Source organism: Mercurialis annua, linkage group LG3 (assembly GCF_937616625.2).
Source record: "Mercurialis annua linkage group LG3, ddMerAnnu1.2, whole genome shotgun sequence".
NCBI classification, from domain to species: domain Eukaryota; kingdom Viridiplantae; phylum Streptophyta; class Magnoliopsida; order Malpighiales; family Euphorbiaceae; genus Mercurialis; species Mercurialis annua.
Window position 1 is genome coordinate 14,773,318 of NC_065572.1, and position 72,089 is coordinate 14,845,406.

At 35.3% G+C, this 72,089-nt stretch overlaps 3 protein-coding genes across 4 annotated transcripts; all 3 read right to left on the reverse strand.

Moving 5' to 3' along the window:
* Window positions 1-11,979: 11,979 nt before the first annotated feature.
* LOC126674134 (LOB domain-containing protein 25) lies at window positions 11,980-13,809 on the reverse strand. Of its 2 annotated transcripts, none has more exons than XM_050368522.2 (2): window positions 13,576-13,809; window positions 11,980-12,865 (listed from the first exon to the last, which is right to left on the reverse strand). In XM_050368522.2, the coding sequence occupies exon 2, from the start codon at window positions 12,852-12,854 to the stop codon at window positions 12,321-12,323; it is 534 nt and encodes a 177-aa protein (XP_050224479.1). In that variant the 5' UTR covers window positions 12,855-12,865; window positions 13,576-13,809; the 3' UTR covers window positions 11,980-12,320. The 2 variants fall into 2 exon arrangements, with proteins under 2 accessions (XP_050224479.1, XP_050224478.1); XM_050368521.2 differs by having other exon boundaries at window positions 11,981-12,865; window positions 13,571-13,664.
* A 4,296-nt stretch (window positions 13,810-18,105) lies between these two features.
* LOC126672342 (uncharacterized mitochondrial protein AtMg00310-like) lies at window positions 18,106-18,842 on the reverse strand. The gene is made up of 2 exons (XM_050366288.1): window positions 18,794-18,842; window positions 18,106-18,503 (listed from the first exon to the last, which is right to left on the reverse strand). The coding sequence occupies exons 1-2, from the start codon at window positions 18,840-18,842 to the stop codon at window positions 18,106-18,108; spliced, it is 447 nt and encodes a 148-aa protein (XP_050222245.1).
* Window positions 18,843-64,142: 45,300 nt separating this feature from the next.
* LOC126672343 (uncharacterized) lies at window positions 64,143-64,752 on the reverse strand. The gene is made up of 2 exons (XM_050366290.1): window positions 64,690-64,752; window positions 64,143-64,592 (listed from the first exon to the last, which is right to left on the reverse strand). The coding sequence occupies exons 1-2, from the start codon at window positions 64,750-64,752 to the stop codon at window positions 64,143-64,145; spliced, it is 513 nt and encodes a 170-aa protein (XP_050222247.1).
* Window positions 64,753-72,089: the final 7,337 nt, after the last annotated feature.

A 72,089-nucleotide genomic window follows, 5' to 3' on the forward strand; every position in this document is an offset into this window, starting at 1 on the left:
GGAGTCGGCTAGGGTTTGTTGTAAAAGAAAGGAATAAAATAGGGTTTGAAACATGTTATATAGCAAGAAACTAGGGCTATATCAAAGTCTCAAACGAGACTCAACCATTTTTTTGGTTGAACCACAAGCCCAAATTGACCTAGAAGAATATGAGTCCGTAAATCACTCAAGTCATGATTGGAAACTCATTGGAATATGTCGAAAGAATAATGGGAAATTACATGATGGCGGCGAGACTCATACAAGGAAGAGACTTTGTCTTGTTAAGAAAGAGGATTTGGAAGAGATTTCTTCAAACGATTATTCGGAGGGCGCTCCGAGGTTAGTTGATTGCCGAAAGGCAGGAAACTCCGAGCCTTTTAAACCCAATTTTTTTGGGGGAGTGCATAAAAAATATATCTATCCCCGAGGATATTAACTGGTTTAACAAATAGCATGGGGAAGACTTGTCAACCTAGCTTGCCTTTATGGCTTTGGGGTATTTTTTATTTCCAACTTTGTTTTTTTCCTTTTGTATTCTTTTCTTTTCTTATTTCCTTTTTTACTTTGGCAGACTATTCAGGCGATTCTCTTTTGAATGACCGGCGTTAGTTTCCTGAGGATGAAGTCCAAAGGCTTGGTGCTTTGGTTGCCGATTCTGAGGCAGAAATGACGAAGTTGAAGGGGTTGCTTAAGGAGCATGATTTGGTCCTTTTGGATTTGAAAGCTTTAAATGCTATTAGTGATCGCCAAGTGGCGCATTTTGAGCAAATGGCGACCAAACAGACTCAGGAGATTGAAGCTCTTATTTCCACTAATGTCCATGTTGTCGAGGAGAGGAAAACGCTGAGGTCTGAAGTAGAGAAATTCCATATTTTTCTTCTTGACACGAAGTCATTCTTTTCGGCTATTATGAGCGAGTATCGGTTAGCTCTTGAGAATCGGATGTGGGAGCAGAATCCTAACATTGATCTTTCTGGAGTTAGTAGCTTGGATGCTAAGGATAGTGCTAAGGCAGTAATAGAGAAGATGGCCGAGGAGAAAGCGGACTTGGCAAAATCTGCGTTGTATTTTTTTTTCTTTTGGGCGGAATGCCTCGTGTACTTTCTCAATTATGTATGTTTTTTATTTAATGAAAATTTGTTTTCTTCACGGCATTTTGTAACTTGTTTCATTCTTTGTGGGTGATCTTCCTTTTATTTTATCCTGAAGAGTTATTCTAAACTCTTTTGCGTTTTGTCTTTTATTTATTTTGGAAGAGTTAATCTAAATTCTTTTTTGGGCGTCACGCCTTTAATTTACTTTGAAAGAGCTAATCTAAACTTTTTTTGGGCGTTTCGCCTTTGAAGAGTTAATCTAAACTCTTTTTGGGCGTTTCGCCTTTTGTTTATTTTGGAAGAGTTAATCGAAACACTTTTTTGGGCGTTTTGGGTTTTATTCATTTTTTAAGAGAGTTAATTTAAACTTTTATTGGGTGTTTCGCCCTTTATCTATTTTGGAAGAGTTAATCTAAACTGTTTTTGGGGCGTTTCGCCTTTTGTTTGTTTGTGGAATTTAGTACCCTTGTTTATTCGATGCAAGGCTTTGCGGGAATAAAAATATTTTATTAATGTAATAAACTGACATACAAAAATAAAGAAAATTATAACTTTCATCGAACATGCCCTAAGTTCCTACTAGCGATTTATATTAGCTTATTCCTCTTTCATTCTTCCTTTTCGTTTTTCTTCGGCTCTTGTAGGTCCAATATAGATTTGTCATAACACTTCTTGGTGATCTTCTGATCTCCCCATATAATTACAGCTCCTTTTTCGGTTGGTACTTTCATTGCAAGTGCCTTAATGCTGGTGACCGCCGTAGAGTCATGGAGGAAAGGTCTTCCTAGAATGGCATTACAAGTTAGATCCATGTCTATTATGTTAAAAAGAGACATGATATTTTTGTTGAATCCTTTTTCTAGCCTAATGATGTATACTAATGTATACCAAATTTACTAAACAAGGTACATGCTAGAAGACAGACTGAGCAATATAATATTCTGATCAAAATGAATGTCTTAAAGATTGAATGAAGAAAATCTCAAACGTAGATAGTTGTAGATAACATCCTCAAGTTTATGCACCAATAAACATAACTTATTTGGAGTTGCATAACTCAAAATATCAATCTCAAACCAAGGCTGTAATTCATAACAATTTTACGTCCATTTTCTTGTCAAATTGAAGCCTGTAACTCCTATCAATTCAAGACACATCGAAGCTAAATTATGTATGTCAAAATAGGTCAAACATGACCAAGGCAGCCCTGCCTTGACCTTGGCATGTCGGCCCTTTCCTTGTCTTGTCGTGCCAAGGCTCCTCACGTCGTGACACGGGCCGTCGCGTCGCGAGGGCAAATCTCGTGTTGCGCGTTAGGCTCGATGTGCAAGCAAGGGCAGCAGCCCTAATGGCTGCAAATAGCCATTAAACTTCAATTCTGACATGCTTTTCACAATTACAAACATACTCAACATCACCACAACACTCATAAACATCAAGAACGTATGAAAACGCTTAAAACAAATGAATTACACAAAACCGATACAATTTCACCGAACCCCAATCGAAACAGCCCATAACCTTAAAACCCTAATCCAAAACAGCAATCTTACCATGATTTGAAGGGCTTAGTTGATAGAGAATCTAACTTCAGAAATATTGGTGCAAGAATCGTCCAATTCGACACTGAACCAAAAAACCGCGATCGATCGAACGAAATCGTTATGAATGAAGAAGAAGAACGAATTTCTTCTCTGAGACTTTTCTTTTTTTATTTTTGCTAATGAATTCAAACCCTTATAAATGAAGTTACTTATGTAAATTGGTTGATTAAATTACCATTTTGGTTCTTTGTTTAAAACCATTAACCTTTTAATTCCTTTTAATTTTTGTCTTCATTATAATGGTTACAAATATAACTAATTCCCTCACTTAAACCCACTAACTTATCTTTCCTTGTCCATTTTATTTTTACTATCAATATGTAACTTAATTAATGATCACTTTAATCCTCTACTTCTTTTACTTTTGCTCTTTTCCTTTTTAACTTTTGTTACATCCAATTTAATCATTTTAACTCCGATATTTACGTATTGATTATAACCAAATATGACTGCATAATATATTATTTCTCACCGATAATCTTTTATCTATTACAATATTAATTATTCATAATAATTAATAATGCGGGATTTTAAACTTCACTTTATACTTTACCCTAATAACGTTTCTTAGTCCTCATTTCACTTCTTTTATTGACTGCTAATATCCAAATTTCTTTATTAGAATTTCAAAACCGACCTACTCGGGTCTCATTTCATTTAATTACTCTTATAATCGTATATCCCTATCGCTCCGGTTGTTCAAAACGAGACACGTTGCCTACTTTAGCAACGTCAAACTTACGGGGTATTACAATCACAACCCATTATACATATGGTTTCACTCATTGAAAATTCTAAATCATGCATTTCTACGCAACAAAAGTGTAAAATGAACCAAATCAAAAGGGATGAGAAACGTTACATAAGAATGATATATAAACTGATATTAGGTCAATAAAGACTAAGGAACAAGGTCTGGACATAAACTATCGAAAGCCACCAAAACTCCATTGATAAACGTGAACATAGAAATCATGTAGATCTTGCAAGTAAGATGTAAAATCACCTTCAAAATGAAATCAATTGCACTCGGACTTGTTAGAATGAAGGAATAATGTATTTTCTGTGTTTGGTCTACTTTGGGGTTTGGGGTCGAAATGGAGGCTAGGGTTACAAGTTAGGGTGTCTATTTATAGACTCCTGCGGACTTTACATGGGCTTTGATTAAAGTCCAACGGTTTAATAGCTATTTTTAGAGTTAGAAGCCTACAAACAACGAACCAACCGACATAATTTTAGTTAATCCCTCAGGAACAATATATCCAAAGAGGGGCCTAATTCGACATTGCAATTTGGAGATATCAATGTTTTACTAAAACAATGCAGTTTTGGAAAACATGTGAATACAGCTTCACAAATTACCCGGAAACGAATCAAATCAACATCGAAAACCCACACGACACATGTGACACATAAAAGATACAATTTAAGACTCAATGAAGGTGTCACAATGTTAAAACAACCTGAACAAATCTGGAACCAAGTCAAAAACATAAAGGAAAAAATACAGGGAGTTACAACCCAGTAGATCAAAAAGGCATTTCCTAGCCTAGCTAGGCGACGACTCCATTTGATTCAAAAACCTTTCCAGATCCGGAGTCAGCCATAAGTCTGGGCAAGCGGCCCCCGAATCCTGCTCCCCCACACCACGGTTTTATAATTAGTTTTAGGATATTATTCTATGTTGTAATAGGACAGGCCCAATGAATTTTTAGCTCACAACCATATTTTGTAATCTACCATGCCAACCGGGCCTTGAAGCCCAACCCGCTAGAAACCAGAATATTTCAAAAGCAATTACGGGTTCATTTGAACTTGGAAATGTGGACCCACGTCGACGAGACAAAGAACTTTAGTGTTCTGACTGATTCTAGATTTTGATCACACAACCAGACAACAGACAAGTGCCAAATACTCTGGTTCTACAAGCTTAAAAAGTGTTTATAACCTTGTATGATATTGAATTATCCTTGTATATGTTTGCATTGTTCAAACGCTTTATAAAGCATGTCAAGATCTAAATATTAATAGGCTAATAAACTTAATCACATTAACTTAGCATTAAGTCCAGCAAGTCCAGCAAATCACCTATAAATAATAAAACTGCCATGAAAATATAAATAGTAGTTGTGTAGACATTCAAGATGACTTAAATAAAATCAATCTCATTTACACATTCGGCTTTATGCATGCAAAATGATTAAAGACCCACCTATGTTTGTTACATGATAGAAACCACAAGGATTAGATGCTTGTTTAGGAGTACATGCCATATGTCTCCCATGTCGGTCTTAGATCGAGTCATATGCAAGTGTCACATGCTTTATCTCTTTCAGACTTGTTTATATTTTTAGCACATTATCCTATGGACTACATGTATGATTAATATGAGATAACCGGATAAATCATGTAAATAAGATGCAATCGATAAGTCAAGTACAAGATTTTTGGTAGTGTCTTTCGAACCCGTTCTTTTGGTCTGATGTAAGGTGGTCTTACCCATAAGCGTTAGAGATCTACTCAGTCTGTATAAAAGGCATTTCCTAGCTTAGTTAGGCGGCGACTCTCCTTTTCAAAACCTTCCAAATCTGCAATCAACCATAAGTTTAGGCGAGCGGCCTCTGAACCCTGCTCCACTCACAAGTACTTTTGATGGTCTGAATCAGTTCCTATACACATAAGTATCACATACTATGCATATGTTTCAATTTGAATTCATTAAAATGCATACTTTGTTTTTTTCTTGTATTCTTGATAAGTATTTTTAAAATCACTTCTAGATCCATTTTAGGGTCTTTTAATCATTTTAATATGTAATGTCAATTATTTATTAGCCTAGAGGATTAATTATGTGTTTTGTTTGGTGTTTTGCATGATTTTGGGATTGAAAAATCGTATTTCAAAATAGAAGCAACGAGTTTGTGGCGCCGCTAAATCTCCTTGAGGGCGCCAACTCTAGTTGGCCCTGTTGCCAAGCCAAGTCAGCTCTTCCCCTCCAACGAGCAACCTACCTTACATGTACATCTGGTTTAGCTTTATGTAATTAATTGAAATAAAATTAACTTTTTTATTATGAGTTAAAAATATCTAAGGTTGGATATTTGTTTAAGATTATATGTTTCATGTTTACCATGTCAGTTCAAATAGAGTCGTATGCCAGTTTATAGTGTATTATATGTTTGTACTATTTCATGTACTTTATTTTCGGTCATTTTATTTTCAATTATTTACTTTTCAATTGTTGTATTGTGATGAAATGTTGTTGCTTATACACTTTGAACGTATCTACTTATAGTATAACCAGTATATCAATGAATTTAATGAATTATTACAAATACAAGAGTTAATAAACTACTCTAAATATAAGAGTTAATTGTGTACACGAATCCAATCTTTTGAACTGATGCACAACATCATCATATGCATCCATGAGTGAATTGAGACATTTAGCTGGCAGCGATAACATTTCTAGCCTTTTTAGATGGTGACTCTATTTCCAATCTAAGTAGCAGGTTGCAATAAGTCAGCCATAAGTCATAACGAACTTCACATTCCAGGGCCTCCCGATTTCAATCATTAATATAAGAATTTTATGTAATGTAGTTCAAATATTTAAATATTATATATTTAAATTTATCGTATTTCTTGTTGGGATATAATATATTTCATTGTTACATATTTTTTAATAAAACAATTAAATATATTTTGGATTAAATTGAATATGTAAAAGTTAGCAATACAAGTAGTATTTAAAAAATAAAAGAATAATTAACCAAAAATATTTCAATTTTTTTTGTTGCCAGAGATATTATTTTATATCACCTGGAGATTACCTGCAGAAAAATTGTTATTTAATTTTAAATATAAATTTAAAAAAAATCATCAAATTATAAATTTATTTCAAAAAGAATACAAAATTAAAAAAAATTATTTCAAAAGAGGTACTTACTTTTGATGTGCCATTTGATGTTGAATATATCACTAAATTAGTATTATTTTTGGGCAAGTGACCATCCTGTGCAACAAAATGATAACTTCGGTTAAAAAAGAAAGAAAGAAACTTTAGTACTCATTTTACAATTAAATGAAAATTTTTGAACCTTCAAAATTAATACCCATCTAAGGACCATTAAATTCTATCTATAAGTACTTATCTCCTTAATGATTCAATGTGGGATTATCACCAATAGTGCATTCATCTAAAGATTGAGTAAAATAAACTCAAATCATTTTGAAATTCTCGAAATTATTAAGCTATTGGTTCTCTAATTTTTGTAGCTTACTGTGAAATAGTATTATTATATAGTACGCTTATCACATATGAAAATTAGTTTGAACAAAGGATAAAAAACCTCCTCAACTTGGCACGAAGTATCAAACATGTCTAAGGTGGTGATACCGGATCAAAAAGTCCACACCTATGGCAAACCAAGTCAAATACACCCCTCACACACTCTTGCCCACTCTCACACCGAATGTGAAATACACTTTCTTGATAAAAAAGTCCAAAATAATTCTTATGATATTTTAAATTTTTCAAATTAATACCTAAATTTGAAAAAATATATTAATTAAAACAATACTTTTTCTTAATTAATAAAATAATTTTTTAAAAAAAAATCAGAGGACGAGCTGCTCCTCCTCATCGTGAAGAACAGACATGTTGTTCTTCAAGAAGGTGAAGAGCAGATCTATTCTTCACCGTCGTGAAGAACAGATCTAGTATGTTCTTCACGACAGTGTAGAACAGACCATCTGTTCTTCACCGTCGTGAAGAACAAATTCAGTCTGTTCTTCACGACGGTGAAGAACAAACATGTTCTTCACCTTCGTGAAGAACATACACGGTCTGTTCTTCACCTTGTGTAGAACGGATCCGGTCGGTTCTTCACCTTCTGGCCGGAAAGGAGCTGGTCCTCCTCTGGCTAGGAGGAGCAGCTTTTGAAATTAAAATAAAAAAAAATATTTTTGGCGGTTTCCGGTGGGATACGGCGTTTTTTGGTGTGTTCGCGGCGGAAAGTGGTCGGAATAAAGTGTTTTCTGATGAATGAAGGAGTTATTTGATTCGGTTTTGGTATAGTCCAGGGAGGTGGTTTCTCCACTCTCTTTGGAGTTTTTTGCTCCATTTCGCAATTATTTGACTTTTTGACCCATTTTCACGACCTTAGACATATTTGATACTTCGTGCCAAGTTCGGGGGGTTTTTTTTATCCTTTGTTCTTTTCGATCACATCAAATATCAATTACTCATATCAATACAAAGAAATTTCAAGAAAATTAATTTTATTTTTATTTTCCCAGATGTTCATGTTTTTTGAGAAAATTATTTTGAGACCTTACACATATATTATAATTAACACTTTTGTTTTTTCACTTTAAAAATCACATGGTATAGTCCTTTATTTTTATTTTCATATACTCTCTTTGTTTTTCATGTTAGTCAACTGACACCAAAATAAATGAAAGGGCTGAACATTTTACGGAAACAAAAATGAAAAACTATATCGTTTGATTTTCAAAACAGGAGGGGCGAAAGTGTGAATTGTTCCACACTTGGTGGGCCTCTGATTAATTTACTTTTAGTAGTGTAAATTATTTTAAAAACCCCTACATATGTCCTAATTTTTCAATTAAATTCTTTAACTCAGTTGATTAATATCAAAAAAACATGTATAGATTAAATTGTTGACGAAAATAAAAATAAAAAGCTACATTATTTAATTTTCAAATAAAAAGACGAAAATGTGAATTATGATATATATGGAGAACATAAAATTAATTTGCTCTTATTTTTTTATCATGGTAAGGAAAATATAATTGTCGTAATATAAATTTTGAAACTCTAGAAAATATGAGAAATTTAAATGTGCAGTAAGAAATAGAAACCTGTCATCAAAACTATACACAACTCTGACTAAATATGCTACGACTATAAGGCTATAAAGACAATAAGAATGATACAAAAAGGATCAATATTTCTTTGACAACTTTGGCAGAACATTATAATGTGATCCTGAATAAGCACAGGGGTACCTACAGAGTTTGTGTGAATCTCAGTGAGAGTGCGAGGTGGAAATTAATAAGGGAAATGGGTCGAAATAAATGATATACATATATAAATATAAATATAAATATATATTTATATATCAATGATATATGGCGTCAAATATTCACGAACATACATAAAAATATGTAATGAATAATTATTGTGTACATTAAATTTTTTAAATAATATCATTAGTATATAAGATTAATGATATTTATTTTTTCCATATCTTTTTTTATTATTATTTTATCAATATTACAATAAATTTATACATATTATTTTGTTATGAAAAAATGATGGCCAAACATTCAAAAAATATCAAACCTTTATGATTTTTGCCGATTATGACTAAATCTTTTAAAATTTGTAAATATAATCCGTTTTGACAACTTATGTTTTTTTATACCCAAATTCGAATCAAACCGATTTTCTTACCAACATGACAATCATGTATATAAAATTTAATCACAATAAAAATATCAAATATTTGTGTGTTGTTTCATATAAAAGGTTTAATCACAATAAAAAAAACGATTCAAAAATGGCTATAAAAGGAACATAATTTGTCAAAACGGGTTATATTTGTAAATTTTAAAAGGTTCGGTCATAACTGACAAAAATCGCAAAAGTTTTTCTATTTTTTGAGGATTTGACCAAAAATAATTATATACATTCATAGATATGATCAAATTCATAGAAATATTTTTAAAAAGTAATTTTAACAGTTTAATTCTATTAATTTTACAAAAGTTAATGTTATAAAAATTCACCAACTTTACATGTTTCTCATTTTAATCACGTAGTTTAAATTTTCTAATTTTCATGCACTAACTACCCCTTTTTCTCAAATTCATGCACGGTGCTGAGTTGTCACGGCTCCATTGGTGTAATTCGCTGAGGTGGAGGTCATTTTACACTAATGAATGAGTGCCACCTCAGCACCGTGCATGAATTTAAGAAAAAGTGGTAGTTCGTACATGAAAATGAGAAAATTTAAACTACGTGATTAAAATGAGAAAACGTGTAAAGTTGGTGATTTTTTTTACATTAACTCATTTTACAAATTCTGATAATTATATCGGAAAAATAGAAGACGGAAACTGAAAAATCCAACTAAGATCCTCATGCAATTTTTGCTTCTGTGGGTATATGAATTCTTCGCATGGCAAACAATCCTCCTAGTTCCTACAACACTAGGCTTCTGTACATTTTACTGTTTATCAAAAATGGCACTGTTTAATTTCTAAATTGAAAGATAGAGTTGATATCTTTGACTTAATTAAGCATTTTACTTCAAAGCAGAATTTTCAACATAATACTAGCTCTGAACATATTATTGATTAACCATTGAGCTTTAGTTCAAATGGTATAAGCGCTAGCCAGCAAACTGTTAGGTCGTAGGTTCGATTTCTCTCACAAGCGCTCCCCCTTCCCGATTATTAAAAAAAACATATATTAATTAGAAAACAACTTTTAATTTGAACATGTTAGGTTGTTAATTTTGCCATTTCGCCAACTGTTTTTGTTTTCTACAAGGTACTTGAAGTGTTCTGAATGTTAAAATGAAGCCACCAAAATAGTAATTTCTTTTGCTTTTTATTATGTGTTTAATTTATTTTGTACATTAACTTTTATTAATATAACATAATACCTTTGACATTAAAATTTTGGCCGTTTTATAAAATATTTCTATCTTTGCCTCTGTCTAGATGGATTCCAATTATGAATTAGCTCTAATCTCAATTTTTCAAGTGGTTGTATATATGAGTAAGGTTTCAATTCACGATCCCACTTAGATAACAAGAGCTTTTTATCAATTTACATACAGCTTGAGAATGAATGGTGATGTTGTTGTATAGCTCTTTTTTTTTTATCGCAATGGATGTTTATAATATTCTAAAAATAAAGAGAAAAAGATTTAATTTTCAACACTTCCTGTGGATTTCCATTAAAAACACAACAAATTAAGATAGTATAAATTAAGTTCATGCATCCAGAAATTAAAGATATCCACAATTATATATGCAAATGATTGCATATGTTTCTATATGATTGTTGTAAGCAGACGGCGGTATTGAAATTAAATTTAATTCATAAATTCAACTAGTAGTTATAAATTAAAATATAAATAAACTACACATGGATATGTATAAGGTTGGTAGTGCTAAAAGTGTGTACACGAAATTGTTTATAAAGATTATGCATAGAATAAATAATGTTAATATTCGGTGGGTCTTCCCTAAATTCTAAATATAAATATTAAAATTAAAAATTATTGATACATTATATCTTCATCAAGAAATAGGAGCTTCTTCTTAGTTTATCAATCTCAATGTTGCACATCTATCAACCTTCATAATTGGAATATAATTAAGAAACAATTACCTGTTCATGCCAAATTTAGAGGTCAAATTATATACATTATCATTCCTTGGCTTAAGGACTACTGGAATTGGAAAATTTTTACTATATGTAATAGAACATATGTATGTGCATATAAGCATATCCAACCAAATGATCAATCATATTTTATTATTAAATATTCTAACACTCTAAATTTTTTATCGGTTTCATTATAAAAAATACTTTATTTGGTAACAATAACTTTCCAGGTGATTTTCTTTTTTATTGCTAAAAAATATATTTTACAGCAATAATTCTGAAAACTACTGTCATTAGTTAGTTATAAGCAATATTTTATTGCCAATTACTTAAGATAACATTTTTTTTGAGAATCAAGAATGCATTTTATTAAAATAATCTTTTATTAGTAACAACATGCTATAATTTTTGTTGTTGTTATATGTTAATAGTAATAATTTTGATATTTTTAGCTGTAAAAATATTTACTGTTAATTCTAAGATTTCTTGTAGTGTTTGTTATACGACATGTACATATCCGTTGAACGATTATTGACTAGCTACTCTTAATTTCAGGGTTAGTATTATCATGAACCAAAGTAATTAACCCTAAAGTTGAGGTATAAAAGTTTTGGAGTTTCAACTACACACTCTCAAGTAAATGATATATATAGAAAGGTCAAAGAATTTTTACAGGATTATTACATATATATGTCAGTGAACCATTTAATAAATTCCTTCTACAAAACATTAACAGTCTAATATATTTCACAGATAACAAAAACCCTAATTGGGTTTCCTCTTTTTCATATGTACTAAATATTCATAACACTCCAATATTATTTCCACATACAAATAAATAAATTTTACAAAGGGATATATCACCAAATTACAACAAAGTTAACTTAATCCCAAAACAAATCATAAATTGTAACGTTTTTTACAATAAATTTTAAATCTTAGCAATATCAAATATAAATTATCATTTTCTGCAGTTCGAAGCACCAACTGATTTGTAATAGAATATATTAAAATAGACACTAGAATATATATTGTTCTGGCGTCCAGCTCAATATATTTTTATCAAAACAACGTTTGGTGTTCCGAATTGCAGAAAATAAACAATTCGTTTTTGACATTACTAAAATTTAAAGTTTATGTTGTAATAACAAAATACGCTAAAATTCATGATTTGATTTACGTTTAAGCCGAATTAATTGAAACCCTAGGTAGCTAAATGCTACCATGACCTCCTCCTCTTCTTTGAGTGTCACCATAGGAATCATTACTCCAAGGAGAAGGATAATAAATAGCAGAATTTTGATCATAATTAGAAAGCACTCCTGAACCATGACCAATTCTTCTACCAAATTGAGAAGATGATGGTGGTGGTGGAGGCATTTGATGATGATTATTACTAGAAGCAAACCTTATCAAATCAGCATTGGTAGCATCTAATTCCTTTTGGAGTCTAATAACTTGTCTTTGAAGCACAGAAATGGCACCAACACACCCATAAACAGGATCTTTCATTCTTGCCTCAGCCTCATAGGCCAGAGAATTTACTGCATCTTCTCTTTGATGAGGAAGCACTTCATTCAGCAACTTACTCACATTACTTGCCCCAAATATTTTATGAACATTTGCAAATTTTTGAGGCTCTTCTGGTGGGAAATATGGTGCAAATATGCAATCTGGTAGGCATTTTCTCCTCAAGAATTTGCAGGCAGCACATGGTGAATTTGAATAGCTAGAACATGAAGCCATCTTCTTACTCCCTATAATTATGTTATACTCAAATTCATTAATCAAATCACCAGAAATAAATGATATAAGCGCTAGGCAGCAAACTGATAGGTCGTGGGTTCAATTTCTTCCACAAACACTCCCCCTCCCCGATTATCAAAAAACAAATCACCAGAAACAAATTTATTATTTAAGAGTATGATCATTTAGTTTTATTCATAAAAAAAATGATCATTTAGTTTTCTTTTTCACATACATATATAGATGTTCTGAAACATGAAATTTTTTATTTGACTATCAATTTTGTTTTATGAAGGCGCACACCTTCTTTCCAATTATCTTTTTTTTTTTCAAACTTGCTCTACTTTTTTGTCTGCAAAGCATTTTTATGTTTTTCATGAATGAGATAACTCATAAACTACATATTTATTGTTTTCTACACATTTTATAGTCAAAAACAAACATTAAAACGTAGAACAGTTGTTTAAAACAAAAAAAAACAATAGTATATAAACAGTAGAATATAAGTGTCAATTTAGACAGTATCTTGTTGTGGATTCTTTAGAATATATTTGGTCAAATAATTCTGCTATGTGTCTCTCTCTTTTTCACTCATCCTGCTCTCTGTCATTTGGATCTAAGAAAACCAAAATCTTAAAACTGTAATTGCAAGAATAGAAACTGATCAAATCCATATAAGATCATAATAGTATATATAGGGTTTATCCTGTACTTACCTTACCTATGACTAGGTTTTGATGGTGATGATTCAGGAGATATGCTACATATATGTATGCATAGGATCTTGGGAGATGTAAATATATAGTTTGATTGGCCCAAGAAAGAAAAGAGTAGAGATATATGAGAGATGGGGAATAAAACTGGTGAGTATGAGATGTGAGAGTTGAGTAAGAGGAAACCCTAGTTATAGGGCAGACATAGAAAAGGGAAAAACAGTGACAAAAGGTGAGGAGGGGAGGGGCAAAGAGCATTTAGTGAAGAGGGATATGAAAAGCTAAAGACAAGTGTAATAAATGGGGCAACTAGCTACCAAAATTCATCACTGTCACACTGCTCCTCTTTACAATAATATCAAATACTGTTCATTTACTTCAACTATTTATTCCAAATTAACTACTTCTCCTACTTTACAATCAAACTTTTCTTTCTTCCTAATTAGACGTGTGCAAAAATCGAATTGCACCGTAAAATTTGAATCAAAATTGTAAATTTGGTTCGGTTATTTGGTTAATATATATGGTTTTATTCGGTTTGTATTTGTATAAAATTTGGTTTTTGATTTTCAATTCGGGTTGAGCATTTTAAAAACTAACAAAACTGAAAAACCGAATAAAAATGTTAGAAAATTAACTTGAAAAAAAAACAAACATAATCTATTTATATATATTTTTAACTCTTTATTCCTTAATATACCTAACAAATAAGATCATAATTTTATATCTATACTATATAAAAGAGCACGGGGTGGAAGGATGTGCACATGTTCTTTTTATTTTAAAAAATTTAATTAATATTAGAAAACTAATACTAACTAAATTTATTTGCAATACTTGTTAAGATAATTTTTTAGAGTAGTAACTAAAATAGACTACTTCAAATATTTAGTAATTGTTATTTTAACTATTATTTAACCATCTAAAATAATAATTAAAATAAACCACTTCTAATAAATTACTAATTTAATTATTATTTAATATTTTTTAAAAATATTTCTATAAATAGGATAAATAATTCCTAATTAATGACTATTTAAATAAGTATTTGATATTTTATATTTAAATACCATTCATAATTATAAAAGTATTTAAACTACTTCTAATAAATTACTAATTTAATTATTATTTCATATTTTTTATTTAAATTTAAGTACAATTTCGAAAATTATTTAATATTTTATACTTAAATATAATTTATAATTATAGAACTTATTATTAATAACATATAACTATTCCAATCGAGCTTGACTGCACGAGCTCTACTCGAGAAAGATTAAAGTTCCACGAGCTTTTACTTCAAATTTATGGCTAAGTCTTAGGGTGTGCGAACGCACACCCCCATCAAAGGGCAGTGTGCGAACGCACACTGTGTAGGAAATTTAGCTATCTCCACCAAATTTGAGGGCACTTCTGGATTGTCATCAAAATTCGACCTATAGTCATTAGCTGCGCGGAGAGATGTATAAATCTCATTTTTAACATCGAAATAAGAATTCGCTTAATTTGTAGTCAACCTAAACATTAGATTTAGCTTAGTTTTGAGTATTATTCATCGTTTTACTATTATTTTTTAGATTATCCAGAGAGATTATATTAGAAATCGAGCGACAAAAATACGATGATTTTCGAAAGATCATTGATTATTGTAATCTTTATAACTATGAATTTTTTATTCTTGATTGTTGAGTTTTTTTGATGAACATGAGTAGGTAAACCTCTTTTCGGGGATTATTGACTTGATTTATGTCTATTTAGTCGAATTGGATTTATGGATATTGGCTTAATTGCGTATTGTTGATTTTTCTTAATGTTTGAATTTATTTGGCTAATTTATTCATTGCCTTGTGTTTTGATTTTGACTCGAGAGAGTTAAATTGAAACAGACCAATATAATCAAGGTCAAATGATAAAAAAGGCCAAATCTTTCGTGAATGTTCCACAAAAATTCAAACTTTTCAATTTTATCCAATTTGTTCTGAAACGCATGATTTCGTTTCAACTTTGTCCGAATACACAATTTTACTAACATGACGCCTATGTGGCGTTGATGTGGCATGCCACACATCAACGCCACATAAGAAAAATTGGGTAGTTGGATAAAATTGAAACGAAATGAGGAGAGTAGGCAATTTACCGACAAGTTAAATCAAATAAAGGTTGAAGCCCGAGGATAAAATCCATCGACATGAGGAAAGTAGGCAATTCACCCCACAAAATAAGTACGAAGCAAGACACGATCCCAAAGACGATGAACGAAAATATACACTACTCAAGACAAGCAGGGCAAACGTCCTAATGTGAATAAAGGAGAACATACGGAACATAAAATGGAAATTGAAGCTAAGGAACGAGGTACGAAATACCAAAAGATTTTGCAAATTTCATGATAAGCATTGACACGACACTGACAAATGCCGAGATCTCAAAATGAAGATCGAAAGAATGATTGAAGAAGGAAACCTCAAGAAGTTCGTCTCCAAAAAGAGTGGAAGGAGCGATCAACGAGAGAAAAGAAACAAATATGAAAAACCAAAGGAGAAGAAATATGAAGAGAGGCCGACGAAGATCATGGGAACAATTCACATGATCAATGGAGGAGGCCTAAACATATCCAACATTAGGATGAAACAGAGAATTGACAATGCCTCTAATTATCTTTTATATCGAAGATTATGAGCATGTCAAAGCGCCCTATAATGATGCCAGTGGTAACTAGAATAATCGGGAAATTGGAACATGGAGCCAAACTTCATCGAGTCTCGATTCCTCTATAAGGACTCGGTAGCCCGCCCATCAACCCCCTAGAGTAGTCACCTTAGCGGTCATTGCAGGCCTAGAAAAAGTAATCAACAAAAAATAAACACGCTATTTAACATTGTGGACATGGATAAAATATGCAATGCGATTCTAGGAAGGTTGTTCCTCCTTGACTCGACGGCCGTAACTAGCATAAGAGCGCTTGACATGAAGATACCGATTGAGAAAACAGTCATGACGATAAGAAGAGATCAAAAAATTGCTAAAAAGATCTATGTCAAATCAATAGTGGACCTTCAAGACCTAAAGAAGACAGTTGATAAAGAGGAAGAATGAAGTGGAATCAGAAAATAACACATCACTAGTAGGGACTCAAGACCTATCCGATGAATGTTAAATTTTTCTTTATTTTTATCAAAGTAGTTTCTAAGAAAATTTTCCATCAATACAAAACTTTCCTAGCAAATATCGCTATGAATAAAAAAGGGCATGAAATCCTAAAGAAGAAAAGGGTCCAATACCCCACAAAAATAAAAAAAAGGGCTCAAAGCTCAACAAAAAATAAAGAAAGAGCTATTAGGGTTTAGATTAACCCTAAAAGTTTCTCAAATCAAAAATCTGAATTTAGATTGATTAAAAAACTTAAAATTCAGATTAGCCTTAAAGTAAAATTAAAAGAGTTTAGATTAACTCTTCTTTTATCACAAAAGGAATTCTATTAAAGCAAGTCTAAAGAAAGTAAATTGGTAAGGAATTCAGGACAATTATAATACCATCCCCGATGAATTGACATAGAATGAGCTGATTGCGCAATAATATGCGCTGCCTGGTTCGCAGATCTCCTAGTAAAAACAAAATATAAATTATTAAACTCCTTCGCTAAATATAAACAGTCCAAAATCAATCCATCTTCTTTGTCTTTGCTCGAAGTTCTAAGCTTAGTAATAACATCCAAGAAATCCGACTCAAGAATGACATTCGAAGTGCCTTTGAACTAACTTAGAGCTTCGCGGATGACTATAATCTATGCACTACGCGGAGAAACCGAACCTGGAAGATTGGCAGCCCTTGTTTGAACAAATTTCCCCTCCGAATCACGAATGATACAAGACACCTCAACGCTACTACCATCCCAAAAAACTGCAGCATCCATATTAATCTTTAAAAAAAACAACAAGAACCTTCCAACTCACCAAACCTTCATCTCTTCCAATAAGCAAATCTGGATCAGAAGCTTTGCTCCAAGTACATATTTGATGACCTTCAGAGTTCACAACCTCCTTAATCAAGCTACTTTGGTGTTACCAAATCACTTACGGTTGTACCACAGATTCAAGAAAATCCACGCTACTAATCCACAATCCTCCACGTTCATTTGATTCAACCTGTCGTTACACCAATCCTACATGCTTTCTGGAGACCCATGCAACATGTCTAGTCCTGCTAATCTCCAACATCTCATCGCAAAATTGCAATACTGAAACAAGTGAACCGCCATTGCTTTTGCGCAGTTACAGACTTGTCAAATAGGGTAGATGAATACACGTTTACTAGCTAGCACATTAATGGCAGGAAGGTTTCCGGAACAAGCTCTCCACAATAGATTTATTACTATCGAGTTTCCAAATCTTTTCCCAATTAAAACTTGGCACTTAAGTCACTCAATTCGTCAACACTCGGTAAACACTTTTCACTGTAAATTGATTCTTACTATCCAGCGCCCACATCCAAATGTCTTTAACATTGCGTATACTTATTGGAACATTGAGAATTATTTGTCAATCCACACTGTCAAATATATATGAAATAACTTCAATGTCCCATTGTTTTCTTTCCATTCTAAACAGTCGACACACATTTGTATTTTCTAACCCAACATGAACAAGAGTAGAAACTCGACCTGTAACTCCTTGTAATAACCATAGGTCCGACCAAATATTTCTATCAACACCATCCCTAATCCGAATTTGAGCTCCCATCCACTTAATATCTGGAGTAGCAAAAATGTTTCTCCCAACATAGCTAGGATTATTGCCCAATTTAGCTTCAAGAAATGAACTATTCAGAAAGTACCTAGCCTCAAATATCTTAAACACCAACGATTCCTTCTTACTAATCAATCGCCAAGCTTGACGAGGTAGCATGGATAAATTAAACTCATGAATCTTTTTGAAGCCTAGACCTCCAAAAAAAATTGGAACATATAACCTCTCCCATCGAGCCCAATTTATACCATTTTATTCCGCTTGATTCCTACCCCACCAAAACGAATTCATCATTCTCTCAAGAGCCCCACAAAGATCAAGCGGTAATAAAAAACATTCATCACGTAATTAGGAAGAGCTTGAGCAACCGATTTAATCAATATCTCTTTTCCTCCTCTCGATAAGTTTTTGGTATTCCACCCTTCAATTTTCTGTTTTACCCCATCCTTCAAAAACTTAAATATTTGGTTTTAATTCTTGCCCACAAATGAAGGAAGAGCCAAGTACATCTCTTGATCACCAACATCCATCACACCCAAAACAACACAAATATTACTTCTGTCACTTTGATTCACATTCTTGCTAAATAAAATGCTTGTTTTATAAAAGTTCACATATTGCCCAAACAAACATTCATAATAAAGCAAAACATCTCTTATGGCTACTGCTTCCTCCACCGAGGCTCAAAAAAATAAATAACAATCATCGGCGAAAAATAGATGAGTAATAGTGGAGCGCCTCTACTAATTTTAACGCCATGAATACTATTATTACTTTCACAATTAGATAGAAGCAAGCTCAAACCTTCCATACAAATAATAAAAAAAAGAGGTTTAAATTAACTCCTTTAAATACAAAAGGCAACTCGCCCAACAGAAACAAACCCTAAAAAAGAAAAAGGCAGCTCGCCTAAAAAAGACCAAAAGGAAAATACAAAAGGCAACTCGCCCAACAGAAACAAACCCTAAAAAAGAAAAAGGCAGCTCGCCTAAAAAAGAACAAAAGGAAAATACAAAAGGCACCTCGGCCACACAAGGAACAAATATTAGTAAAGAAGGTAACTTATCCAAAAGGAATAAATCTTCATTAATTAAAAAAGGGGAATACATAAGATGATTCGCTCAAAGGAATCAAATTAAATACATAACGCGATTCGCCCAGAAAGAAAAATTACAAAAACTTAGAAGATTTTGCCAAAGTAGCCTGATTTTTCTTAATCTTCTCCATTAACGCCTTGGCTAAGTATATACGGTCCAAGTTGTTCAAACCAAAGAGATCTATATCTATATTTTGTTCCCGCAACTTATCGTCGATGGCCAACAGATATTCGCTTATTAAAACCGAATGAAACAACTTCATATCGAGCAAGCGAATATGAAGTTTCTCTATCTCAACCTTCAATTGATCTCTCTCTCTCCAACAATATGCACGCTGGTAGAAATAAGAGCTTCAATCTCCTGAGTCATATCGGCATCCTTTTTTTTTATAAGAGCCACCTGACGATCATGTATCGCACTTTGAGCCTTCAACTCCAAAAGAAGCGTGCCGTGCTCCTTACGGAATCCTCCCAGTCTCGCCCTCTCTTAATCAGATTCTGCAAGTAGGGTCTTGAGCCTTTGAACTTTGTCTTTATCGAATTGACGATGATCGTTCATAACAAGGATCGTTTGAACGGTCAACAAATATAAAAATCAAAAGATGAATAAGAAATATAAAGTAGAAAAACAAAAGGAAAAGGGAGAAAGAAGAAAAGCGTACCGAAAAGTAATGGAGACAAGCTAAGTTCGACAAGTCCTCACCGGGTTCCTTGTCAAACCACTTAATATCTTCAGAAATGGATATATTCTTAATAAATCCATCCAACACAGTGGAACTCATCAGGTTTGGAGGATTCTGCCTCTCAGCCTAATCAGCCACTTTCGTAATCTCTTTCAAAGTTGCCTTCTTAACAAGTCGGCGTTTCTTTTAATATTGGGATTTCCACCACTAATAGCAGGAGTATCAACACCCGTCGTGGATGGTGCGATACTCATAATTACGTCTGATGAAGGCTTAACACCCTCAAAAATAGACTCTGGAACCGTCTCAGCAACGGGCTCGAAATCGACAATATAATTTTGGCGATCTCTCCTACAGAACTCGCCAAAGTCGGGGGGCAGATACCTCGATAATATTTCATTATGAATAGCTCCAAGTTGAATCACCTTTATACCGCCATGGAAAACCTCGCCCATAGGAATAAATATATCTACTTTAAAACCCAAAAGCATATCGCAAACGAAGAAGACATCCTACGAGAAATAAAACAAGAGCAAATCAGAATTATACCTTCAACAACCTTTTCATAAGAGAGATAAGCAAGTCCTTTTTCAAGGATCCTCCAAAAGTAACCATCGATATCTAAGATGACTATTAAGTAATACACACAAAATTAGTTCTTGCAAAATGTTTTGAAAACACAAATCAAAAGTAAGAGTGGACTCAGGCAAGCTTAAAGGCGAAGGTGAAGTCTTCACCACCTTATTCGAAAAGCCTTTTCGAAAACGCGAAAAAAGCAAAGTCATGTGTGATTACGAAGAATTTTCACCTCCACCCTACAAGAAACGAGAAATTAATAACAAATCGCCCTTCCCTAAAGTTAGCAAAAATCAAAACCTCATCATTCCAAAATAAAGAAACGATATAATGAATAACATCATGGAAGGGGACTACCCTTGATGCCTACAAGATTCTACAAAATTAGTAAAAATTTGAATAGTCCTTGGATGAAGTTCTCCAACAGCGATATAATGTTTGCAGCAAAGGTCATAAATAAAAGGATCTAAAGGAAACCTAAGGCCAGCTATGAGTTTCTCTTAAAAAAAATAACTGCCTCCCGAGGCGAACCGGGATAGCCAAATGCCCTCATGTGAAAATCGGATTTCCCAACCTCGTAACCTACAAGAAAGCTATACTTAAAAGAAATCTCTGAAATTTCTTCCTTGAACAAAGATGACTCTATAATAGCAATACAAGCAAACTCAACTTTCATTTTCTTCTTAGGCGACATGTAAATGCAGAAAATGGACAAACAACAAAAATTGAATTAAAAAAAAAGGATCAAAACGAGTAAAAACCAGAAAAACAAAGAACACTAAGAACCCATAAAATTCAAAGGAAAAAACGATGATTAAAACGTCCGAAAAAGTCAAAAAAGGGTTATAAAGAATACCTGGACTCAAATCAAGAAAAGTGAAAGATGGAACCTTGAAAAAATCGGCAAAGAGAAAAAGATAATTCACAAAAATGGAGAGAGAAAGGAAGATGATGATGAAGAAAGAAATGAACGACCAAATACAAATTAAAAAAGAGAAAGCCATACGTTCAAACGAACGGATGAGCGCCACGTGCCAAGCAAAGCGACATTTGGCTCAAATCCAAGGATACTGGCAAACCCATGCCGAAAAATTAAAATTCAAAGAAATTCAAAAAGACTTGAATAGCAAGCGAAACGACTCGCCCCGAAGACAAAACGACTCAACAAACAAAGTTAAATAAGACATAAATACCAATACTTTAACTCACTTGCCGGGGGAAGGGGGGAAATAATGAAAACTGAACTCCAGAATAAATATTATAAACCGAGTCATACATGATCAGCTCGTCGAGAGCAAATCCAAGGACTCGCCCATAGATAGCGATATCTGAGTCCTAGAGGACTTACCATGGCTAAACGCTACTCAAAAGAATTAGCCCGAATCCCAAAAGAGGCCGAATCTCTTAGGATTTGGTAAGACTCCGAATCATATCTAAACCAACAGATTGTAGAAGACCAGATTTTGCAGAATCACTTTTCTACTTGAAAACGTATACCTATCCGGGAAGATAATCCTATTTTGGAAGACATTTATGAATAGGACTCTTGTGGGATAAAAAAAATCATTTTCCTATTTAGATTCATACGACTAAATAGGAATCTCTTTCCTATTCGAATTCTAAAAAATATTCATCATTCTCGCTATATAAAGACCTTGAGGTATGCCTACAACACAATTACATTCAATACAACAATATTCCATTAAGCATAATATTGACTTAAACATCAGATCGGTAATCGGCAACATCATCCGATAAGCCATCTACTGATATCTTTTACACGTTAAACTCCATCGAGAAGGCGGACTACGTCAATAATTAATAAAAAAAACGTATAATTTAAATTTTTGAATTAATTAGTTATCGAGGAAAATTTATAAATACACTTCTCTTGTTTTTCTTACTTGTCCATTTGGACAAATATATTTATTTATAAATATATAGTTTTTAGAATTTATAGATGACAAGTATCTTTTAAAATTGTCCTTTCTAATAAAGGACTTCATGATTCAATTTTTAAAACATTTATTAACTAATATTTATTAATTAATATGATTATATTAATTTTTATATTTACAATTTAAGACAAAAATGACACTCTCTCAAAATAAACATTTGTTATATCTTAGCTTATGTATATGTAAACATTTTATAATCAAAACAATTGTTATTAACTTTATGCATAAAAAATTAATTACACAAGAGTACGACTTCTTACATTTCAACTTTAACATAAATATGTTTTAGTTGAATTATTGAATTCAACTATATGAACACAAAGCAGCGAATACATTTATCTACTGTAAGTCTCCATTATTGATACACAGTTGATTAGCTAGTAGATAGTACATTTTGTATTATATTAAGGTAAACTTTTTTAAAAAACATGATTAATATATATTTCTTAAAAAACAAGGACAAGTTCATAAAAAAAAAAGGACAGAAAAAATTAATATATAATATTTTTTAAAAAACATGATTAATATATATTTCTTTTATTCATAAAAAATATATATTCCTTTTTCCTATTAAATGATTGAAATTAGGCCACTGTCATTTTCACTTCTTTCTGCTATATTATTTCCTATTATATAATTTCATCCTTTAATTTTCCATTTCTTTTGTAACAAGTTTTATCTTTAATTTTTAAGCCTACTATGTCACTTCTTTCTGCAATTCCTGCTAATTATAAGCATATGGACATTTTTCAGTCGCAAAAGGTCAAATATAAATTATTTTGAGATAAATATTCAATCCGATCACTATATATTTTGATTAAAAACACATTCTAAGACGTAATTTTAAGAAATATAATAATAATAAATAAAATTAGCAGCATAATTTCAGAACTGAGATGCTACAAAATTTACAGAGTTAATTTTCAGCACTTTAAGATTACATTTAAAAATTGCAAAATTAAATATCAGCAAATATAATAAGTGATATATTTTCATTTATAATTATCAATTTTATGATTTTTGAGCTTACGGGGATAGCTTGACGGCTTGGGTAGTTTTCAACTTGTAAATAAGTTTTTTTTTAAATTGAAAATAAAATTAAATTACTTTTTATAAAGAGAATTCAATTGTAAGGTATTTAGAAAATAAAATAATTGTAACATGCCAAACCCATAGTGAGAATAATTAAATATAACACAACAATCAAAATGAAAATTTGATTACTATATGATAAAAATGAGTTGAGTTCGATTAAATCATTTAACTGGAGTGGAAATTAATGAGATGATAAAGACCCTATCAAGATATGAAAAGAAGAGATCAGTATTTGTGATAAAGTTTTTGAAAATAAAACTTAATTCAATAAGGTTATGTCAATTGTCTAATATTGGGTACAGTTAATGGGTCATAATGGAGAAGTTATAAAAGTGGGTGGCTAGGGATATCCCAAATTTGATTTTAGCAAATTTCTACATTTATTTAGAAGCATTTGATTTTCTATCATCATATTAAACTCTATCTCTTTCAAATTTCCTATCCCTTCTCACTATATACCTTCTTCTCTACTTCATCTCTTAGTTAAAAGATAAAAAAATGATTTTCTGATTTTAATCGAAAATTATTTCTTCTCCGTCCATAAATATTTAATATTTTATAGACTTAATCCTCATTTTAATAAAACTTGTCTGTTTGATAATTTATTTGATATGAATTTTAGTGTTTTTTTTAATGAAAGTTTATGATTTTATATTTTTGTGGTTTATTTTTTTAGAACTCTCAAGAATCTCTATTGATTGTTCAAACTCCATAGTCAATTTTTTTATAGATCTAAAATTAGTTAAAGGTTATCATTCTAACTTCTTATAATTTCATTGAAGATGAGGATCAGAAATAATAGACTTCTACGGATCGAGCAGATTTCCAATCAAATCGAAAGGAAAAATCGAAGTACCCGCTCCAATGGAACTTCGCTCTCAAATTCTAATTCGGTCATTTTATGCGGAATCAATGTCTAGATTTGTCTTATTTCGATTTATTTTTTTCTTGTATCTTGAGTTGTTTGTTAGTATTTTTAATCAAACTTTGAAAGACCATATATTACAATTGTTATATGACTTTCCATTTGTAAGTTACTTTTCATAAGTGAATTCTACCTATGAAAAAAAATTATATTAAACTTCATTAATTCAAATTCGAGCGGGGTGGAATAAAATCACATATAAAGTGTTATTAATAGTGTTCGAGATGCCATTACTTCAGATAATAGATGGAGAGTTGGGAATGGTAATTCGATCAGAATTTATCTAAACCAATAAATCCTATTAGAAAAAACCTTTGAGGTTCTTAGTCTGTCTAGAATGTGTGAGAATACCATGGTGAAAGATTTGGTAAATGAGACTGGCAAACAGAATATATATTTGATTAAAGACTTTTTACTGATAGAGGATGCAGAGTATTGATTGTTAATTTCCCCTCTTGCAAATTCAAATCAACTAGACTGTAATGGTATAAAAGGGAAGGAGTTTATATAGGCAAAAGTGGTCAAGTGGAGGGATATCAAAGGCTATCCGTTTTTTGAAAACTTCTGATACTATTAAATGGTAAAAGTTTGTGCTAAGTTTGTCATCATTAAAAAAAAATCTTATCGAGATGCTTAAACGAGTAGTTATCTGTGAAAATAAATCTGGTGAAAAGAGCTATGTACATAGATTATTTTTACCTGCTTAGTCTAAATGAATTGAAAAGTTTATGTAGACACCTTTTTCAGACGGTAGAAAAAATGATAAGGTATTGAAATGTCCAACAATAATTTATAAAGAAACATGTTCAAGTGACGAGATATTGATCTATTTGAAGACATTAAAAGAACTGGATCGACTTATGACAATGAATTTGAGAAATTGAATTATAATTGTCACGATAATCCAGGACAATTCAAAACAATTACGGTTACAAATTGGAGAAATTAAACTAATCCCAAAAACTTATAAATTTATGGGTTAATTAATTTGTTGAAATGCATGACATAGCAACGATAAATCTACAAATCTGGTGTTCAACAAAATAACACCATATTATAGCTTCTAAAAATCATTGATTCAAGAATATTAAGTAATTAGGCATTAGACAATCGTTGATTCACAAAGAATACCAAATTTTGGAATAAAAGAGAAATCATGTTTATTAAAATTTGATCATTGATGTGAATGTGCATACAAAATTGGAGTTTTGGAGAAGTGCATATCGAAAATCTTGATAATGACAGTTTTGTAATTCTGCATAAGTTTGAGGTGTGCGATTTAGACGATACTTTTTCTACTTATATGTAATTTAAAGACTTTTAAGATGAAATTTTGAATGTGAAAGAACGATCTTTTGTTTTTTATATTCATTTTTGATATTCCATTGAGTCAACGATTTCTTAATACTTCATTCCTAGAATTTTGTCGAATCAATAGGTTTTGCAAGTTATATTCAAATTTTTAACTTTATTAATCAAAATATTATCGATTTATAGTGTTTATCATCACTTCTTCCACTTCACATGGTTTGAAAAACATGGGCGTAAAGATTAGAATTTAGTATCCTCATAGGCTGTTAGACATTTATAAGGACTAAAACGATACTTTTACCACTTTCAAAATTTAATATATCAAAAAATTAATTATAGTAAATGAATTTTGAGCTAGCAAACCCTAAACAAACCATAAACTCTCCTAAAATATTATAAATAGCCACCTTAAACACAATTAAGGAGGCAACTTTAAGCAACAAAAGATATTGAAAGGAGAGGTTAAAGTGATCAAGAGAGAAAACTTGAGATTTCAAGCTCATTATCAGCCCCAATCAATCAATTGTCTGCTACTCGAAGATCTTAACTGGATTGTTTAACCAGACCAACTGAAAACAAACCAAAAACTCGGAATAGTACTTACAAGGACTCAATCGGATCTTAAACATCACATAAGTCTTCTATTAGTTATTTATCTATGTTTAAATCGATTAATTTGATTAAAATAACTTTTTAAAATATCTTCTTCGTTCTTCGTTCATAAGTTGTAGAACTATGATTTGGATATGTAAATTATTGCTTGAAACCTTGAAACAAGATCTCTAGTGAGTTTTTCATGCCATTGTTTACTTGCCTGTTTAATCCATATAAACACTTTTTTAACTTGTACGCCACTAAAGGATCATAAGATTTAAAGCCAGCTGGTAATTGCATATAAAAATCCTCATCTAAATCACCATGCAAGAAGGCATTGTTAATATCTAATTGATGAAGATGCCAAATATAGACTAATGCAATAGACAAAAGTGTCCTTATAATTGTCATTTTGGCAACAGACTAACAGTTGCAAGATAGTCTAATCCTTCCTGTTGTGTGTACTCCTTTGCCACCAATCTAGCCTTACACCTTCTTATACCACCATCAAAATTGTAGTTGACTTTGTAAATCCATTTACAACCAATAGGTAAGGAAGTTAGTTGCCAAGTATGATTCTGTGAGAGAGCAGTAAGTTCTCCAGTCATTGCATTTTGCCAATAAATGTATTTAATAGCCTCATTTTATGTTATAATTTTTATAATAATGTATGTATTGAAAAGATAGGCTTATGATGGTTTGACAGTCTTTTAGAAAGGATGAAAGGGTGATGATTCTTGTAAATTTTTTGAGTGAAGGAAACTCTTATTCGAAAAATAAGGGAATAGATGATGATGGTGATGAAAGTTATGATGGTGATATCCAAGGGATTGGAGAGGTAAATTGTGGAAAAGTATATGAAATATTAGAGGAAGATATATCAAAAAGGTTTGGCAAAATATCATTAAAAAAATGACATATCAGGTTCACTAGGAACATAATTTTTAGAATGAGGAAAGAAAGTTTCATAGAATATAACATTTTTAGGAACAAAGATTCTTTTAATAGCTAAACAACAGAGTATATAACCCTTTATATTTATGGAAAACCAAAAAAAACATACTTGAGAAATATGTTGTAAATTTGGTTCCATGAGGACCATAAGTACTAGCAAAGCTCAAACATCCAAATACCTTTAAGCGACTTAAGGTAGAAGATTTATTGTACTGAATATGATATGGTGTTTCATTTTTGATAATAGGAGAAGAAATTCTATTTATCAAATAAACAGCATACAAACCGCATATCATATTCAGTACAATAAATCTTTGTAAATGCCCTCTGGTTTCTGATTTGCTCTTCATAAGAAACAATCATGTATATCTTGAATGATCATCAACTATGGTCAAGAAATACTTATAACCATGTATAGCAGCAACAAGCAAAGGTCCCCATAATTTCTACATGTATCAAATCAAAAACAGCTGCAGATACTATGGAACTTAGAGGAAAGATAGCCTATTTTGCTTAGAAAAATGACACACATCACAAACAAGATTAAAAGAAGAATATATTGAAGAATCAATCTGTTAAACAAATTTGATCTTGTTATGAGACAAATGGCTTAATCTATAATTCCAAATGTCCATATCTTTATTTAGTTCCTTTTTAAACATGACAGAATAACAGTTAGAAAAAACTGAATTCATAGGAGTGAATTGATATAATCCATCTTTCTTTTAAACTGAGCCAATCTTCCTCCAAGTGACTATGTCCTAGATAAAACAGGAATTGCAATAGAGTCAAGAAAATTTTGGCATCATCGGTTAACTTGCTAAAAGACATAAGATTAATAGTAAAAAACAATTACATATAGCGCGTTCTACAGTGTAAGATCAGTGGTCAACTGTATAGATCCAACTTGAGAGAGTAGAATTAAGGATCCATTTGGTAACTTCACACTTATGTTGCTGACTGGTTTGGATTGAGTAAAATACTCATTTCTACAGAAATATGATATATGGCACCAGTGTCCAAGATTTCATACATTTTTATATGAGTTTGCAGATAATAAACAAGTATGCATAGTACCTTGATTATTCATTTGTGGTTTAAAAGTTGCAAAAAGAGATTTCACTTGATTGTTCCTGCTTCATTCATATTAGGCTGTATTAAAGCCATTATCTTTTGACAATGCTCTGATGTGAAAGGAAAAATTTGTCTTGTCTGTACATTAGGAGTCATATAGGCTGTTCTGCAGATGTATTCTGCTTAAAAATGGCTTGTTTGTGGTTAAGTTTTTGTGACATTGATCTCTCATCATCAAAGTCTTGATAATTTTATTATGAATACTGAACTTGATTAACATAGGAGGATTCTGGCTTTTTTGGATTAAAAAGAAGACTGAGAACCAGGAGAAAATCTATGTTTTTGATAACAGAAATCAACCGTATGTTTAGAATTGCCATAATGAGAACAGAGTTCCTACTTCATATTTGAGTATAATTATATCCTCCTCTATAATAAGCTACTTTGAAATTGTTCATGCCTCTTTCTCTAGCATACCATACATTAGACTCATAGTTTGGTTCATATTCAGAATCATGCATTCCTTTTGCCATAAAAATGCTTGAGTCTATATCAGATTTACAGTTTAATCCAAACTGTCTTTTAAATTGTATGACCATGGAAAAGTCTTTATTGATAATAGGCTAAGGCTCTCTCATGATAATATGAGTTCTAACAGTGGAGAAGCTGTCAATAAGGCTTTAAAAAACTTTATGACTTCATCATTTGATTGAGTCACTTTAATAGCATTGACAATTCCACAGGGACATTTAGGCTCACAAAAACAAACTAGATTTTTGAGTGATCATATATTTACCTTTCGTTATATGAGTTTTATTCTTTACAATTTTAATCTTCATGAATGGATTCAAGTTTGGAAAAAAAGTAATTTAGTTGTTAGTCAATAATATTTTTTAATTTTTAAAAATTTTAAAAATATAGATTTCATGAAAAAGGTTTATATATGCCGTTAGTATTTGGCTGGAGTCCTCGTAACTTTTTGGCCGAAATAAGCCCTTACAGTTTTAAAAACGGTTCAATTATGCCCCTCTTTCAGACGGCGTTAACTCTCTGTTTCACAAGAAGAGCATAATTAAACCATTTTAAAAACTGTAGTGTATATTTGAATCAAATTTGTTATGAGGGGCATACTTATTCCTTATATAAATATTAGAGGTATATACCCTAAAGTTTAAATCCTAAATCCTAAAAATAATAAATTAATTACAATTATATACTTATATTACTTCATATAATGTAAGTAAAATAAATATTAAATAAAAATATTTATAAAAATTTAATTCAACTTTTTTATTCAGCTTTGTGTAGACACCTACTTTCCGGACAGGTAAAAAGTGATAAGGGACATAAGCGCTCAATGGTGACGAGCTATAGATTCGTTTGTTTGAATTCAAGTAGGCGTGATCAGTACACAGCTGCGAAGTTGAGGGGTTAAAACATAATTAGCCATAAATAGCCTTTAAAAATCCAAAGAGATTGTACTCTAAGTATAAGAAATTGGAGTAATTGCAATATCTTAAAAGTTTATGGGCAAATTTTGAAGTTTGACAGACTAAAATTAACCATACTCAAATCCATAGGATTCCTAAAGCCTTTTTTAATACATTTGGGCACCAAAATCAACTTTTAACCATAGTTTAATTAGCATGCAAGATTTAATACGAATTTTAATAAGAAAATAGTAGTTTAGCATGATCCTAATACTAACAGGTCTATCACCTCACACTTCTAATCATGTCATCTCACTCGCAGAAACCTAATAGAAATCAACTACTAACTAACCCTAGGCTACCTCTAACCACTATAAATAGACCCTTAGGACAGCCAGCTAGAGGTCGGACCAGTAATTAATTTTAGCACGTTGAAAACAAATATCCATACCTAAAAATACTCCTAATTTCGGAATACACACATCACACGCGAACCCACACAAGTCAATGCCAGTCCAAATTCGAGCTAAGTACGCTCTAATTATTCAAGAACAAGCTGTTGCATATCGATTTAAAGCTGGATTTCACATCCGGGTCACCAGAAAACGAGCCAAGGGCTCAAAACGGTACTTCTCATGACCCAATTATGCCTTTCATCACTTTTTGTCACATATAATTTAAAACTGCTAATTTGATATACACTTTCTTTGCCATGATTGACATGACTTTAAATTCTCAATATAATTTCCTTGGAAGTATATATATATATATATATATATATATATATATATATATATATATATATATATATATAGGCTGTTTATATGTGTCGGTATAATCACATGTTGATGCTGCTTAATCCAAACGCTTAGAATGTATGTTCATAACATAGAATGCCATGGTTGTCTTATTTGTTGTGTTTTTAGTTGTTTTGCCATGATTGTCATCCAAGATCTTCTAGACTATTGTTTGACCTTAATTATATGTTTCCAGATTCGTTTGAACTCGAAGTTGGGCTCTATTTGAACCCATGTGTACATATTTAGTTTTAGAATCTGGTTGTAACTTTTAATAGGTCTGTCCCAATTTAATTCGGACTTCAAAGCCCAAAATTGTAATCTTCCAAGCTAACCGGGTTTTGAAGCCCAGAACTAACAAAACCAGCAACTTCCAAAAGCCAATTTGGGTTTGTTTGAACTCGAAATTGACCCCGGTTCAAACCAATAGATCTGCATTGATGAGATGAAGAACTTTCATGTTCTGACCGAGTTCCAATTTCGACCACACTAATAGTCAAAACGGATCGATTGCCAGCCACTCCGGTCTACAATGTTTAAAATTATTCCTAACCTTGTATGTATATAACCTTCGTGGTGTGTATGTTGATACTGTTTAATCGTTTTCAAAAAGCATAACATATCCAATCATTAACAGGCTAAAGGACTAATCACATTAATTTACTGACCAAATCCAGCAAATCCAGCAAATCACCTAGAAATCATAGGATTACCATGAAAATGTAAATAGAGGTTGCATAAAAATAATAAAGATAATCTAATAAAATTTATTGCAACTAGAAATCCGGTTTAAGGCGTTGTACATGTAAAATGATCTAGACCATCTGTTATCTAATATATGATAGAAACCACTAGGGTTAGATATATGCTTAGGAGTACTTGCTACTTGCCTCACATGCCAGATCGAGTCATATGCGCGTCTTAAATTGGGTTGCTTTATTGCTTTCATACATGTTTAATTTCCAGCAACTTATACTGTGAACTGCATCAATGTTGAGATGAGATATAATTGAATATGTACACTAGATAAATAACATAGCTAATAGCCAAGTACACGAGTTTCGATAGAATGTCCACGAACCAGTCTTTCTGTCCAGCGTACGATAATTTCAAACATAAGCGAGTGAGGTCATCCAGTCGGTAGAAAAGGCATTTCCTAGCTGAGCTAGGTGGCGACTCCTTATCAAACATTTCCAAAATAGAGGTTTGTCATAAGTCTGGGCGAGAGGCCCCCGAATCCCGCTCCGCTCACAGTGGCGACTCCACTAGGGATGATAAGAAACCATTTTTTTTAAAACATAAACATAAAAATGTTTTAAAAATTGTTTCCAAAAAAAGTTGCCATGGACATAACAGCACGACTTACGCCTTATCGATCATTTTATCTACCAGACATATTCGCACCTGCTGTATAAACATTAGAAACTTCTTTTCTCGCCTATTCTCTAGGAGTCCCTTTTCACCTCCGATGCTCATAGCCGATCTCAAGTTTTGGCGTTGCACTCCAACGTCCGGAACATTTTATACAGAGTAGCATCACTCACATCCCAGTACCTCGATCGCTTGTACTCGTTAATGAGGAGACCCATCAAAGGTATATTTGTCTATGGAATCTTAAACTGGTTAATTCCAATACCCAATGACTCAGCCCACATTCAATCCAGATTAGACGCTACCCTCTAGAAAAATACACAATATAATGATTGTATTTGAAGCATGAATGTCAATACAAGGATTCCGAGTCCATTTTCTAAAAAATCTCATTTTAAATCTCAGTCTTAGATCAGGCCTAACAAAATTCCAATTTTCAAACCCATATTTTCAAAAATATCTGGTTAGGCCAGACATAAATACCATATTATATTAGGTAAATTGCCTTTACTTGGTCAAACCTCTAATATCCAGTCCATTCAAGTGTCAGTCCATGCACTTGACTAGCCGCTTGGATAAATTATTTCTCAAATTTCAAACTAGGCCTCCAAGTCCACTTTTGATGTTTGCACACTTTCAAAAAGGGGACAAATAATCCTTAGATTTACTACTGCCACTTGTCTGTTTTAGAACTGCTAAAAAAGTGTTTGCAGGTATAAGTCGACCTTTGCATTATGATGCAAGGGTCCTGACAAAAAATCCTAGGAATGAAACCTCACCCGGAATAAGTGTGAGGGAGAAATAAGGTTGGAAGGAACAACTTGTCTCTGTGATATCAACTTTTCTAAGTACTAGATGTTAAGTGTTATGTGCTACGTGTTAAACTAACCCCTGCATACCATAAATGTGCATCTGATGCATATCACGCACGTCATGCATCCAGAATATTGTACATTATATACTAACCCTTATGGATGCATCCGCATACATGAATCATGAGCTAACCAGTTCTCTTGAACGCCATTCTACCGACTGCTCTATCGGGTACCCAGTCAAAATTTAGAATGTCAAGCAACCAGCCTGAAAGCTAGAAAAAGGTTCTATTGGTCTTCCACGACTCCAGCATCGACGATCAAGATAGCTGACGAATAAGAAAATGGTTCTACCAAAACTCCAGCATCGGCGATCCAAACTGCCGACGAATTAGTAAATGGTTTTACCAAGTCTTCCATGACTCCAACATCGATGATCCAAATAGCCGATGAATCAAAAAACGGTTTAACCACAACTCCTGCATCGGCGATCCAGACAGCCGACGAATCAGATAAGGCTTAAACAAAGTATACTACAACTCAAATATCGACGATCCAGACAGTCGATGAATCAGGAAATAGTTCAATGACTCTAACATCGGCGGTCTAACACTACTAGAAAACAACCATTTAGCGACGAATTTTTTCCGTCGCTAAATGGCCAAATTACATCGCTAAAGCGACGTACAACGTCCGTCGCTATATATTTAGTCGCAATAAATATTGGCGACGGGAAAAAAAATTTGCGACGGATTTTTAATAATTTAGCGACGGATTTAAATCCGTTACTATTTTTTAAAATAAAAAAATTAAAAAAATATTTTTTTAATTAAAATTGTAAAATGAAATATCATTTAAACAGTCGCCCACCATCCCTAACCCACCCGCGGTAGATCACACACTGTCACCCACCCGCAATTTGTTAGTGATATGCACTATGTCAATCATGTTTGACCATGTTTTGACTTTATCATTTTGTTATTTATTGATTGGCAGTTTTTATCATTTTATATTAATGATTAAAATACTTGAATGGTTAATTCTTTCTAAGGTAATCAAGTATGTGACTTGATAGTAGACCCCTTAGGTTTAATAAAAGAATTATATACCATCTATCCCTAGTCTTAATAGAACACTGAGACTAGTATGATGTTGACTGATGATTATGTTTTACTAATCATGTATATGAGATATTAAGTCAAATCATAGGTGCTATTTGAGAAATAAGGCACTGGATGACCCACTGTGAGAATACTACATAGATCACTGTCATAAGTAATTCTCATTACAGTTCTATTAGTATAATCCTTTGACCTTGAAATCATCATGGATTTCTACATAGCTATTTCATATTTTGATACAGTCTTACATTATCTTTAACAGGATAATGGAATAGATTGTCATTGGATATGAAAGTAACTGTGTGAGAAATGTGAGTGACTGGGAATGAATTTGTCCCTCATTTATTTGAGTAAGATATCTATGGGCTCCTTGAAGAAGATAGACTGAAGGAAATGCATGGCCATGCTAAATGAATTGAGAAAGAGTTACCATTTTCAGTCTACTTAGAGTCAAGAAACTAATGATTGAATATTATAACGATGACAGGACTATGCCTTATATTCAATCTGGATATAGAGAGACAAAGGGATTAAAATATTATTGTAAATGGTTAAATCGGATTGTCGATATTCGTATAACTTGGGTAGTCATAATATCTTGCTAGATGCCACTTATGACTTGTGGGCTGAAATAGGGATTTCGAGCCTACTGCCAACATTATATGAACCTACAGGGTCGCACACTAAGAACAGGCCCAAAACAGTTATGGGTTGTACAATATATATTATTAAATATATATATCAATTCGGAATTTAAGGATAAGTGTTTTCCTTAATTTATTATTTTTAGAAGATAATAAATATAGTAATTAATATATATGGATGATTATCAAAAAAGGAGTTTTTCTTAAACATAAACTTGTAGAATTGCAATGAGATTGAAATTCGAATTTGTCTCAAACCCTAGTGTTGTTGTATCACTATAAATACACATTAAGCAATTGGTTTGAGAATTACGAAATCCATTATTCACTAAATCACTAAAATTCGAAGTTGCTTGTGAAGCAATAGTGCTAGCACACAAGCACTAGTTTTGGCTAAGGTCTGTTCGTGTGGATACTCGTAGAGTACGCATTCTTTTGGAGGCGTTTCTGATCCGAGGCCAGGTATCACCAAAGTGAACCACCTCCTTCCTTCCTACATTGCTGTTGAATTCGACATACAAGTAAGTATTAATTCTGTAGTTAATCTATTTATTGGAATTACATGGATCTTATTTTGGGTTTTAGATAAATTTTTGAAATTCCGCTGCGTTATGAACATAAAAAACTCAACACAATTTAGCAGACTTCCCAATAGGTCACAATCCTCCCATTACTCCACCCATATCTCTTTAACCATATAATTCCCCTGCGCGTAGCTCTGTTTTACCAAACTCATATTTTTATTATATATCTATGTGTTTTATATTTAAATATAACTAAAAAGAAAAAATATTAACTCCCACACTTTATTCCCGCATTCTAAATTGATTATTTTTCATAATAATTATTTTTATATAAAAATTATTGCAACATAATAATTGATTTATTTTTCAATAATTTTTTTATATAAAAATAATTAATAATTATTATTGAAATAAATAAATAAATAATAAATAATTTTTTTTAATATTTTTAGTAAATAAATAATAAATAATTTTTAGAATAAAATAATCATGTTTTTAAATATATTTTTTTTGAGGAAATTTTAAATATTTTTTTAATAATCTTATTTAATTAATTAAATTTTAGCGACGTATTAACTCGTCTCTAAAATTGTCGAGAATAATAGTGACGGATCTAGGGACGGATTCAAAATCTGTCGCTAAATTTAGTGTTGGATTTTGAATCCGTCACTAAAATTGGCGGGAAAATTCCCGCCAGTTTTAACGACGGAAAATCTGTCGCTAAAGTTGGCGGGATAACTCCCGCCAATAATTTGATGAGATCAGCGACAGATTCAAAATCCGTCGCCAAATGTAATTTTAGCGACGAATTTTGAATCAGTCGCTAAAATCCATCGCTAAAAGCAGAATTTTTAGTAGTTTAAACAGCTTGATGAATCAACTCAGTCTTAGCAAGTCTTCTACAAGTCCATTATCTGCAATCCAAACATCCTGATAAATCAGCTGAGCCATACCAGACAGATCAACATCAATAACACCAATGATCAGACAAATAAGCAAACGACTGAGTAATTCCGCTTCCGAAAAATCTTTATCTAGTAGAAGCTTTTGATCGGTCAACCCAATCAGAATATAAGAATCAACACAGGAAGTGCCAACCCCAGTTTTGCCAGTGCGTTAGAATCAACCAAAGAGATACCAGCTGCAGTCATGGTCAGCATGGACCGGCAATGAAATGCTTTTCAGAATCAACCCAGAAAGGTTTACTAGTGCCTCCACAAGCTTTCAAAAATGAACTCGTTAAAGCCATTTGACAAGCAACGAACTCATTCCATGAGTAGTAATGTTGGACGTCATGCCAAGCTCAGGGGCATAATACTAATCAAAACAAAAGTCTAGAAGATAACCAACCGCGCATCCTGATCTTCATAAGCATAAGCTCGATTAATACAACATCCATATCAAAGGATAGAATTAATAATTCTGAGCACGACACATGGGATGACATAGAAGTTCAGCTCAATGACTCTTAGAATAATCAAGCGGAACAACGGAGGTTTCAACTTTATAGAACAATAAAATGGAACAACGGAGGTTCCAACCTATCCAGAGCAACTAAATAGAGCAGTAAACATTTCGTCTACCCAGAATAACCTAATGGAACAACGGAGGTTCCGCTCTATCCAAAGCAACCGAATGGAACGACAACGATTTCGACTACAAAGAATAACCAAGTGGAACAATGGAGGTTCCAGCCTATCTAGAGCAACCGAATGGAACAGAAAAGATCTCAACTACTTAGACTAACCAAGCGGAGCAACAGAGGTCTCAACTACCTAGAAAAATTAGATGGAACAAAAGAGATTCCAAGCAAAGCAGCTTTCAGAACAATCAAATAGAACAACAAAGGTCCTAGAAGAATCAGATGGAAAACGAAAGTTTCATGTTATCCAGAACAACCGGATGGATATAGGGGTCCGCCATTCAAAACATGCCCATCGGAGAAAGATTCTACTACAGACCTATTGTTCTTCGCCGATCTCAGAATCCATGACATCACCAACAAGATGGAAGTGGTGACCCAACTATATTTAGACCAGTTAGAGATCCATTCTCGTATAAGCAATGATTTATGGCATTTCTCCTCCTGCATTTGAATATTTTTATATTCGATATGTTTAAAATTCCAAAATCGATGATATAACGAATAATTATACGTATTTGTGTGATGTCTTGCCTGATGGGCTTGCTATTTTCAATCGTTTTCATATGCATATGTGATGAAAATCGAGCTATTCATCTAATCCCTTCAAAAATTGGTATACGAAAGCGAACAACTTCTAGAGATAATTTTGTGTCAATAGGTCCTACCCTTCACAAAATGTGAGTCAATCTAATTGTCTCAAAAAGGACAGCGCCTGCTAGTGGGTTTTGACCTACTAACCAAATAGATTTTGCCATAAAAAGTTTTACGAAGGGGAGGCACACGTCAAAACGGACCGTCTAGCCCGGATAGGAACTAGAGAGGAGAAGCTTCACACCATCAACGAAATCTACCGCCCAACAACCTATCTTAGAGTGGGACGGTCTAAGTAGTGAGAGACAAAGTTCAATAAAAGTACTCCTCGGGATTATCGATCAATGATCGAGCAAAACACTCACATAAAAAATAGTCAATTAAGAAAACCACTAATAGATAACAGGGGTACGATAGCTTGAAACAGAAAATATCTCAATTATACTGGTCAATGAATGAATAAGTCGAATAGATCTTTTATCATACGTGTATATTACAATGATTGACCAACACATGTTCCTAGAAAGAATGGACAAACAATCATAAATCTTAAAAGCATAACTTTCGATACAATGGAACAAAAAAAATTTAAAACTTTGCAATTCAATAATTTTCATAGCAAGAATCCAGACTCTATATTGAATCATCCAGTCTCCTGACCCAAATTCGAATGCTTCAATGAGGGGAAAAACAAGAGTCTAGTATATACAAACGATAAAGTTGATTCAACCAGAAAAATGAAAAATGGGTGCCAATTTTTGCAAAATTTAAACGCCTAAAACAAGCATCAAGCCTCTACACTACCAGAAGCATCCAGAATAGGCGACATGCCTCCGCTATCCAACGGTGGAAATCTGGATAGCAGGAGACATTAAATTTCTCATAACAGGCGTTAGACCTCTACACTACCAGAAGTATCCAAAATAGGCGACATGCCTCCGCTATCCAGATATAAAAATCCGAATAGCATGGGGCATCAAAGTCCTCACAACAGGCGTCGGGCCATTACACACAGAACTATCCGGAATTGGTAACATGCCTCCATTTCCAGAGACGGAAATCTAATAGTAAGGGGCAAACCCAGTTGATAGGGGACATCAAAGTCCTCACCAGAATCAAGAACAGGGGACATAAGGTCTCCATCACCAGAAGTCAGGGGGCATTGGATCTTTTTTGATTAGAAACCATGGGGGCATCGGATCTCCATCAATTTATAAACTAAGGGGGCATGACGTCTCCATCAGCTAGAAGTCAGGGGGCATCAAATCCCCATCAGCCAGAAGTTAGGGGGCATCAGATCTCTAACAACCAAAAGTCAGGGGGCATCACATCTCCATCGATCGAAAACCAAGGGGGTATCAGATCTCCATCGACTAAAAACAAATGGGGCATCGAATCTCCATCAACCAGAAAACATCATATGATTACGGGTTCCTAACTACAACATCAAAAAAGGCTATGCTGAATCTAGCAGAAAACAGAAAATCATACTACTTCTCATAAGATATAAATACAAACAAGGAATTCACAATGAAAAAAAAAACAAAGTTCAACAAACAAAGCATCCACATATGAAGTAATGTACTGACATATAAAAGGTCATTGTCGAAGTAGGACAATCTCTAAAATATCAAACAAATGAGTAGAAGATATAAGATTTACTCATCAGAATCCCAGTCCTGCACCAGTGTCTCTATGTCGCCACCCTCGCTCTCGGAGAACATATCATCATCGTCGCGCCCAGTCTGTGCAACGCCAGAAGAAGAAGCAAGGTCGCCACGAATTCCGTGGGGTCCAAGACCGCAACCGCCATGGGCTTCAAGACCGCAACCGCCGCGGGCTCCATGTCCCCGACCGCCAAAATCACCACATCTACCGTCGGGAAATCCCTGAGGAATGTCATTGCCACTTCCAGTTGGACCCAGCTCAGTCTGTCGCAGCATGTCCTCTAGACCGTTAATGCAATACTGCAAAGAACCAAAGAGAAGTCATAGCTATAATTGCATATATGAATATAATTAGAATAAATCATAGGCATATTGTATCTTACCTTCATCTGTGTAAATACACTATATAACCGTTGTCTCCAGTAATAGGCCGCATTAGCCAACTGGATAGCATATCACACCGACACCTGTAATGCAGAAATGAGCACTCAGTTAAGAGGGAGGAAGTCCTAATAAAAATAAAAGAACGAGTACTATGAAAAAGACTCACATGGGTACAATTAGTGGGCACAAAGGAATGTGCAAGATAGGCAGTCGGAAAAGAATCCTATGTGGGTTCACGTGCGTCACTATAGCCGGCAGATCTCTTTGCCATCTGACACAGTGAACCAAAAATGACCCCCGGTCCCGCGCCTAACTCCTCCCTAATAAGACACTAGAAAAGAAAGTCAGACAGGCTCAGCCGATCTTTATACTCGACTCCCTGACAATATGTCATAGTACTAGAGAAGTCCCAAAATCGCAGCAGGGGAATGCCCAGCGCCGGAAGATCGCCGAATCCGGTCAAAATACCCATTTGAATGGCCCAAATTAGAAAAAGGGGAAATGCAAAATTAGATAAAATGACGAAGATAGAAATACAATATGCAAAAGATAAGATTTAATAAAGGAACTCACGTGCACAACGGGCCACATTCTAAATAGGCGGGATCCCCCATGTATAACTCGATCCATGCTGCTATATAGATAGGGGAGAGAAGCAGATCCCCAGTCATAGGACATGACCTGATCTAAGTCCTCTAGTGCCGGAAGTACACAAATGGGTAGAGTCAAACTCGAGCTGCATAGTAGTGTGGTCCCTAGCAAACAAAATATAAAGGCTCGAGCAAGAAAATCGACCTCATCCCTAATCCTCGGAATACAATCTTGATATCGGTCATACAATTCAGTATACCGAAGGGCACGACCCTTGATCTCCGGTAGTAAACCCAGAATCTCTATGATATATCAATCCCCGCGGCCATAGGTTGCCAAACCACTGGAAAAAGGGAAAGGCTGACCTTCGAAGCGTATCCCAATAATAAGCGAGAAGTCCAATGGATTCATAGTCAACTCCCCTATCGACAAGTGAAAAGTATGAGTAGTTTCCATACACCGCTCAACCGATGCACGCAACGACGCATTGTCACATATCCTCGTCGCGGTAAACAGCACGCTAGCCAAACAATCAAAGCCTACAACATCTACTCGAGACTGAACAGTCGGGGGTCAAAGAGCTGTACAAAATTTGAGCATTAACAAAGTTTCTCGAGGTATGGAACGCCTCCCTACCCTGAAAACACAAAAAGCATCAATATTGGAGTTAGAATCACCTGAAAGGAGGCCAAAGAAGTGGAAAATTCAGCCACAAAACTGGCACCAAAAGTGCACTGGTGCCACAACTATGGCGCCTGTAGCACTAACGGCGGCGGCGCCACTGCATTCTAGCGCCGACGCCACTCTTCCTCCTTCCCCGGAACACTTTTTTGAGCAGCTGGCCTATTTTAAGCAAATCTCAAGCATATTTTGAACATACAAGCAATTAAAACATTTATCTAGGAGGAAAAGTTCAAAAAAGTACCGCAAACTGAAACCTAGAGCATATGTGTTGCTCTAGGCGTAAAGCAAAGTGAGACCTCCTGGCTAACCTCTAATATTAAAGCCTCCCAGATGGCTTGTTGATCAGAATCCCCACACATCTCTTTAAACCTCCATAATGGTGCCATACTCAAAATAAAATCAAGCTTGCAAGTTAAGAAAAATGCAAGACAAGAGAGAAAAATGGAAAGTGAAAAAGTGAGCAAGAAAGCCTCTTATTCCTAACACATATAAGGCACAATCTCATAAGAAAACAAAATCTGGTCGGAATCATGCCTGAAAGAGGGCGTATTATCATTCAGATTTTCAAAACCTTAGAGCATTAGAGTGACAGGTTATCAGACTAAGGTTTCATCCTCGGTAGGGCAGGACGATCAAACATCCCTAGTACATACAACATAGAACAGGATCACTCCACAGTAAATTAGAAGCGGACCATCTACACACCTAGTGGACTCACTCGAAAGAAAATCCTTAGTGGACCAACTAGAGAATCATACTCCCTAGAAGCTTGAATCAAAAGAAAATCCCTAGTGGAATAACTAGAAGATTTCCCTGAAGACATCAAAAAATAAAACTTCCGCAGTAGACTAATCAGAACACTTTCCAAGAAAGATATCAGAAATGGAAAATTCTCCAAAGGATCAGACAATAAGACTTACCCATAAGACGGGATCGAAGCAGCCAACAATAGAAAGAAATTGCCACACCATCCGCTATATACAAAAAGCGACATCTAGAATAGAATAACAACAGTTTAACTCTACAAGCAAGACTTCGGACAGAGGAGTTATTTATTATCAAGATGACAAGAAATGGTAGGAAGACACTAAAATACGATAGAAAGACACATGCGTATTGTAAAAAAAACACCAAGATATTGTTTGCAACACTTCGAATAAACTTTGGACATTTCCGATAGTTGTGGAATAACTACGAAATTCAAGCACCTACGCAATAGGGTGCTCTTCGGGACAACCAAGGGGGTGCTGTTCATTCTGCAAACATAAGAAGTATTGGAAATGATAATTACTAGGGGTCCAAGCCATTGATCACTCCCAAGACGGCTAAGAGTTTATTGCTCCATTCCGCGGAGCGCATACTAGGGGTCCAAGCCATTGGATTACTCTTAGGATGGTTGAGAGTTTACAGCTCCACTCCATGGAGCACGCATCAGGAAGTTCAAACCCAGGAGATGACCTTCTGGAAAGCTAAGAAGACCTACTCTCGGCTAGATGCAATGTAGACCAAAATTAGGGAGCATAAAGCCAGGGTGATGTAGGACAGGTTGGGTAAGGCTGATGTAGGGTTAATCTAATGAATAATTTGACGTTTTGGGTCTGAATTTTAGATTAGAATAATCTAGAAATCAGATCTGCAATAAGAAATAAAAGAAAATAAAGAAAACTTCTAAGAGTCACACTTAGAATGCCTAGGAGTCACACCTAGAGAATTGAGTCGCACAATTCGTCAAAGATTGCTGAAAAACAATATTATTTTTATTATCAAAATTAAGTGCTAAAACATAACAATAGACTAGCTATTTATAGACTTAAAACTAATCCTAATACTAATAGGATTTGAAATCCTAATCAATACTTAGTAGGACTTCTAAACTAAATAGGATTTCTAAGCTAAATAGAACTTATAACTAAATAGGACTCCTACTAAAAATAAAAATACTATATTTCTGCTGCAGTGTTGCAGAAATCAGAAATTACAAAAGTACCCTTCACGTTCTCCATCACAGGGTCATGCATCACGACTGATAATGCTCAGGCTAGGGCATTGCCAAACCACCGGCGAGTGAGTACCTCCGATTGTGGACCATATCCTTATTGCTTGTTGAACATCGAGTTACTTCTTTAATAAGAATTGGCCTACTTTGTTAATTCCGATTAAAGAGGAGGCAAACTGTAGACACAAACTTTCCGGATAGGTAAAAAGTGATAAAGGAATGAAGCGTCCAATGATGATTTCCAGAGAAATTCATCCTTGTGACGAGCAATTGATTTGTTTTGTTTGAATTCAAGCAGGCGTGATCAGTGCACACCTGCGAACTTGAGGGGTCAAAAAGTAATTAGCCGGAAATAGCCTATAAAAATCCAAAAAAGATTTAGTCTAAGTCTAAAAAATTGGACTAATTATAATATCTTAGAATTTTTATAGGCCAATTTGAAAGTTTGATGGACTAAAATTGACCATACTCAAACCCACAGGGTCCCAAAAGCCTTTTTAAGCTTTCGGACACCAAAACCAACTTTTAACCATAGTTTACTTAGCCTGCAAGATTGAATACGAATTATAATAAGAAAATCGTAGTTTCGCTTAATCTTAAAACTAACAGGTCTATCAACTCACACTCCCAATCCTATCATCTCATTCACTCGCACAAACCTAATAGAAATCAACTACTTGATAACCCTAGGATACCTCTAACTACTATAAATAGACCCTTAAGAGAGCCTAGCTAGAGGTCAGACCAATCATTACTTTTATGTAATACCCCAAAATATTTTAAGGTAATTAAGTCGTGCCACGTGTCGTGATTTCCGATAAATTAAATTAAGGAGAATTAATTTAATTATATCGGGAATTTAGAATAGAAGTTAATGAATCAATTAGCGGGATTTAAGGAGTTAATTTTGAAAATTTGGATGTGGAGACATTTTGGGACTAAATTGTAAATTTTGAAAAGTTTAGGGGCTAAAGTGCAAATTAGCCAATTAAGCCCCGAAAATAGAAATTTGAGGATTTTCGATGGAAATATATATTTTGAGTTAGTATTATTTATTCGGATATAAATAATACGTATATGAATTAATAGAAAGATTAATTGAATAGGTTTTGGACTAAATTGAAACTTTTGAAAAGTTTCAAGGACCAAATGGCAAGTTAGCCATTACATATATATAATCCAAACCTTCAGTGCGAAGGTTACAGAAACATCATCTTCATCTCTTTTTCTTTAACAAACGGCGATACCATATCGTTCCGTCGCTCGATCTCGTTTCTCGCCCATTTTCGACGTTCTATAACTCCAAACGATCGTATTCTGACGGGTAATCACGGTAAGCTTGACGTTTTATCGTTTAAACGAATATATTTTGAGTTATATCGATTCAAAGTTTTAGGCCACGAAACGATTTTATCGTTTTATCGAGTATAGGATTGATATATAGCGTTTTGAGCTTAGAATACGCATTTTGGTTGAGTTTGGAGCGTTTTTACGTATATAGCAGGTCGGAAACCCCGGAAATCGATTCCGGGGGATCGTGCACGATCGTGTACTTGTGGTACACGAACGTGTGCCATCAATGGTACACGAACGTGTACCAAGGTACACGAACGTGTACCAACATATGGTGCACGACCGTGTACCAAGGTACACGGACGTGTACCATCAAGGTGCATGAACGTGTACCCCCCTGCACGAACGTGTACTCTCCGATTCTCGCACCCCGATTCTTCGTACCTCGATTAAATTAGTTGAATTCGCGTGTAGAATCAGAAATCGAATAGTAATTGATCGATTAATGTGAATAGTTAACCTAATGAGGTTAAACTGGAATTGAATTACAAGAGTGGTATTCGATCTATAAACGAGTTTGATACCGTTTATCGGGATAATCACGTGAGAAGCACGATAGTTAATAAAAGTAAAACGTGTCGAGTCTTGAGTCTAGAGTCAATCTTAGAATAGGATTCTAATACAAGTCAAATGTTTTAAAAATTGTTTTAGATCCGGCGAGGCAAGAAGCAGCTGGACCAGTAGTTCGGGAAGCTTGACGTATCTAAGTCCCGACGTATTTTTGGATAAGCGTTTTCTGTGAGTTTATATGATTTGCTTTTAAAGTATTTACTTAAGCAATTATTTTATATTGCTTATTATTTGAACTGTATGTTTTATATGCGAAACTTTTATACGAATTGCATATGCTTGATTTGAAACCAGTATTGATCTGATGGAACGTGCTACCTATTGGGCGACAATAGGACTGTGTGATCACAGTTTTGATATAACTCAGCTGTGAGCTGATGATGAATATGACATTTACGATTGGGTTTATGATTTTGATACGAGAGAGCACTCGGCTACGGTGTAGTCTGGAGTCCCCGTATCTAGTGGCTGGGCCACCAGCGAGTTGGACTCGCAATTGATATTTATGATTGGGTTGATCGATCGATTATTAGTATGTTTGAGGATTAAGGTTTCAATCGGATCATGTACTTGGCTGCATACGATTGAATATCGTTTTATGTTTTATGTGAATACTTATTAGTAAATGTATGAACTCACTCAGTATATCCCAATATACTGACCCCTCACAGATTTCCTTTCAGGATAAAGACGCTTTGAAGCAACGGACTTCTATCCTACTTCCAGAAGTCTGTATTTTTGAGTATGTAAAGAAACAGTACTTTACTCTTAGAGTTGCAGTAGATAAGTATTTTGCCAGTCAGCTTGTATGTATAGTTTTTCTGTAAATATAACTTTAACGTTTTAACGTTTACGCTTGCTGCTTTATTTTTATTGTGACTGCCAGAGGATATGTGTGCCTGGCATGTGTGTTTCTGCATGACACGTGGTTATGTATGTCATGCATGACGTATATGTTTCGAGAAAAAAATTATTTTACGTTTTTAGGCTTGCTACGGGGTTCGGAGCAACCACTCCCATTCCCTAGCGCCGGTCTCGGCCCTGAGATTGGGTCGTGACAATGTTGGTATCAGAGCATGGTCCAGTTACCATTGCTTATGTCAGAAGAGTGATTTATTTTCCTAGGATCCTACTGCAGCACATAAGACTCGAATCTTGTCTTTGTTACGTATTCATTTGATTTTCAAACTTTCAGTTTTCCCCCTAGGATGTGAGTCTGTCGTACGCGTGTGTTCGCATGTGATGAGATCCGCGTTTAATAAGATATGCGTTTGCGATATTATGCGATTATGTGGCTAAGTAACGTTGTTTGTCTTGGTCAGGATGTCTGACCAAAGACAAGAAGTAGAGCGAGCTGCCGCTGCAGCACGAAATGTTATAGAAGGGGCGCATGACGTCCATCCAGAAGCTCAAGATGAGTCTTCTGTTCAGGGAGGAGGTGGTGGCCAAGAAGCCCAGGCGCAGGCACCTGGAGTGCAAGCGCAAGCCCAACAACCTAATGTTGTGGGTTTTGATCTGAATCAATTTCTTACGGGAATTGCGGCTATGCAAGCCAATCAGGCTGAGGTGCAGAACATGCATCGTGAACAGCTACAGCAGCAACAATTGCGTAATGTTGCTTTCACTGACCGAGATATCGTCTTGGCTTATATGCGCCTTAAGCCAACTAAGTTTGACGGCTCAGGCGATGCTCTCGATTTCCTCGAAGAAGTAAAACGTAACGCTCGACGCCTGCAAGCTAATGAGAGACAGACCATCATTATGGTGGAAATGTCAATGAAAGGACCCGCGAAAGATTGGTTTCAGCAGCACATTCAGCCAACCATGGATACTATGACCTGGGCTGAATTTGCAAACCACTTTAGGGAATACTTTTTACCATATGCAGTGACGGAGAGTTATCGTAGTCAGTGGTTGACCCTGAGTAAAGGCAATCGGTTTGTGCAAGAGTATGTGACGGAGTTTACCAGAGTAAGTAGGTTTGCACCAGACCTGACTACAGACCCAGTTAGAGTGAACTCGAGGTTTGTAGAGGGTCTAGGAGCTGAATTTGTGAGTCTGACGTCTGATATCGGAAGAACCCTAGTGCAACTGATCGATAGCGCTAGGCAGATGGAAATTTCTCTGATCTATTTTGGGAGGATTCCTGATCCTTCCAATGTTGCGCCTGTGAGGAGTGACGTGTTTCGCAGCGTACAGAGCGCACCTACCCAATCATATGTTAGGAGTTATTCTCGACCCCCATCACGGCAGCAAAGAAATAAGAAAGCTCGGTATGGAACCAGAGTCAGTACTTCAGGCACCGGAATTAGTGCCAGATCGGTGAGTGACATGGGAGGTGGAGTGCCCTTATGTCTGAGCTGTAATAGAAGGCACTACGGCGCGTGCTACATTGCTACTGGAGCATGTTTCAACTGTGGTCAACGGGGCCATTTTGCTAGAGATTGTCCGAGGCAGATGCCCCAGGGTTAGATGACTACTGTAGTACAGCCTTCTTATCAACAGCAGAGGACTGCACAGCAGGCGGCATCAGGGTACGATCAGTCAGGGAGTACCTTCACTGGCCAAAGAGGCCGTGGTTATGGAAATCGTGGAGGAAGGAACGGCGGAGGACGCGGTACTGGCCAGACTTCCCAGGCTGGCGGGAGTCAAGCCAGGGTCTTTGCACTAAATCCTCAGGAGGCTCAGGCTTCCAATGTTGTGGTGCAAGGTACCTTTCCTATCGCTTCTCAAGACACACTAGTTTTATTTGATCCGGGCGCTACACATTCGTTTGTTTCACCTAGCTTCGCTAGTAAGTTAGGAGTGCAACCAGCGTATCTTAGGAATCCCTTGTCCGTAGCTACCCCAGTCGGAGAGAGTGTGGAAGTTAGTATCGTTTATCCGTCCTGTCCTGTGAAAGTTCAAGGACAAGATTTGTTGGTGGATTTGATTCTACTCGAGGTATTAGTTTTTGACGTCATATTAGGAATGGATTGGCTAGCTCAACACTACGCCAATGTGGATTGCCGGAAGAAGACGATAACGTTTAACACGCCTGGAATTGAAGCGGTATCAATTCAGGGTGATAAGATGGAATCTTCTACGAGTATTATTTCAGCTATTAAAGCTTGTCGAATGTTGAAGAAGGGATGTCAAGGATTTTTAGCGATAGTACGAGACGTGGAGAAGAAAAGTGTAAATTTAAGTGACATGCCAGTTGTATCGGAATATCCAGATGTTTTTCCAGAAGAATTACCTGGATTACCCACATATCGCGAGATTGAGTTTTGTATCGAATTGGCTCCTGGCACGAAGTCGATATCGATACCTCCTTATCGTATGGCGCCAGCAGAGCTCAAAGAACTTAAGGATCAGCTAGAAGAATTGTTTGATCGCGGTTTCATCAGACTGAGTGTATCCCCGTGGGGTGCACCAGTGCTATTTGTGAAAAAGAAGGATGGATCGCTTCGACTTTGTATCGATTATCGACAACTGAATAAGGTGACGATCAAGAATAAGTATCCGTTACCTAGAATCGACGATTTATTCGATCAGTTACAAGGAGCAAAGTTTTTCTCCAAGATTGACCTGAGATCAGGCTATCATCAGCTAAAGATTCGCGATGATGATGTTCAAAAGACTGTTTTTCGAACTCGATACGGACATTACGAATTTCTCGTTATGTCATTCGGATTGACGAACGCCCCAGCAGCCTTTATGGATCTGATGAATAGAATATTCAAACTGTACTTAGATCAATTCGTGATCGTGTTTATCGACGACATTTTGATCTATTCACGTTCAGAAGAAGAGCACGCTCAACATTTGCGGACAGTACTACAGATGCTAAGAGAGCATCAGCTTTACGCCAAATTCTCGAAATGTGAATTTTGGCTAACGGAAGTGGCTTTCTTAGGTCATGTGGTTTCACAAAGCGGTATTAAGGTTGACCCAAAGAAGATTGAAGCTGTGATAGAATGGAAGCGTCCTGAATCAGTTACGGAAGTCCGAAGTTTCCTTGGTTTAGCAGGATACTACAGACGATTTGTACAGGATTTTTCAAAGATCGCCGTACCTTTGACAAAGTTAACTCAGAAGAACGCGAAATTCAACTGGACGGACCCGTGTGAACTCAGTTTTCTGAAACTGAAAGAGTATCTGACGACGGCACCAGTCTTAGCACTACCAGAAGGAACGGAAGGATTCACAGTTTACTGTGATGCGTCAAGAGTTGGACTAGGATGTGTTCTTATGCAACACGGTAGAGTAATTGCATACGCTTCGCGACAGCTTAAGAAGCACGAGACGAATTATTCGACGCATGATCTAGAGCTAGCAGCAGTGATTTTTGCGCTGAAAGATTTGGAGACATTATTTATACGGCGCTACGTGCGAGATCTTTACAGATCATAAAAGCTTGAAGTACATTTTCGATCAACGAGAGTTGAACCTCAGACAGCGGAGATGGATGGAGCTACTAAAAGATTACGAATGCACGATACAATACCATCCAGGCAAGGCCAACGTAGTGGCAGATGCCTTAAGCAGGAAGTCGGCAGGAAGTCTCGCGCACGTTACAATGACATGGCGGAGACCATTAATCAACGAGATTTATACGATGTTTAGCCAAGGGATTAAGTTCGAAATTTCATCTCTCGGAAACCTAATGGCTCAGCTAACGATACGATCGACGTTGATAGACCAAATTAAAGAGTTGCAAACAGACGACCCTCAATTAAAGCATTTAATTGAGGAAGTTCAACAAGAAAAGAGTCAAGATTTCAGTATCGTCAATGGAATGCTGAAGTATGGTAATCGAATGTGCGTTCCAGATGTGGAAGAATTGAGACAGAAGATCATGGAAGAGACTCATGGAACCATGTATAGCGTTCATCCTGGTTCCACGAAGATGTATCACGACATCAAGACAACGTATTGGTGGAACGGAATGAAGAAAGACATCGCAGAGTTCGTGGCGAAATGTCCGACTTGTCAGCAAGTCAAGTTGGAGCATCAGCGACCTTACAGATTTCTTCAACCGTTACCCATTCCGGAGTGGAAATGGGAGCAGATCACGATGGATTTCGTAATCGGACTACCCAAGACACAGAAAGGTTTTGATTCCATTTGGGTAATCGTGGATCATTTGACGAAGTCAGCGCACTTCATTCCGATCAAGACGACGTATTCTGCAGCAAAGTTTGCAGAGATTTACATTCATAAGATCGTGAGCCTACACGGAGTTCCCGTGTCAATTGTTTCAGATAGAGGTTCCGTATTTACCTCTCATTTCTGGAAGAGTCTACAAGACGCGTTAGGCACGCGATTGAATTTCACCACTGCTTTTCACCCTCAAACAGACGGTCAGTCTGAGCGGACGATTCAAACGTTAGAAGATATGCTTCGGCTATGCGTATTAGACTTCGGAGGTAGTTGGGATACGTACCTACCTCTAGTCGAATTCGCCTACAACAATAGCTATCACTCGAGTATCGAGATGGCTCCTTACGAAGCATTATACAGGCGAAAATGTCGATCCCCTATCTGTTGGGACGAAGTCGGTGAGCGGAAGCTCACTGGAGCAGAGATCATCCAGATTACGTCAGAAAAAGTACCGTTGATAAAGCAACGTTTGAATACTGCTTCCAGTCGACAGAAGAGTTACGCGGACCCCAAGAGGAAAGACATCAAATTTCAGATCGGAGATTACGTATTTCTCAAAGTATCACCGATGAAGGGAGTAATTCGTTTCAGAAAGAAGGGTAAGTTGGCTCTGAGATATGTCGGACCATATCAGATTATAGAACGTATAGGCTCAGTTGCCTATAAGCTAGACTTGCCACCGGAGATGTCGCAAGTTTATCCTGTCTTCCATATTTCCATGCTTCGGAAATATGTATTAGACCCCTCTCGAATAATTCAACCGCAAGTGGTGGACGTGAACGAGGAACTAACTTACGAAGAACGGCCAGTGCAGATTGTCGATACAAAGATACGATAATTGCGAACAAAGCGGATTCCAATGGTGAAGGTTCTATGGAGAAGTCAATCTGTAGAAGAGTGCACGTGGGAGACAGAAGAGGATATGAGGCAGAAATATCCTTACCTTTTTATTCAAGGTATGTCGCTAATTTTAAATTCGAGGACGAATTTATTTTAAGGGGGGGTGAATGTAATACCCCAAAATATTTTAAGGTAATTAAGTCGTGCCACGTGTCGTGATTTCCGATAAATTAAATTAAGGAGAATTTAATTAATTATATCGGGAATTTAGAATAGAAGTTAATGAATCAATTAGCGGGATTTAAGGAGTTAATTTTGAAAATTTGGATGTGGAGACATTTTGGGACTAAATTGTAAATTTTGAAAAGTTTAGGGGCTAAAGCGCAAATTAGCCAATTAAGCCCCGAAAATAGAAATTTGAGGATTTCCGATGGAAATATATATTTTGAGTTAGTATTATTTATTCGGATATAAATAATACGTATATGAATTAATAGAAAGATTAATTGAATAGGTTTTGGACTAAATTGAAACTTTTGAAAAGTTTCAAGGACCAAATGGCAAGTTAGCCATTACATATATATAATCCAAACCTTCAGTGCGAAGGTTACAGAAACATCATCTTCATCTCTTTTTCTTTAACAAACGGCGATACCGTATCGTTCCGTCGCTCGATCTCGTTTCTCGCCCATTTTCGACGTTCTATAACTCCAAACGATCGTATTCCGACGGGTAATCACGGTAAGCTTGACGTTTTATCGTTTAAACGAATATATTTTGAGTTATATCGATTCAAAGTTTTAGGCCACGAAACGATTTTATCGTTTTATCGAATATAGGATTGATATATAGCGTTTTGAGCTTAGAATACGCATTTTGGTTGAGTTTGGAGCGTTTTTACGTATATAGCAGTTCGGAAACCCCGGAAATCGATTCCGGGTGCACGATCGTGTACTTGTGGTACACGAACGTGTGCCATCAATGGTACATGAACGTGTACCAAGGTACACGAACGTGTACCAACATATGGTGCACGACCGTGTACCAAGGTACACGAATGTGTACCATCAAGGTGCACGAACGTGTACCCCCCTGCACGAACGTGTACTCTCCGATTCTCGCACCCCGATTCTTCGTACCTCGATTGAATTAGTTGAATTCGCGTGTAGAATCAGAAATCGAATAGTAATTGATCGATTAATGTGAATAGTTAACCTAATGAGGTTAAACGGGAATTGAATTACAAGAGTGGTATTCGATCCATAAACGAGTTTGATACCGTTTATCGGGATAATCACGTGAGAAGCACGATAGTTAATAAAAGTAAAATGTGTCGAGTCTTGAGTCTAGAGTCAATCTTAGAATAGGATTCTAATACAAGTCAAATGTTTTAAAAATTGTTTTAGATCCGGCGAGGCAAGAAGCAGCTGGACCAGTAGTTCGGGAAGCTTGACGTATCTAAGCCCCGACGTATTTTTGGAGCATTTTCTGTGAGTTTATATGATTTGCTTTTAAAGTATTTACTTAAACAATTATTTTATATTGCTTATTATTTGAACTATATATTTTATATGCGAAACTTTTATACGAATTGCATATGCTTGATTTGAAACCAGTATTGATCCGATGGAACGTGCTACCTATTGGGCGACAATAGGACTGTGTGATCACCAGTTTTGATATAACTCAGCTGGGAGCTGATGATGAATATGACATTTACGATTGGGTTTATGATTTTGATACGAGAGAGCACTCGGCTACGGTGTAGTCTGGAGTCCCCGTATCTAGTGGCTGGGCTACCAGCGAGTTGGACTCGCAATTGATATTTATGATTGGGTTGATCGATCGATTATTAGTATGTTTGAGGATTAAGGTTTCAATCGGATCACGTACTTGGCTGCATACGATTGAATATCGTTTTATGTTTTATGTGAATACTTATTAGTAAATGTATGAACTCACTCAGTATATCCCAATATACTGACCCCTCACAGATTTCCTTTCAGGATAAAGACGCTTTGAAGCAACGGACTTCTATCCTACTTCCAGAAGTCTGTATTTTTGAGTATGTAAAGAAACAGTACTTTACTCTTAGAGCTGCAGTAGATAAGTATTTTGCCAGTCAGCTTGTATGTATAGTTTTTCCTGTAAATATAACTTTAACGTTTTAAAGTTTTAAACGTTTACGCTTGCTGCGTTATTTTTATTGTGACTGCCAGAGGATATGTGTGCCTGGCATGTGTTCTTCTGCATGACACGTGGTTATATATGTCATGCATGACGTATATGTTTCGAGAAAAAAATTATTTTACGTTTTTAGGCTTGCTACGGGTTTCGGAGCAACCACTCCCATTCCCTAGCGCCGGTCTCGGCCCTGAGATTGGGTCGTGACATTTTAGCATGTACAAAACGAATATCCAGACTTAAAATACACCTTATTTTTAATATACACATTACACACACACATTCACACTAGTTAATTCTAGTCTAGATGGCAGTTAAGAAAACACTCTAATTATTCAAGAACATACTGTTGTATATCGATCCAAAGATGGATTCCACATCCAGATCACCAAGAAAAGAGCCAATGACTCAGTAAAGTACTTCTCAGGACCCAATTATGTGTTTCAACAATTTTTATTACATATAATCTAGAACTGCTAATTTGATATATTAGAATGCATAGGTTATTTTGTTGTGAAATTGCCTAAAACTGTGTTCTTGATATAAACTGTTTTTGCATTGTCATGCCTTTAAATTCTCAATATAATTGCCTTAGAAGTATATGTATATATGTTGTTTATATGTGTTGGTATAATCACATGTTGATACTGCTTGATCCAAACGCTTAGAATGTATGTTTATAGCGTAGAATACCATGATTGCTATATATTTTATATTTTAAGATATTTTTCCATGATTTCCATTTAGAAATATGAATTTTAGGTGCTTAATTTTATTTTAGACAATGTGTTTCATTACCAATATGTTCTAGAACGTTTTTGACTTTTGGTTTTTTTTAGCTATTTACATGAATCCCGAGTCAAAACAACGAACCAGTGCCATCTCTGCATCGGAGCCGCCGCCAAAACATAGTGGCACCGCCGCCACAATGAAGTGCCACCACCAGAACTTTCTTTGGCGTCGTGATCATCCATTCCCCTTTCCCGGAAACGACTTCAAAATCTTCCAAACTCCAGTTTGACCTTATATTTATGTTTCCGCGTTCGTTTGAACTCGGAATTGGACCCTATTTCAGCCCACTTGTAAATATTTAGTTGTAGAATTTGGTTGTAACTTTTAATGGGCATGTCCTAATTTGATTCGGGCTTCAAAGCCCAAACTTGTAATCTTCCAAGCCAACCGTGCCCCGAAACCCATGACCGATGAAACCAGCAACTTCCAGAAGCCATTCTGGATTCGTTTAAACTCGTAATTGACCTCGGTTCAAACCAGTGGATCTATATCGACAAGAAAAAGAACTTCCATGTTTTGACAGAGCTCCAATTTTTACCACACATAATAAAACCAATCGCACCTAGAAATCAAGTTTTAGGCTTTGTGCATGTAAAATGATCCAGACTAGCCATTATCCGATATATGATAGAAACCACCAGAGTTACATGTATGCTTAGGAGTACTTGCAACTTGTCTTACATGCTAGATTGAGTCATATGCGCGTCTTAAATTGGATCCCTAAACTGCTTTCATACGTGTTTAATTTCCAGCAAAATATATCGTGAACTGCGTGAATGTTGAGATGAGATATAATTGGATATGTCAAGTAGATAAATAACATAACTCATAAGTCAAGTATACGAGTTTCAGTAAAATTTCCACAAACCCAGTCTTTCTGTCCAACATACGATAATCTCACACATAAGCGAGTGAGGTTATCCCGTCGGGCATTTCCTAACTGAGCTAGATGGTGACTCCACTTTTTTTAAACCTTTTCGTAATAGAGATATGCCATAAGTTTGGGCGAACTGTCCCCGAACCCCGCTTTGCTCACACTTTGGTTTTTGCCGCTCATTGTGGCTTTCAATATAAGTATTATTTATTAAAAAAGAAATATTTATAACACAAATAATAATTAATATTTTTATCCAAAGAATTAGTTTGCATTTTTTCAAAATTATATAATAGTAAATAATTATAAGAAATTCACTAAATTTTCTTTATTATCAGATAATATAGCTATTACTTATTTTAGGTGAAAAGAAATTTATTAATTTTTTTAAAGTAATTTTTTAAAAGTAATTTTTTAAAAGTAAACTCTAAACTTTAAACCCTAAAAGTAATTAAAAATTTTATTTTCATCCTAAATAATTAATAATTATGTTATTTGATCATAATTTTAAATGAACTTCCTATAATTATTAATTATTACAAAATTTATAAAAATAAAAACTACTTTTTTAATAAAATATTAATTATTATTTGTGTTATAAATTTTTTGAAAAAATAAATTAAACTTTATAATTATTTTAATGAAATGAAATATTTAATTCACTTACATTATATGAAGTAATATAAAGATATAATTTTAAGTAAATTTTTTTTTAATTAATTTTAGGTTTAGAGTTTATAGTTTATGCCTCTAATGTCTATCTAAAAGAATAAATATGTCCCTCATAATAAATTTAGGGCAAATCTACCCTTAAAGTAATTAAAATTGTTTAGTTATGCCCTTCTTGTGAAACGGAGAGTTAATACTGTCTTGAAGAGGGGCATAACAAACATTTTCCCTAAATTTATTAGAATTTATTGCATTCATAAACTTTCACATCAAGTGTATTTACCCACTCTTTAAATTTTTTTACTCTTTTTGTTTTTTCTTGAGGGTCCCATATTATTACTTATTATAGATCTACTCTTTGATTCGATAAGTCTTCGCGAGAAATTTTTCTTTCGATTCAGTTTTTTTATCATGTTTGAAAAAAATATTCATGAGGTCTTTTGGACCTCTTTTAGTTTGATTTTTTTAAGTCTATCAAAAATAGTTAATGTTTATTCAGACTTTAGATTCAAACTCTTCTAAATCTAACTTTTTAGAATCTCTTCAACCGAAAAATAATAGGTTTCAACGGATTGAGCAGATCACTGTCAAATCGGAAAAAAATAAAGATATCAAAATATTCAGTACAACGAAAATGTGTTTATCATTGTGTTAATTTACCGAACTTGTGTATAGATTTTTCTGAATTTCGATTAATTTCGTTACTTGTATCTTCTTAAGTTGTTGCTTATTTAATAGCTCAAAGTTTAAGAAACATATATATACTTTTTGTTAAATGGCTTTCATTATTTGTAATTTAAATTTTCATGAATGGATAATAACTCGGAAAAGAAAAACTTGCACATCCAAACCTCGAACGTATATTTTAAAAAAGTATAAAATTCATTTTACATTATTATATAAATAATTTATTGATATAATCTTATTATACAATCATGTTGGATACTTAATAAGACCTACTTGTACCTTTTTATTAATAATTAGAATTGACTGCCGACTAATTATCGTTAAGTTCATAACTGTACCTGATTGCCGACTTAATATCGTTAAGTTTATAATTAGAATCGACTTTGTGGATTTAAATACGCTACTTTTTTAATGATGGCATGCATTTGTATTTTAATCAGAAAGCCACATGAATCGGTTGCATTAATAACAAATAATATTATAAACCTATAGTGATTGAAGTCATTATGATACTAATTATTGTCCTTAGATTTCTAGTCATCATGATATATGAATTTATATATTTATTTAATTTAACTACACGACATATCATCTGATTTTAAATTTTTTAAATCATTAAACTCTTTAATTGATCACATCAATTTATTTAAATAATTTATTAATTCATCAAATATTAATTAATTTAATTAATCAAATTCATAATTGATTAATCTACTTACAAAAAAGGTCTAATAGTGAAAAAAATTGAAATTTTTACAACTAGCTTGTTGCAATTTAAAATAAATATTTTAACTTTTATCGTAGTTCTAATGCCTTAAAAAATTCCGACCTTATAGCCCCTTTTCGATCCTACCATGACGCTGAAAACTTGTCAATTTTACCAAATTTCGCATTTTATTGTTTCAAATGTACTTTAATTTTTTATTCATTTGTCAATTTTTTTATTTAATGATGAAATCATTCAATTAACCATGTTTAAAGATAAAATTAAATTCATTTCCATTCCAAAAAGTATAAATAAGTCTTTTATTTTTAAAAACTAACTAAAACCCATAATCAAATTAAAATTAATTAAAATTCTTAAATAATTTATGTACAATTAATACATGCTAGACATGGAGAACGTTTTGAATTTTTTTCAAATGAAAAAAACGTCAATTTAATATTTTAGGGTACAATTGAAACTATAAAATGCAAAATAGGGTAAAATTGACAAGTTTTTAACAACATGGTAGGATCGAGAAGGGGGTTATAAGGTCAAGATTTTTTAAGATATTAGGCCTTTATAATAATAGCTAAATTGTATTATTTTTTATTGCAATAATAGCGAAATTGGCGGCCAAATTTGCAATAAAAAAGTAAATTTGACTATTATTAAAAAAAATACAATTTAGCTATTATTATAGAAATTAAAAAATTTAGTTTAAATTGTAACAAATCGTAAAATTTTAGATTCTTTTCACCATTAAATCTAAAAAAAACATAAACCAATTTTTCTACATATTTATCATCAAAATCACAATATTCTTATCAAATCCATAATTTTTTATTCATTAATTAGTTAACAAACATAAATTTTTAATCTAATTACTATACAAATCTATAAATTCAATTAATTTATATAAAAAAGAAAATTAACTCAAAATAAGATGAAATGATGGAGTCTGGACTCTTGATCAACGATTGAACCTGCAAAAGAGGATAGATGGCTAATCGGATGGTGGTTATCCGATTAACGCTCCGATGCTTAAGTAAGTTTAGGCTCAAGCAGCGTGTATTTTCCTATTCCATTAATTATGTTTGTAGGCATACCAATTGTCTTTATATAGTGCATGATGAATACATTGTATGAGTTTGATTAGGAATGTGATACCTGTTTGGTAAGACTTTGATTAGAAAATGATTCCTTATTCAATTAAAATCATATTTACGAGTGTTTTTCTAAATAGACTGATCTACCCAGATATGAGTTTACTTCCGTTTAGGAAGGTAATCGCGAATATCTAGTCTTCTAGAATTATTCCGATTATGCGTTATCAAATATTTGGCGACGCCATTTGAGTTTGATATCAGGTGTTGCCGAGTCCTAAGGGGTTCAGCATAGTTGGGGATTTGGGTGAATCCTCTCTTTAGTATTTGGGTATGGCGAAGTCTCTAGGACTCTGATGCCGTTATCATTGAGCTTTCACCTTGGGCGAGTCCTTGGATTCACTAGAGTGAGTGGATCTTGTACGACTCGGTTCTATTATTATTTGGTTATTATTGTTTATGGATCTTGTACGACTTGGTTCTATTGTAAAGTGTACTTTTGCGACGTGTGTTCACCATTTTCATCAGATTTTGTCAAGTGTCGTTTTGATTGACATATGGCGTTCATCTACTGTTTTTGTTTTAGGGTTTCAACCCTTCGGTTTCTCAACCGTATTTCATGAATGTGTATATATTCTCTATCTTTATCTTCTTCCTCATCTTGTTTTTCCATTTTTCTTTCTTTCGAGTTTTCGCAGTTTCTTTTCCTTTGATCATTTAGTTTCAAGATTTCTTGCTTTAGAGTTGCTTTATATCTCTCCTTCGACCCATCATATCTTATTTCCAGGTATTTTGAGTTTTGTTAATGGCTAAAGGGCTAAAATAACTACCGACCTTTGTTTTGATTTTCAATTCCACCCCGACGTTGCAATTTTGTTAATTTTACCATATTTTAATTTTTTTATTTTCAATAGCACCCTGAAGCATTAAATTAAACTCTTTTTATTTAGATAATATTCAAAATAGACCCTTCATATTGATCAAATAATCTAAATATTCTTTCATGTTATAAATTACACAAAAAACCATCTTCCCTATTTAAGACGAGCTCAAGCTCATCTTCAATGGAAGATGACATGTTCGTCTTCTTTGTTGAAGACGAGCTACTTGTCTTCCATGTAGGACGAGCGGCGGTGGGTCGATGGTCCGGGCGATGGTGGGTGACGAGCGGAGGTGGGTTGATGGGTCTGGCGATGGCGGGTTTGATTAAAGCAGAGTGGGACGTATTGAAATTTAATAATTGATTAAAATTAATATTTTATTTAGGATTTATTTGAATTTTTTTTAAGTTTAAGAACTTATTTATATTTATCCAAATGGAAAAAAAGTATAAAATGATCGTTAAATGTAGTTGTTTTATATATTTTAATCCATATAATATTAAAATATTTAATTTTTCTAATGTAGGGTGCTATTGAAAACCAAAAATCTGAAATATGGTAAAATTGACAAAATTGCAACGTCGGGATGGAATTGAAAACCAAAACAAAGGTCGGTAGTTTTTCAGCCCATTAGCCTGTGTTAATTGATTTTTCTTTATTTTTTCACATTCATTTGAATTCCATTTATGTGTTCTTCAACCGTGCATTAAGTTTTTAATCCTTTTAATCTTTTAATCTTCAAATTTTCAATCTTTCTCTATTTCCCACTTTTGAAATTTTGAAAAATTCATTTTTTTAAATGTTTGCTGAAATTGAAAAGGATCGAGGTGTTCGGGACGATGTGAAACACACCCGTTGTTCTCTTTCGCCTAATCAAATCATCCAAGTGGATTTGGATTATGGTTTTCCCGATGACTTCGAGGTTGTAAAACCTGGTTCTAAGTTTAGGGCAAATCATACTCCAAAGTGGCCTGAAAAACTTGTATTTTTTAGGAGCATCTTCTTGCGAGCTTGAGGTTTCCTCTTGAGCCCTTCTTGAAAGAAATTTGCATTAATCTGTATATTCTGCACGGGCAGCTTCATCCCGATGTTGTTCGGGTGATTATTTCTTTTCTCGAGTCTTGCAAGTCTCGAGACCGAGTTCGCTCTTTGAGTCATTTCAATTATTTTTGTTCTTTCTCCTGTCGAAAGAACGAGGAATTTATTTACGGTGGTAGTAGGCCGGGTCGTCTTTGTTCACCCTTCCCAATTCTTTTAAGAAATGGACTTTGAAATTTTTCTTAGTACAACATAATTCTTTTTCAACTTCGCCTCGAGGGTATTCTGATGGGGAATGCTTCCTTTTGAAACATTTTGATCTTACCGAAGAGGGGGATGATTTTTCCAACACATTATTGTTTGTTTGTAAGGTTGACAAGCCTAAATACAGTGTTGTAATAGATAAGTCATGTTTCGCCTCGGCGAATCTTCCTGTTGGTGTTGGAGGTATTTTTCTAACTTTGTTTATTTATTTCTTTTATTTGTAGGATGTCCACTTCTCTCGATGATCTTCTTGCTGAATTTTCTGTAGACATGCCAGTCAATATGGGCGAAGTGAGCAGTAGCCTCCATATTCCTGCTGCAAATCCTTCAACTTCCACTCCTCTTCCTGACTCAGAAAATTACTTGGTGGATGTTGCTGAAGCTGCTTTGGCTTCAAATCTGTCAGAGAGGATTCCAAAAACTGATAATGGGCCAAATGCCATTACACTTATGCGTTAAGCTTCGGGAGAAACATCTAAACCTCCCACCGCCAAGAAACACAAGAAGGGGAAGAAAACCCATAAAGAGTCTTCTTCTTGTCCCTCCGTAGGTGTTCCAAACGTGGTTCGGTTGACGGAGAACCAGGTTCCTCCGAGGATTTCTAATTATGATGTTCTGCATGCTTTATTGGAGAATATAGCTATTCAGGAGGACATCGAGTCCATAGATCGCAAACACGACAGAGATTTGGGCGATGTTGCCTGTTTGAGTGGCGTTTCGGTTAGTTTGTTTTTTCCATTTTTGTTTCCTTACTTTCTTTGCTATTGATAACAACACAAATGAACAAACTCTGAATAGAACATAAACCGGGCAAGGCACACTATAAAACCACCCCAACCAAGCGATCAAAATATATAAACAACGCCATCTCTTACCAACCCAGTAAGACATATCACATCACCATCTCGGAAAATCCGAACAGGACACACAGCGAACAGCACACATAGAAATAACATCATCTCGAATACCATCTCGGTCACACCGAACAACATATATGGAAATACCATCTCGGTCACACCGAGCACACCTTCCACCAAGTACAACGACAAACTTGTCAGAATGTACCCTGACATTCCAGACAATACCTGCACAGACAAAGAGAATGAAATCAGGTCTGTCGGCCCAGACAAAGAGGAAGAAAAGACATAGTATAAAAGGATAAGAAAAAGTAGGTGAAAAGGTTAATTCTCTTTTTCTCTCAACTCTTAACTCACTTTCACTTCTTATTCTTTCTCTCACTAAAATACCTATTGACTAGACCGTCGGAGTGGTTTGTTGGAATCCCCTTCCGGCATCCTTCTTACGGTTGTGCTGTGCCTTTCAGGTACGGCCTTGAAGCTGCCACCGGATCAGAGTGTCGCCGCCATTCCACAAGTTATCAGCTATTATTCTCGTTTTCAGACAGTCCAAGCGATTTTTTCACTGGAGAAATGTCGTCAAGTCACCGTTGACGAGCTGAAGAAATTTAAGGACGATCATGCTGCTCAGGAGTCCGAGAATTCGAGTCTTCAAAATTCTTTGAGTGATCAGAAGGCTCTTAATTTGCAGTTTGGGTCCACTAATTCCTCTTGTAAGAAAGAGATCGTTAAGCTATAGGCTCGAGTCAAAACTCTTTCAGATGAGATCGAGTCCTTGAAGGCCTCTTCTTCTTCGCTTACTTCGGAGAAAATGTCACTGAAGTCGAAGGCTGAGAGATTCCGACGCCGACTTGCTGAGATGGGGCCTTTTTTTTCTCGGTTGATGTCTCAGTATCGTTTGAAGCTTGGGACAAAGCTTCGCAAACAGAAACCTGATGTCGACCTTTCCGGTATCAGCAAGCTTGCTCCAGCCTCATTGGCCAAGGACGTGAAAGCGAAGCTTAATAAGAAGAAGGCCGACGCTCTCGTGAAAAGCAGCTGATTTTTCCTTTTTCTTCTTTTTCGTAATTTTATATTTATCAATGTAATCATTTTTCGAATTCCTTTTTTTTTTCCTTTTAAGAGCCGATCTGGGACTCAATATTTATTTTTTGAGTTATTTTAAACTCGTTGTGTGCATTTTATTCTTTCTTTGGAGTTATTCTAAACTCTATTTTTAAGCCATTTCGAGGCTTTTTCTTTTCAATTTCATATTGACTCGTGTTATCAGAGTTACTTTAAACTCCTCGTTTTTTTTCAAAGTTAATATAAACTTTGCAATGAGGTTAATTTGAACCTTTGTTTTTTTGGGACCTTGTCGGGTCCTTTTATGTCTTAGGGTACAAACGAGCCCTTTATTTTACGGACTCCAGCGAGTCCTTTTATTTTGGGATTCCGGCGAATCCTTCTGCTTTTGGGACTCTGGCGAGTCTTTTTGTTTTTGGCTTTGTCAAGTTTATTAATTTATCGAGCAATTTTATTGATAAAATGTGCGCATAGTACAAGAATTTATTTTTGATATCTACTGATAATATTTCCTTAGGTGCTCGATGTTCTAGCATCTGGGGATGAGGGATCCGCCCGGTGTCTCTGTCTTATAAGATCCTTTTCCAATAGTTTCTTCAATCAAGTAAGGCCTTTCCCAATTTGGTTTAAAGCTTTATTACTCCAGCATTCCCTCTTATGATTTCGGAATTACTTAAGACTAGGTCGCCCACTTGAAATTCTCTCGGGTTTATTCCTTTGTTGTGATATCGTGCGGCCTGTTTTTTGTAAGGCTCGGTTCTTATTCCGGCTTGGTTTTTCTTTCCTCTAACAAGTCGAGATAGAGTCTTATTTTAGCTTTGTTTGTTGATTCTTCCAAGTAGTTTACCTATAGAATGAGCATTCCGATTTTCACTAGTATCACCGCCTCGGTACCATAGGCAAGTTTGAAAGGGGTTTCTCTTGTTCCTTTCCTTGGCGTAGTTCAATAAGCCCATATGACATTATAAAGTTCATCTACCCAATTTTCTTTTTCTTCATCTAGTCTTCGCCTAATTCCTTATACTAAGGTTTGGTTAGTGACTTCTGTCATTCTGTTGGTTTGGGGGTACGCCACCGATGTAACCTTCAAATTGATCATCAGGTTCGCGCAAATATTTTTGAATCTTTGAAAGTCGAATTGCTTGCCATTATCTGTGACTAGCGTGTGTGGTATGCCGAACCGACATATAACTTCATTTTTGAAGAATTCTTCTGTTTTGGCTGCTGTTATGGTCGACACTGTCTCAACTTTGACATATTTCGTGAAGTGGTCGATTGCGACAATGAGAAATTTTTTCTAACCTTTTCCGGTTGGAAAAGGCCCTATAATGTCCATCCTCCACATGGAGAACAACCAAGGGCTTTCTAAAGATCCTTGTAGTGTGGCTGGTTTATGACTGACATTGTCGTATCTCTAACACTTGTCGCATTTTTTCACCAAAGCTTTGGCGTCTTCTTTGATTGTGGGCCAATAATAGCCTTGTAGCATTGTTTTTCTAGCTATCGTGATAACTCCTTCATGAGCTTCGCAAATTCTATCGTGGATTTGTTTTAGGATTAGCCGCCAGTTTTTTGTCGACACAGCCCATAAATGGGTTAAGGAAGTTTGGTAAAGAACTTTATCGTAGTACGAGTAATTGGCCGATTTCCGAATGGCTCAGACGGTATTGTCTTGGGGCGGTTCCTCATCTTCTAAGTTTTTGATTATTGGAGTTATCCAAATTTCGATTTCATCAATCGCTACTCTGCTTCCTCTATGCTTAGATTTTCTAAAGGTTTTTCCTACTGAATTTTATTGAAAAGATCTCCCAATTCTGAAGCAGACTTAGCTATGGAGTCGGCCTCACTATTTTCTTCTCGTGTGATCTGGAAAATTTCCCACTGTCTTCCTTGTTCTTCTATCTTTTTTAGCATCCTTTTTCCTTAGTTTGATACTCGCCTTTGACTTGGTTCACCACCAGATGTGAGTCGCTATGGATTTTAAGGAATTCCATTTTTACTTCTAATGCTAGGTCGAGCCCTACAATTAAAGCTTCATATTCGGCGACATTATTGTTTGCCTCGAATTTTATGTTTACTCCATATTCAATTTTGATTTTTTCGGGGCCTTTCGGGATGACTCCTGCCCCAGCACCTTTTTCATTTGAGGCTCCATCCACATGCAATCCCAAAGGAGGTCTGGGTTGGTTTCCTCTTGTTTGCCTGGTGTGATTTCGGCTACTAAGTCTGTCAACGCTTGTGCTTTGAGTGTTTGGCGAGGTTTGTAGCGGATATTATGTTCACTTAGTTGGACCAACTAGTGGAGTAGTCGTACAAAGGTTTCGGGTCTTTGTAGCAGTTTTCTCAACATTTAATTTGTTTTTATGACCACAATGTGTCTTTGAAAGTAGTATTTTAGTTTTTTTTGCCGTAATTACGACAATTAGCTCCATTTTTTCTATTTCGGGATACATCGTTTTGGCCACTTTTAGCACACGATTGATGTAGTAAATTGGTTTAAATTCTCCTTCTTCTTGTCTCACCAATATTGTTCCGATCGTTTCTTTTCTTGCACAGATGTACAAATACAGAGTCTCTCCTTGCAATGGCCGACTTAGGAGTGTCGGTGAGGTTAAGAACTTTTTTGATTCCTCGAACGCTTCTTGGCATTCTTCATTCCAATTGAGCTTTTGGGAGCCTTTGAGGGCTTTGAAAAAGGGAAACACCTTTTGGCCGAACAGGACATGAATCTTTCGAGGGCAATGATTTGCCCGTTAAATTTTTGGATTTCGTTTATGCTCGTTGGTGACTTCATGTCCATTATTAAATTAATTTTTCAAGGTTAGCCTCAATTCCTCTTGGGATATCAATAATCCTAGGAATTTTCCTCCTTCCACTCTGAATGCTCATTTTTTGGGTTTTATTTCATTCTGATCTTATTCAAAAAAATTAGCGTTTCCTCTAGGTCTTTAATGTTGTTCTTGACCTTTTTGCTTTTTATAATCAGGTCATCTACATACACTTGGAGACTCTTTCTGATTTTTTCTTTAAACATGAAGTTCATAAGCCTTTGATACGTCGTCCCTGCATTTTTCAGTCCGAAAGGCATTGCTGTGTAGCAATATGTTCCCCCTTCCATGATGAACAATGTTTTTTCCTGATCTTCCTGTTGCAAGGTATTTGATTGTAGTCTTGGGCCGCTCCGGCTAGACTGTACATGTCATGTCCATCTGTTGAATCGACTGGCTGATTAATATAAGGCAATGGATAGCTATCTATCGGGCAAGCTTTATTCAAGTCGATGTAGTCCACACACATCCTGTTTTTCCCATTAGCTTTTTTCACAATCACTACGTTGGCTACCCTTTCGGGGTAGTGGATGGATCCATCTTTTTTTAGTTTTTTCACTTCGTCAGCGATTATCCTTTACTTTTCTATACATAATTTCCTTTTCTTTTGTCTCATAGGGTTCGCCCCTTCAACCACACTTAGCTCATGGGTTATGATGTGTGGGTATATGCCCACATTTTCAGAAGCTTTGGAAGCAAATGTCCCTACGTTCATTTTCAGGTTCGCCACTATCTCCTCTTTGTATTCAGGGTTTATACCCACTCCCAAGTTCACCTTCTTTTTTGCATCTAATTCCAACTGCATTTCGCCTTTCGGGACGCTTTCCTTTTCCTTTATGTCGTGGTTCAGGATTTCTTCGATTAGCATCGTTTTGAAAGATTCTTGTATGGATTTATCATAGCATTTTCTTGGTAATTGTTTCGCTTCCATTTATTGTGATGATTCCCGTTTTGGTTGGTATCTTCATTGTGAGTGTCTTTATGCTCGTAATTGCCGCCGAATCACGGAGTCAGGGTCGCCTCATGATGGAATTATATGGCAGGTCAATATCTACTATGCCGAACAGCGTCGGTAGCTCTTCCTCTTGTCTTTCTTTTCCCAACTTTACATCGAGACTTATAGTGTCCATTGGTTTGATTTGAGACCCGCGAAATCCAGTTAATGGGGTTGCCTTTCTTTTCAACTCTGCAACTATTCGTTTGAGGCCTTTGTAGGCTTTCTTGGTCATTGAATTTATTGCGATTTCTTTATCGATTAGGACTCTCTCCATATTCCAATACTCGATGACCATCGCAACACCTAGGGCATCATTATGCGCCTTGTTAATTCTTCCAAAATCTTCTTAATTAAAAGCTATCGCTGTGAATTTTTTGGAATCTTGCAATTTCTGCTTCTTCTCCGGTGCGCAGTTGTGTGTGCTTATTTTTACGTGTCTTGATAATCCTTCTTCCAGTATGCCTTTGTTCTTTATATAGATTTGTACGTGTTGTCCGGTTGTTTTCTTTTGAGGTTCAGTTTATCAAAAATCATCCTTCAATAAAATTTGTTTGAGTTCAGAAAAGCTCCATCTTGTTTTCCGAATGACGGCGCCAATTGACGGAGTCTTGACTCTTGATCAACGATAGAACCTGCAAAAGAGGGTAGATGAATAATCGGACGGTGGTTGTCCAATTAACGCTCAGATGCTTAAGTAAGTTTAGGCTCAAGCAACGTATATCTTCTTATTCCATTAGTTCTGTTTGTAGGCATACCTTATGTCTTTATGCAGTGCATGATGAATACCTTGTATAAGTTTAATTAGGAATGTGATTCCTTCTTGGTAAGACTTTGATTAGGTAAGTGATTCCTTATTCAAATAGAATCATATTTAGTAGAGTTTTTTGAAATAGGCCGATCTTCCCAGATCTGAGTTTGCTTCCGTTTAGGAAAGTAATCCCGAATATCTAGTATTGTAGATATTATTCCAAATCCGCGTGATCAAATCTTTGGCGACGCGCTTTCAGTTTGATCTCAGATCTTGCCGAGTCCTAAGGGGTTCGGCGTAGCTGGAGATTGGGGCGAATCCTCTCTTGAGTCTTTAAGCATGGTGAAGTCTCTAGGACTCAGATGCCATTATCGTTGGACTTTCGCTTTTGGCGAGTTCTTGTATTCACTCGAATGAGTGGATCTTGTACGACTCAGTTCTATTATTGTTTATGGTAGAATTCAGTTTTCAACATGAAATAAATTTTTTAGATTATCTAAACATAAAATATAGTGAATTTCAATTTTTTTGGGGAATAGAAATAACTACAATTTAACAAAAAAATTACAATTTTTAAAATCGACACATCGCGTTACAAATGAAGAAGATTCTCATACTTTAGCCGAACAATTTTTGTTTTCAGTTGTTGTTTAGTCTGAAAGTTCAATGAAAAATTCAAGTGACATGTCTTTAAGGTTTTGATAAAATTTATAAGACAAGGTTGCTGAATGTTTTTGAAATTGTGTTTATTTACTGTTGAATGAGGTACATATTTATAGGATTACAATGTTAAGTATAGCAAGAATAATTGATATAATTACAATGATACGCTAATATAAATTTCCTATATTTGTAATATGAACATGATTAATTTTCCTTGATTGTAGGAGATGATTGATAGGATGATTGTTGATTTGTTTGACTGTCAATATTGGTAAGGATTTTCTGATTTGTATTGATATGGTTAATACGCCCCCGCAAGATGGACGTCCGATGCGTGAGTCCAATCTTGGTTCGTAACTCATGATATGAAGTCTTGTGCAGCGGTTTGGTGAGAATGTCAGCCAGTTGATCTTTGTTGGAGACATGTTGAATGCGAATTTGGCCGAGTTGAAGTTGTTCTTTGACGAAGTGGAAGGAGAGAGCCATGTGTTTCATTCTGGAGTGAAAGACTGGGTTCTTGGCATAAAGCGTAGCTGAAATGTTGTCACAGTAAATGGCTGGTGATTTGCTGACGATGATGTGAAGCTCGGTGAGTAGGTTGCGGAGCCAAAGTGTTTCAGTTGTAACGGAAGCGACAGCCCGGAATTCAGCTTCGGTCGTGGAGAGTGCTATACCCCTTTGTTTTTTGGAGGACCAGGAAATGGATTGCGACCGAGGTAAATGATGTAGCCTGTTGTGGAGATGTAGTTGTCTTTATCGCCTGCGTGATCAGCGTCACAAAATGCATGAAGACAAAGTGGTGAATTACGATACAGTTGGATGCCGAAGGTTTGAGTCCCTTGCAAGTAGCGAAGTAGACGTTTCAAAGCGGCCCAATGAGTAGTTGTGGGGTGATGAAGAAATTGAGCTAAGCGGTTTAGAGCAAAGGCAATGTCGAGCCTAGTTAGAGATAGATATTGTAAGCTTCCGACTATGGCGCGATAAGTTGATTGGTCGTGAATGGGTAGATGGTCTTCGCGAAGCAGTGATGGAGAGGTAGCCATAGGTGTAGTATTTTGTTTGGCTTCAATCATGGTGTATTTGGTGAGGAGATCGTGAACGTATTTAGATTGGTTTAGGTGTAGGCCGAGTTCATTTGGTATAACTTCTAAGCCTAGAAAGTACGACAGTGGTCCAAGATCTTTTAAGGAAAATTGCTTAGATAATGATGTAATAAACGTTTGTAGGTGTGTTAGATTTGGCCCGGTGATGATAATATCATCAACGTAAACTAGCATATAAATACAAGTGTTTTTGGTTTGTAAAATGAATAAAGATGAATCTGAAATAGATTGTTTAAAACTTTGGGTAAGTAGATGGGTTTTTAATTCTGTGTACCAAGCTCGAGGAGCTTGTTTTAGTCCATAGATTGCTTTATGAAGTTTACAAACATGGTCGGGTTTTGTTTGATCAACAAAGCCGGATGGTTGAATCATGAAGACATTATCGGTCAAATTGCCTTGGAGAAAGGCATTGTTGACATCCAATTGACGAAGAGGCCATGACTTTGTAACAGCTAGAGATAAAATAAGACGAACAGTAGTTGGTTTTATATCAGGACTAAATGTCTCAGTATAATCGATACCGGTCGTTGATGGAAACCCTTAGCAACAAGTCGGGCCTTGTGTTGTTTTAGGGTGCCATCCGGGTTATATTTGTTACGAAATACCCATTTGCAGCCAATGACATTTTGTGATTGAGAGCGAGGAACGAGGGTCCATGTGTGGTTTTGCTCAAGTGCTTGGTACTCGTCGTGCATTGCATTACGCCATTGGGGAAGTATTATAGCCTGTTTTACGGTATTGGGCAGATTGTCAGGAGACGGGTTAAGGGTAGCAACTTTAGCGTATTTTGGGTTGGGTTTACGAATGTTGTTGTTGAGGCGAGTAGTGACTGTTTTGGTAGGTGGCGGAGCAGTGGACTTGGGTGGAGGGCAGGTTTGGATGGGCTATTGATGGATAGAGGTGGTGTCAGCGGAGGAAGATGGAGTAGCTGTGGTAGAGGTGGGGTCTAATAGGTTCGGATCCGAGGGCGAAGAGGGGTTTGATGTAGCTTGTTGGTTGGGAGAAGGATTTCGACGAGAGTAAACAATTATAATGGGTGGTTTGGTGTGAGGTTGATCATTGACGGATGGGGTTGAGGGAGGTGCAGGGTTTGCGTTAGTAAGAATGGGTATGGACATGGTGCACCAATCATTTGGATTAGTGTGAGGCGAAGGGGATGATGGTGGTACTGATGATTTACGAAATGGGTACTCGTCATCGACAAATTTTACATGTCTTGAAGTGTAAATGCGATAAGTTTTTGGGTCAAGACAATGGTATGCGCTTTGAGTGGTGGAATAGCCAACGAAAATGCATGAAATAGAGCGGTCTTCTAATTTATTCTTAGTATACGGTCTTAACCAAGGGTAACAAAGACATCCAAAATTATGGAGTTTTGTGTAATTGGGTTGTTTATTATGTATTACAGAATATGGTGAGTTACCATTTAAGGTTTTGGTAGGGAGTCGGTTTATAAGATAAGTTGCTGTACTAAATGCAAATGGCCAATAAGTGGTCGGAAGACCTGCGTGGTTTAGGAGAGCTAGACCGGTTTCCACAATGTGACGGTGACGCCTTTCGGCAGATCCATTGTGTTCAGGAGTATGAGGTGGTGATGTAGAGTGGGATATTCCATTTTCAAGAAGTGTTTTATTTAATTTAATATATTCACCTCCATTATCGGAAAAAAAATGTCGAATCGGTTTTTGGAAATATTTTTCCACTAATGCCTTAAATTGAATAAATATTGTCGTGGTGTCGGATTTGCGTTTTAATGGATATAACCAAATATATTTACTAAAGTGGTCTACGAATACGATATAGTATTTGTAGTGATCTCGAGATAAGACCGGGCTGGTCCATAAGTCCGAGAACAAAAGATCAAGTGGTGCATTTGACTTTAGCGAAGAATTAGAAAAAGGGAGTTTTTTGCTCTTAGCAACACAACAAGAATGACAGTGTTCATAATCCAATATTGGTGAAGATAAATTTTTATTAATAATCTTAATTACATCATAAGATGGGTGGCCTAACTTATGATGCCAAGATATTGGAGCGGTTCATTTGACAGCGGTTTGAGCAATTGGTTGTTGAGGACACCACTCGTAAATTCCTTGCTTAACTCGGCCCTGGAGCAGAATTCTCCCCGATGATATTGCCTTTAAACAAAACAAATCAGGTGAGAAAAGTATAAATGCATTATTATCTTTACATAATTGCGAAATTGACAGAATATTGCGTGAGATGGTTGGAACATGCAACACATTATTGAATTGAAGAGATTGGAGAGTAAAAGAACCTATATTTTCAATCGGGAGAGTTGAACCGTCTCCGATAATGAGATCGTCCAGTCAGGTATAAGGAGAATGAAAAGCTAAAGTGTCCAGATCGTGGGTGATATGATTGGTAGCGCCGCTGTCAAGCAGGAAGTTTGGGTTCGGTGGAGGTGCTCCATAGGTGGCCGAGTGGGCCTGAGGTGGTGGTTGATTATAGCGAGTAGATGGTGGCGCCGGGAAGACAATGGTTGGAAAAAGTTTCCTGAATAAGGGGCAATTGGCAATGACATGGCCTGTTTGACGGCACCACTAACATCGCCCTTGGAAGGGTCGGGGATTTGGATGGTTGTGGGTGGTGGTTTGTGGGTAAGGAGAGTTGGGTTGGTGGCGGGAATAACTACGATGGTGGTGCTGGTTATTCTGGCGATATGCAGGATTCGCAGATGGGGTGAAATGATTGGTGGTTTCTTGGTGTTTGACAATCAGTTCGTGTTGAAGTAGTTTTTCATGTAATGCTTCAAAACTAATGGGTGAATCACGAGCTCTAATGGCGTTGATGACGGGTTTATAGAGCTCATAGTTAGGCCCTTTAAGACCTTGGAGATAATATCTTCGGGATCAAGGACTTTGCCCATAAGAGCGAGTTGGTCTACACACGCTTTAATCGAGTGCATATAGTCCGAGATGGTTTGATCCGTTGATTTAACAATGGAGTTAAATTTGTCTTTAAGTTGCATAATATGCGCATGCGAGGGGTTTGCGTAAGTATGGGCAAGGATGTCCCAAGCCTCCTTAGTGGTTTTAGCCCTTACAATTAAGGATTGGAGGGCAGAAGAGATAGTACCCATTAAGGCACCAGTCCGTCTTGCTTGAGCCTAGTTAAGTAGGCGGGATTGGGTTTTTCATTTGTCTCAGAGTCAAGGACGGTGGCAGGTGGTGGAGACTCGGATCCATCCAGGAAACCGAGTAAGCTGAGCCTGAAAAGTATATTCGTTAACTGAAAATGCCACGAGGAATAGTTAAGTGGTGTCAACTTAATGACATGGCTTAGGTTGAGAGCAGTTAAGGGTTTTGTGGTTTCATGTGGGTTGGGAATCAGAGTTTCTTGCACAGTGTTTGTCATGGTGGAACGGGGTTGAGGCAAGGGTGGGTTGGTGCGCTTGAAGGTGAAGCGTTTTGGTCGGAGGTTGTTTGTTGCGGATCGTTGATGGCGCTGTGATACCATATAAGACAAGGTTGCTGAATGTTTTTGAAATTGTGTTTATTTACTGTTGAATGAGGTACATATTTATAGGATTACAATGTTAAGTATAGCAAGAATAATTGATATAATTACAATGATACACTATATAAATTTCCTATATTTGTAATATGAACATAATTAATTTTCCTTGATTGTAGGAGATGATTGATAGGATGATTGTTGATTTGTTTGACTGTCAATATTGGTAAGGATTTTTTGATTTGTATTGATATGGTTAATAAAATCAACAAGGAAGGTTAAATTGGTGTCAGATAATTCTCAACACTTGAATTTTTTTGTTTATTGTCAGATGCATAATTTTTATGTTTAAATTTCTATTGTTGTTTCGTTTCTTTTCGTAGATCGATTATTAGATTTAACTTTGTTTT

Bases quoted from the DNA above. Each gene is read 5' to 3' on its own strand.
- LOC126674134 (XM_050368522.2), bottom strand. From the start codon at position 12,854: ATGGCTTCATGTTCTAGCTATTCAAATTCACCATGTGCTGCCTGCAAA.
- LOC126672342 (XM_050366288.1), bottom strand. From the start codon at position 18,842: ATGGATGTTGGTGATCAAGAGATGTACTTGGCTCTTCCTTCATTTGTG. The intron at 18,504-18,793 runs GCAAGAATTAAA...TTGGAGGTCTAG, and splicing joins GGCTCTTCCTTCATTTGTGG to GCTTCAAAAAGATTCATGAG.
- LOC126672343 (XM_050366290.1), bottom strand. From the start codon at position 64,752: ATGAGCATTCAGAGTGGAAGGAGGAAAATTCCTAGGATTATTGATATC. The intron at 64,593-64,689 runs GCTAACCTTGAA...TGCCCTCGAAAG, and splicing joins ATATCCCAAGAGGAATTGAG to ATTCATGTCCTGTTCGGCCA.